Below are 60,948 nucleotides of genomic sequence, written 5' to 3'. Positions count from 1 at the left end.
ATCAAACTGGTTCCTCACACCTAGTCGAAAGACACAGCCTAAACCTCATAGAAGTAGTGCTCTGTCCATTGCAGACACTACAGTGCTTTATGTATCAATCTTTTAAAAATATTGATTCGTAAGCTGCTTTGGGAGTTGCCGTATTGAATAGAAAGCATTTTAAAAGTGTGAGCAGTATGAGAAGTGCTTCACCCTCGAATATTCCTGATGTGTAAACAGCTCTAGACAAAAACATAGCACAGATAACAAGACACAGCAACAGAAAGAAATGTGACCAATCCAGAAACCTAAGCCAAAGATGACATTTATTTTCTGTCAAAAACAAGCAGCTTTATTATAATTTAGGAAGCAACAAAAAAAATCCACAGGCTAACAAATATAAGATTTCAGTTTGCAATACAATAATTGCAAATAATTGTAAAGGGGGAGGGCAATTAATTCCTGAGTTTGAGACAAATGAATCCAGTAACGATTATAACAAAAATTATAGAGCAAAGCCAAAAACAATTGCTCTAATAGACATCACAGTGACCAGTAAAATACAAAACAAATTATTGGGATGGCCTTGCCATGCTTAAAAGTGGTTTATCTAGATGGAATTACAAGTTGGAATCGAGATTTCCTAAATATTTCCAGTATACACCAATCTTTGATAGGTCAATTTCTCCATTAAAAAGGCATAGCAAACCTTGCCTCAGAAGGGGCATCATTACCACACCACTTAATAACCAAGACAGCCTTTGCTAACAAGAGCAGTATCAGTTATTTCATTACCACTGGATCCTCTGGAATAGAATAATCCACACTGTCTTTTCAGATCTACAGTCCAAGAGACTTCTCATTTATAGCTCATGCAACTATTTCAAATTTCTTCAGTGATTAAAAACAAGCATTAGATGCTACACAACCACCAATTCCTTTCAGTGACTAGTGTGTTTGATGCTACTCACCCTTTGGTTTATGCAACAGGCTTTTTTAATGAGTTCCATTAGGCATGCCTTTCAGCTAAAACTGTGTATTGAAGATCCCACTTTGTACCCTGAAAATCTCAAGTGGTTTCTTAAAATGTTTATAGTCCATATTGCTGCAATGATCACACGGGAAGGGTGTAGTCCATGCCCAATAAACATCCCAAGAAGCCTGAAAGGAGCTGCTGACTAGGCTTGTAAGGAATCAGTACTCTGCTGCTTGCCCTTCACCATGAACAGATAAATTATGCAAAGTAGGTGATTATGTGCAATTTGCTTTATATGCATAATGTAGTCACAGAATTGATCCTCTTTAAGCATAAATTACTTCTGTTATTACATTTTTACTTTGCCTTTCCTACAAGTTCATGGCAATATATAAGAAAAATCCTCAAAACAACATTGCGAGGCAAGTTAGACAGAGAGAGGGACTGGGCCAAGATCTTCCACTGAGCTTCGTACCTGAAGGGCAGTTTGAACCAAGTCTTCATAGTTCAGTGGCAACTTGAACCTAGTGTGACACTTTAGAGTATTACATCATGTTGGCTTAGCAAAGTATACACACCAACCTGACTATAGGTCCTCATTCATAAAACAAACCTGCTTTAGCTTATTATCAGTTTGGGATTCAAGACCAGTCTGTCCCCATAAGATCTTCCTGCACTTCCTTTTTATGCTTTAGCACAGGAAACAGAGAGAAAACTACACCACTGAATGGAGTTTCATGAGTTAACACTGCAATACTCCCATGAATGGAATGCCAACATCCAGGCACAAGCCAAAATTCCCTACACCTGGGATGTATTAGGTGGTCAATTAAGGTTGGCTGGGCACAGGGGGCTCTTGCTTGTGTTGAGTGTATGCATTCAGAACCCACATCTGCCATGCCACCCCCCAAAAAAATTTTTTGATGTGCAAACAATTTCACAGAACATTTCCTTAATGCTTGCTATTATAAGATAATGCATTTATTATCGTTTTTGGGAGGACGGCTATTCTGGGGAGGAGACGAATAAGGCATTTGTTTTCTTGTCAAAGAGACAGAAGGACTGTCCTGCTTTCCAGCTTCTGTGGGAAGATTATTTTGGCTAGGAGAACCATAATCCCTATTGCCGTGGAAAGCATAGGACTGATGGAATGGAGTGGAGGAGCTCCTGATAGCATATTGTCGCTGATACATGATGGCCCGAGGCTCAGAAGGCGCAGCATCAGAATTACTGTTGATTCGAGCGGTGGTATACGAGGGCTTCCGGGATGGGGTGGAAGTGGTTTCCAAAGGAGAAGGTGGTGAGCTTTTTTCTGGCCACGTGCTTAAGGTTACAGAGGAGCTCACACTAACATATTGTCGCTGATGCATAAGAGCCCTAGGCTCAGAAAGCAGAGCACTGGAATTACTACTGATTCGAGAAGAGGTATAGAAGGGCTGCTGTGATGGGGTGGTGGTGGTTTCCAGAGGGGAAAGTGGTGAGCTTGCCGGTCGTGTGCTCGAAGACCTTATGGCAGAGTTCACACTGACGTCTTGTCGCTGATGCAAAATGGCTGAAGATTCAGAGGGCAGAACATCTGAATTACTGCTGTGAGTGTAGGTAGCGTAAGACGATGGCTGTGTTGCATTGGTGGAAGCAGATTGTGAACTGAGCAACAGTGTGCCTGGGGAGGTTACAGGAGAGTTTGCATCATCGCATGGCCCCCAATATGTGGATGCTAGAGGCTTAGAAGGTACTTTGTCCAAAGATGGGATCACAGGGCTCTTATCTTTTACAGGAACAGAACTGTGCTGCAGACCATCTAACCATAAATGGTGGTAATATTCTGATTCGTGGACAGCCTGGGATTGGGTTGGGTGGAGTGAGGCTGGGTTTTGAGAAGGTAGCGATACTGCAGAGAAGGCAAGAGCTGGGCTGTGGGGGCACCCTATGGTTCTGGATGGTACTTTCTTCTGAGAAAAGGGATCAAGTTTTGATACTGCAGAAACATGGGGCCTCCGTTGAGGAATTTGGGTGGGAGACACTTGCTCAGCTAGTCTGCCTGGAGACACAGACTGGGCAGATGGGGTGCGTGGTGCAATCTTTGGAAACTGGATCCCACTGGCTTTTACAGAATCTGGTACAAATATTGCTGGATAGAGAGAAGAATTCGAGGGAACAAATGTGACAGGCCGTGACCATGCTCCTGAACTGGCAGAGACAGTCTGAGAGTGGGAGGGAGGTGGTACACTATGGTTAGAAAACCAAGGGTTAGCCAGGTGTGCAGGCTTTGAGCCAAGGCTGTCAGATTTCAAATTCTCACCCCATCCTGTGGTCTGGGAATCTGCAGGAAATACAGGAGACTTGGGACTGCCGACTGGCTTGGGCCTCATCCTCACATGCTCTTGTATAGGAGCTACTGGTTTTGGTGTTTTCTGGAGTGGAGGCCCAAGAGAAGGACTACTTTCCTTGCTGCCCCGTGATCCAAGTTGTTCAGCAGATTGGAGGAGAGAGAGACAGGGCTGAGGGACAGGCAACATCGCAGCCTTGGGAAGTCCAGACTTAAGACAAGACTTGAGAACCACTGGCTTGATTTTAGGTGAAGAGGGGCCAAGGACACCTGCAGGTTCTTCCACTTGAGACAAATCAGCCTGGCCTGAAAGTTCCTGTAAATCGGCTGTGGCCCTCCCATGCTCTTGCAGAGAAGGTACCATTTTTGGCATTCTCGGAGCTTGACCCTTGGATAGAATGCAGCAGTCCTTGTCACCTAGCTCTTTGAGATGGTCTGAAATGGGGTGGGGCTGTGGTGGCCCTGGTGCCTTAGGAAGAGGGGAAGGCTTGAGAACTATTATTGGTTCAGCCACTGCCACACTTTGAGGCAGTGAGTGACCAGGAACCACTGCAGCATTTTCTACTTTGGAAGAGACAGGCTGATCTGAAAAGACACAAATAATTATTGTTAAAAGGAGATGGATCACAACTGAAGTTAGAAACACAAGGGCAAAAGAGGGAGGAGAGGAAGACACGTGGGCCCTCCCTGAAGCCTCATGTGCAAAGACTGGGAAATAGGGCGTTGGGTACTTATTGTGAATGGAACTTCCTAAGCATGAGCAGGAGTAAACCAGGTAAGAGTGGATTAACTCCGTCTGCCGCCTAGGCCAGGCTGGATTATGTGATACAGCAACAGAATCCAGTATCTTCCCCAACCCTGTTGCTGTGTCTCAGTTCTGTTGAGTCCAAGCAAGAGGAATTCAACTAGAGAAAATAATTCCATGGAGAAAGAAAGAATCAAATGCAAACACTGATCGGAGAATAAAGGCACAGCTAGATAAATTGACTAGCTCTTCTCTGGAGCCTTTGTCCACTCAGCCGACGACAAACGGTGGGCGAGTTAACTCCTGCTCAGTATGAGGATGGTCTATTCATAGTAAGTACCCAACATCCTGTTCATTGTGACTGAGCAGAAACAAGCCAGGCAGAATCTCGTAGGATGGCTGACTTAGAAGCGGGAAGCATCTGTTCCTGAACTACCCCTCCCCACCAAAAAAAATAAAAAATCAACAGCGCCTGAGGCATATTTATCAGCTTTATAATGTCTTCTAAAGGACAAGCTAATGCCCAGGTTGCTACAAAGGGACATTGCCAGAAAAGGCTACAGATACAGATGCCAGCCTTGTTGAATGCACCGGGATAAGGCTTATGCTAGCCCTCACATGCATGCTATGCAAGCACCAAGCTATCAGGCTAACAGAGCTGTTAACCTGCTGCTCACAGAAATGTAAGAGCTAATGCAGAAAACAAGAGTCAAAGTGGAACGTAGGCAGCTGCTTTATAGAGTCAGATCTTTGGTCCATCTACCTCAGCACTGTCTACACTGACTGGCAGTGGCTGCCCTTGGTTTCAGACAGGGTACATTCCCAGGCCTACTTGGAGAAGCCAGGAATTGAACCTAGGACCTTCTGCATGCAAGACAGATGCTCCACCATCAAGTATGTCCCTGCCCCAAAGGGACAAAGCAGTTAATTTTTTATTTGTAATTTTTATTTTTGCAGAAGGATCAAAAGAGAAGAAAGTGAGAAGGAACTGAGGTGAGAGGTAAGCTAAGAAAAAGAGACTAAAGATCAACTTGTAAGCAGCAAGAGTAAAACAGGAGAGCTCTGATCTTGGAGAAGCAGGAGCCACTAACACACAGCTTGACTGATTCATTGATTGATTTTATATACTGCCCCATAGCCGAAGCTCTCTGGGCGGTTTACAGTAACACTTAGAGGTTTTTAATCTCTATTAAATAAAACAAACAAACAGGGCTGGGGGAGGTACTGGACTCTGTTGCCATGTCATGTGATCCTGCCTGGCCAAGGCAGCAAAGGGAGTTTAACCTACCCTTGCCTGGCTAACTCCTCATCACTCACATGGAACACTGAAAAAATAATCTAATGAACACAGAGCCCTCCTGTGACCAAAAGCAGGAACTTCAATGAGGGCACACAACCTAAGTCCCAGATGTGGTTCTGTTAAATACACACAAATCATGGTCAACAGACTCAAGGCAAAGTTGTCATGTCTTTTCATCCAGTAATATTCCATTTCCTGCCAAACTGAGCAGCTGACAATTGCTGCTTAAATATAATTTTCACCTCACTTTTGTTGACCGCTGTTCAGCCTTCACTGCCTACAACAGAGCCAGACATGTTCCTAATACTTTGTTTAAGGAGATGTCTTCAACTTAGAATCCAGCAGAACTAACTATATCAATGGTACTGGTTCAAGAGGTTTAGCCCAGTCTGCCATCTTCTCTACCGTGGCCACTCCTAGGACATCACAAGGCTATATGTGATATATTCTCTATTCTTTCACTGCCACCCCCCAAGAAACAACTCCTTCCAAGATGGGTTTCTCTTTGCTGATCTATCCACAACACCTTGTGAGTTCTCAAGGTGTAAAGTTGCAGATTAGGAAGAGTGAGGAGGGCAAGTTTGGGACTCTAGCTGCTATTCATAGGAAATCTTTTGGCTCATTTTTAAACTATATATACATTACAAGTAATATAAACATTATCAACAGAATGAAACAAAGCCACTGTGTGTGAAAAGCACTTACCAGATTTTACAGGCAACACTTTAGAGGATACAGGCAGTAGCAATGTTTGGACCCCATAGCCCTTCAGACAAACAGTATCAGGCATCTCCTGCAGGCGTTGTTTAGCAGAGGAAGCATTGCCCAGTGGCAGGTGCTGCTGATAGGCAGTGCTGTAGGCGGCACGAAACTGGAAGAGTGACAAGCCCTCAGGATGCAAGGCCAGGATGTGGGCCACCTGATGTTTCAGTTCCTCCAGGTCCTTAGAGGGCTGGACGTTGGTCAAGTTGGATTTTCTTGGCAGCTGGGCACTGAGCAGATGCTGCTCCTTTTCAAATGACAATGGCCCACCAGACTGGCATGCCCTTGGCTGCTGGGGATGAATGCTGGCAAGAGGCTGGGAGGAATCCTTGGCCTTACCTGACAAAGTGCTGCGAGGCTCCTGAGACGATGGAGAGTTTGGAAATGTGGTAGTTGGGACACACAAGTTTGTGTGGAGCCCATCATATAGTGGTGGAGACACTAAAGCAGCCGGAGCAGGCAGGCTCCGAATCTGTGATTTATTCACAGAGGAATCACAGATAGTGAAAGAAGGCTTAGAGATCCAACCAAATTCTAGGAAAGAAGAAGAAGGTCATTATTGCTATGTCAGTCGATGGAGGACATTTATTTTAAAAAGTCTGTAAAGCACCTTTCCAGTATAACTCCCCAAGATGGTTAAACAAGGTATGGCTTGGGGGGGGGGTTATATATGTTTACCAGGGTTTTAAGATACCTGTAGATATCAGTAACAAGTGATCAAAGCATGAGAAACAAGAAGAGGTAGCTGCTGTGACTTGGCATCAAAAAGCAAAGAAAGGGGCAAGGCAAATTTCTGGGAGAAAGTTCCACAGCTTCAATGCCCCTGCAAAGAAGGCTAGGTTAATACCCACAATGCTTCAGATGACTGCTCTGTGCCCTGATTAATGCCAGTAAATTATACAATCCTTTCACTGCCAAAATGTGAGGTGCAGCAATTCTTATAAGAATGCCCACTATACCATTAAACTGCATGCAGAGATAGTACCCCATGGATACCCCTGAATTGACTGGATCTATATTATGTTGTGCCCTGTCTCTATTTTCTGATTAAGCACGGCCGTATCAGTAAGTTAATTATTATGGAATAATGTGAATTATGGTGACCTTTGGTTATTAAGCAAATTAAGTTTTAACCATTATGCAATGATGTAAGCACAGTGGGATATAAGGATAACCTCCTAGACTACTAGATGACTCATCAAACACATTAAATAATGACTCTCTGTAAACCTCTCAGAAAATTAATTTGTCAGTCAGTACAAACTGTTTCTTTATGGCTCAAACTACTTTTCTCATGAACATGAATGCTGCTGCTTCCTTTTCATTTTGCTTTTTCCTAAGTCAGACAAAAAGGGGGGAAAGAACTAGGGTTGATTCTGGAGCCTTCTTAACACTTTGAGCCTAGGCTTACTCAATAATATGAAACAGCAGCTGTGCCTTCGATCTTGTGATTTCACTGACTCACTTGCATTTTACTCACATGAAAGCTGCAGTAATAACCGGTTGCTGGAATAATATATCATCTGGCAGTTTGTTTTTTAAACCAGATTCCAGGCTACTGAGGAGGATCTAATTCTAGTGACTTACAATGCAATCCTATGAACCTTTACTCAAAAGTAAGTCCTACTGTGTTCAGTGAGACTTACACCAAGGAAAGTGTGCAGCATGGAAGAAAGTGTGCAGCAGGAGGGGTTTTTGAGTTTCGTCTCCCGATTGGTTCTGGCTCAGGAAGGCTTGTCGGTTATGAGACTAGGAACCAAAATGCTTTCACATCTTGTTGCCTGCCCAGAGCTGCAGGAGAGTAGAATGTAGCAGTCAATCTTTCCTCCTCCAAACCTCACCTGATCCAACATGAACAACGCATTTAAGTCTGTTCTCTCGGTATCTGATGTTAAACGTAGGCATTTGACGCTCCAAAAATTCCAGTGTGTCCTTGCAGCCTTGGGATATGCTGAACTTTTCCAGATCAAATTTTTCTGTAGCCAGCAGGAGCTCCTGAACTTTCTTAACTCTTAGTCCTTCACTGTACATGGTTAAGAGACTGGTGAGTAATGCCAAGACTTCTGTCAGCACTGTTGGAGGAGAGAAAACTCATATTAGCATAAGCAAGGTAGGCAGCAGCAAACAAAGACAGGACCAAGAGACACCAACTATCCTGTGGGAAGGAACATTAGGCGCCAGCATCTGTTCCAGGGGGACTGGCTGTTTCACTCAGGGGGGTTTGTGTGTGTGTGTGTGTTTCTTGACACATCTGTTGTATTTTATGAACATTGTAAACTGCTTTGAAGATTCTAAATCTATTAAATAAAGCTTAGAAAAATCTTGTGCACCAAGATGAATCAAATCTTACTACAATTTTTCTTTAAAATGTCAATACACTTTGGAAGCATCACCAATTGGGAAGAGGCAAATATTCTTCTGCAGTGAAAGGATTAATCGATTATCAGGCCCATGTCACAATTAACTTAGAAGATAAATGATGAAACTGAGGTTATCATACTTTGGACATATAATGAGAAGACGTGATTCACTCGAAAAAACAATACTGGGAAAAACAAGGTAGTAGAAAAAGAGGAAGACCAAACAAGAGACAGATTGATTCCATAAAGGAAGCTACAGACCTGAACTTACAAATTTGAACAGGGTGGTTCATGACAGATGCTATTGGAGGTCACTCATTCATAGGGTCGCCATAAGTTGTAATCGACTTGAAGGCATATAACATCAAACAACTCTTAAGCATGACTAAACCTTGATTCAACCCTATGTATTTATTACCTCCTTTCTTCCAAGGAGGTCATGGTTCCCTCATCATTTTTCTCCTTACAATAAACTCTGTAAGGTAGGTTTGGCAGAGAGATCAAGAATAGCCCAAGGCCACCCAGTGAGTTTCACGACTAAGGGGGAATCTAAACCTGGGGTTTCCTCAGATCTAATATGACATTCTGACTACTAAACTATTAATTAAAGTCAGGGCAATGCACACCATGATTCCATGGAAACATAAAAAGTTACATAGACTGCCTCAAGAATCTTAGCATTTTTAAGAAATGCAACACGTTTCTAACCCTTATGGCTGCAAAGTTGAGTTAAAAGTGTGTTAGCAATGCCCGGTGAGAATCAAAGAAGAATTACTGAAGATTTGCAGGGATCAACAAAATTTCTGTATTTCTTTTCTATTTTCCCATGACAATACAGAATTATACAAAATGAGAGTTTATTCTTTTCAGAGAAATCTAGGTTACCTTCACAGTGAATTTTGGTACATTATACACATTTCTGATTAAATTTTGAAACATTATTTAGCACCCTACAGTCTGAATCGGCAAATAGCTTTGACAGTATAGCTTCCAACTGTGCTTGTTTTACCACTGCATGTACCATTTACTCAACCAGAGCATCTCGTGTGTCTGTATTATAGGTACATAGGAAGTCATAGAACGTAGGAGGGTCAGACCCTTGGTTTAATGCATCCTTACCAGGCTTCTTTCCAAGCACGTTTTGCTTCAGGGTTTTTGATTTGCTGGCAGACTGTTCCAAGTCTAAGGAGACAGAAGCACTGGACTGGGACATAGTGGAAATGCAGGAAGCTGGAACAGAAGAGAAGCAGGGAGAAAAATGTGTGGAAGCATAGGAATTGACACACAAGATTTAAGGATCTGCATAACTTCAGCCACACTGGGAATATAGACATAGCTGCTATATTATGCCTTAGCAGCCAAGCTCACCAAATTCAAATTTTCCATATTTTATTTCTTTTTTTAAAAATGTTACTAGCCCTCATGGTCACCAAGACAAATTTAATCAGATTTTAAATTTCTGTTAAACGTAAACATAGGAGGCACTGAAATGGGATGCCCACAACCGCTGTGCCTCTACACACTAAAGGCAATAGGTCCTCTCAGTAACACAATAATAATAATAATAATAATAAAATTTAATTTGTGTGTCGCCTATCTGGCCAATGGCCACTCTAGGCGACGTACATATAGTAAATACAGCGAAATACAATACACTAAAATACACTATAACAATATAAATTATAAATTATAATAACAGCAGAATACAGAGTAGGAGGTATTTCAAACATAAGAACATTAAGCCTCCCCAGAAGTCCCAAAAGCCTGTTGAAAAAGCCAGGTCTTTATGGCCTTGCGGAACATATTCAGGGAAGAGACGTGCCGAAGATCTTGTGGGAGGGAGTTCCAGAGGGTGGGGGCCACCACTGAAAAGGCCCTCTCTCTAGTTCCCACCAACTTAGCTGATTTGGTTGGCGGGACTGAGAGAAGACCTTGTGTGGCCGATCTTGTTGGGCAGCTTAAAAAAAAGTTACAGTATCTAGATGAGATTACTCGAGAAGTTTACCTCGATGATATGAAGGACCACCTGCATTCATATATTCAAACACAGCAAAATAAACCACATAATAGGACTGTCAGAAGAGCCTTTCCTGAAAGTGATGACACTATCCGAGGACACAAAAAGGTCCAGAGCCTGCTTAGTAGTGGCATCATCTCTGGAGCTGCTGGCTGAGGGAATCCACATTGATTCCTCACTTCTGTGCTTCAAAAATAGCTAACTAGAGAGAACTTTAGGAAGACTTAAGTTTCAGATAAGGAAGTGTTGACCTTGTCTCTTTGCTAAACACATGCACTGTATTTTAATGATGGATTTTTTAAAAAATATTATTCTTATTTTGATATCCTAATTTTAAGCTGCTCAGAAAGGGTATTGTAAACTAGAATCATAATCTCACGTACAATCTTCTTATTAATTGCTTTGCATTCTCCACCTTCCTCCTAAATTTTGCTCTACTTTTCCTCTGTTCTTGCTTCCAGCTTTTGTATCTCTTGATACCATTGGTTGATCCTCTCCGATGTCACAGTGAGCCTAAATACTCTTGCCAGCAAGTGAGCTGACTGCCACTGGTTTGGTTGCTCTGATGACACAATTTCAGTTGTTTTGAAGCCTAAAGCTTGCAAAACCCTTTTGTACCTGGATACATGACTGATTTCTTGGGAATCTGTCCCCCTCTGCCTATGCTAATGAAAAACGATGAATTTACCCAAATGCCCCAAGGTAGTTTAAAATGAGAAGACTAAGAGATTATATTGAAAAATACTTTGGTCTCACCAACCAATATATCCATTTACTCACTCCAGCACTGAAATTGCTGAAATTGTATTCTGAATTATCTAAATTCCTGATATTTGATGCAGAAATTTGATCCTGCAAGAACACTAAATGTTTGTGCAGGACTAAATTTGTACATCAAATTTCAGGGCTTAAGTTAATTCAAAAGTACCATTTAACCATTTCAGTGTCCCAGCGACACAGTACAGGGCTCAACAGGATTTCAGGGAGAGCCTTCACACAGTGGTGAAACATAGCAATCAAAGGAGAATTTTGATTTCCAGTTTAGCCACATGCATGTGCTCTCTCTGTACCTGGACCCAGAATCCTTCAGTCAAAATGCAATCTTTTCTGATTTCTTTTCCAACTTTTGATCCAAAGTTTTTGATTTGCTAACAGCCTGTTCCTTGTCCAAGGAGAGAGAAGAACTGAACTGGGATGGAACAGAGCATTGGGAAGCTGGAAGAGGAGCAAAGTAGGAGGATTAATGTGGGAAAACACACAAAACCTCGGGATCTGCATCAGAGCTTGCTTAGCAGGGACACCACTATCTCTGGAACTTCCTGTACAAAGAGTTCACGCGACTTTCTGATTGCTTACCTCCAGAAAGTTGGGAGTGACAGAGCTCTTTAGGAGAGTTTTAATTCTGGATAAAGGTCCAGTTATAGGTTGGCTGCAATTCTAAGCCCACCTACTTGGGGGTGAGGCACATTAAATTCAACAAGACTTAGTTCTGAATAGATATAGTAAGGGTTGTGCTGCAAGTTCTTTGCTCTTAGTTCCCATGGAGATAAATGAGACTTAAGTCACATTGATTTCAATGGGACGTAAAACACAAATTAAACCAATATATCTCTACTATATGGGGGGGCGGGAGAGTTTATTTTTCTAACATGTAGACATCTTTATGCCATAGAATTTCAGAACAGCTCTGGAACATGCTGATAGATTGAACAGCTTCAGGACCCTTCACCAAACATGGCAGACACCTGCCACTTATAAGGTCCTTTGTACTGTAAGCATTTGACTGTTGTTAGTTTGTCCAAAAAGTAACATAAACACTATGATCAATACAATTTATGTAGAGGTATGAATATGGCTACAATATAGTTCAGTAATCAAGCTCCCACAAATTTAAAATGCCTATGCTTACAATAAGAAACATGTTATGAGCCTTCACAGGGATAGAGACATCTCACCTGGCTTTGTTTCCGTTAACTCCTGAGACGGGATCTTTGGATAAACCTCTGTCTTCCAGTGGGTCAAAGAGGAACCAGCATGAAGAGGAACGGAGGAAAGACCAAGGCTACCCGAAAGAAGCTGAACCACACAATTGTGGGGGCCCTCACCATTTGTGAAAGCAAAACGAAGCCCTGGGACATCCAGGAGGCAGGACATGACATCTTCATATCCCAGATATCGACTGAAACTCTCCAAATCAAATCCATGTTTTTTCTCCAGGATCTCCTTCAGTGCCTTTAAATTTAGACCAAGGGGGTGTCCTCCAAGAACATCTAGGATTGGCACCAAGGCAGCTGCCAGGTCTGAAAAGGAAGTCATATTTCAATATGGAAAGGGTGCTGTCAGCTTCTCAGAATATGGAGGACGTGGGGCTGTGGAAAATCACCTTCTCTGCAGAGGAATAAATTGAAGTTGGGAGGAAAAATGGATTCCTATAAAAATACCCATGAAGTATTTTGAAAAGTGTGGTATCGACAATATTCAATGGAACAACTGGGCTTATGCTCAACTACTTGTACTCCTTTACATCACATGCTATCCAATCTTTGTTACTCAGGTGTAGCTTAAATGGTGTACTCCAGATGTTGTTGGATTACAACTCCCCTCAGCCCCAGACAGCATGGTCACTGGCCATGGACAATGGGAGCTGTAGTTTAACAACTGGAGGCCACCACATTGGATTCCTCTGTTCTGACTGAAGATTCCAAGGACTGAACCCAGGACCATCTGCATGCACTTTACCACTGAAAAAGGACCAAGGCCTTAAAACAGAAGGATTCTTTAAACTAAGGGGGCGGGGGAAAGAATCAGCAACTTTGCTGCTTACATACAGTAATAATACTTAGCACATCACACTTTAGGGGGTTCAAAGCGCTTCACGTACATTCTTTCAAGAATCCTACAACCAGGATAGACCTGCAGCCCTTGGACCAACTGTATGCAGCCCTTGAAACACTTTCAGAGAAGGGGGTGAGAACGAGAAGAAAAAGAGCCCCTCTCCCCCAGTTTTGGCTCTTACTTCAACCACCACCACGAGGCCCAAAGAGAACGCAGAGGGGGAGAAATGCTGCCCACTTCTGCTGCAAGGCAAGTCATTGCAGCTACCATCATGCTGCAATTTGGGGCTCCATGAAAGAATAAGGCAGGCCACCTTGTTAACACATGGTGGAGTTGAAGTTTGCTTGGCCTGCCAACCGCCATGCTGCATGAGCTGCCTATAGCACAACTCCTCTGTCAACAGTACACCGAGTTTGGTAGAGAATGGAACACTGCACTTGCTATGTAGTCTCCTTCTCAAGTGGATGGATGGCATTCTGAAGTGGGCTACTCCTCCCACATGGCCCCAACTGACAGAACATTTACAAACTAGCTTCAGAATATTCATCTCTGGCAGTTGGAGACGGAACTGCCCTCTTCCATGCTGACCTACCTACTCTGCAGCGACAGTGTTGGCTTTTGAGGAGCTCTGGCTCCATTATCAACTGTACTTGGCTTTGTCACGGGAAAGTACAGACTGGGCAATTTATCACCCCACTTGAAGTATAGTTAGGTAGGCAAAGTGGAAAGGGAGCCTGACATTCTGGACTCCTCCACTGCTAAAAGTGCTTTGTCTGTTGCTTCATTTTTTCAAAAATTGTCAAAAGTCATGTGCTAAGTGCAGCAGCTCTGTGGAGTAATTTGATGGAAAGCCACAATGGGCTAGGCAGGTGACAGCCCTAGAGACAAGTACATCTTTAACATAGAGGCTGTTACATCCCAGTTGGGAATGTCAGAATTCTATTCTCGGAGGGAAACAATTCCAAGGGCTTGACTGTTGGCACCAAGTTTGCTCTTAACAGGGCACCCATTTCAGAACAGCATCTGTGATGTCTCAAATTGGCAACTGCAATTTTTGCAGGTGCCTCTGTAAACCACAAATTCTGTGATGAGAAGCAACCTACATTTAGAGTGGTTAAAATGTATGTTAAATGGACAAGAGTGAGGATAAGGCCAAGCATGACTAATAAGCAATGCACGGACATAACTGAGGGGAGTCCCAATTCAAAATGGAGAGGACAAGCCACCTACAGACTGAATTCCAGATGCTACTGTGTTAGCCAGAACATTTAAGAGTCCAAAACACAACCTTACCAGATTTCTTTCCGATCAGACTTGGGGGCACAGCATTTGAGTTACAGGCAGAGAAACCAGAGTCAAGAGAAGGAGTAGGGCTGGAGGTACCTACCAGAGGAAAAACATATTAAAACAAAGCTGGGATACTTCAAAGAAATGCATTGTTGAGGTGGCTCTTGAAGAGATACTTGAAGCACAGGATAGTGACGCGACAGCCTTTAATAATGGCAAAAACAATGCGACAGAATGGAAGACAAGACATCACACAACAGTCCCGTTTGCACGTAATGCTAAGCCAACCAATTATGTGAGCTTCCATTCATAAGACTGCTGCACTTCGCTCCTCCTCCAGTCCTGCCGCTGCCACACTGTAAGCTAAACTATGCTTTGGCTTAGCAGAGTGTCCAGCTACAGGTTCATGGTTTAGAACCCCCAGACAAACCACGAGCATTAAGACACAGAACCTTAACTTTAGCTCACAGTTTGTCTTGGGTATCAGATTGAGCAAGAAGCCATGCCCATATTATAGAAATATTACGCCCTTCTTTAAAGTAGTAGACCTCAAGCAGCCATCTGTAGCAGAGATAGGAACGTTGGTCACTTACTGTGAAGGGTCTTTTTCTGGCAGACGAAGCCCACATAGCTCACCCTGGGTTATCAGCCTCCTCTAGCCTAGACAGGAAATCTCTCTTGTTAATTTGAATGCTCCTCCTCCTATCCCTCTCAGCATGTCCTCAGTTTCCCTTCTGGCCCAGCCCTAAGACTGTGTGGACCTGTGGAGTAAAACCTTAGAAAAACATTAACACAGAACCAGGCAGTGCCCGAAAAACATGGAACCTAACAGGAAGAACCTATGCATTGACAAGAGTGAGCAGATAAGCGCAGGGTGAGGCATGGCTATGTGGGCTTCGTCTGCCAGAAAAAGACCCTTCACGGTAAGTGACCAACATTCCATTTTCCTGACAGACTCGCCCACCTTGGGACCTACCAAAGCTTCAGTCTGTTTAGGGTGGGAACTTGCAGGTCCGCCCACTATGAAGGAAATATTGACTGAAGGACACTACATCCAAAGGCCGCTTCAGAAGAAGCGTAAGCGTCCACCTTATAGTGTGTCTAGTGAATGTAAATGGTACTGCCCAGCTTTCTGCAGATTTCTGCAATGCTGGTGTTGATGGCTAAAGCTGCAGAAGCTGCTGCTGCCTGGCGGAATGAACTGTAATGTGACCAGAAGCCCTAAGCAGTTGGGATTCATAAGCCAACACAACAGAGGCTCTGATCAAGTGGTAAACTTAAATGTCTTTGTGCATTTAATGTAAATTTTAAGTGCCCACCTCAAATCCAAATTTGTGCCATAACTTTTCAGATGAAAGTGATGGCTAGGGGAAAAGAAAGGGAGCAGCAGTTCCTTAGACCTCTGAAGGGTAATACTGGCTGGCTTTAGGAATATAAGGTGCGACTGTCCTGAATATTACTCTGTCTGCATGAAAAAATGCAGAGATCAGCCTGGATGGACAGAGCACTGAGTTCTGCCACTCTCCTGGCTGCAATAATAGCCGCCAAAACTGCTACTTAAAAAGGTAGCAGTCATAGTGACACAGAGGCCAGTGGTTTAAAAGGGGATTTAGTAAGGGCGTTGAGCCCCTTGTTTAGGTTCCATGAAGGAATCCTGTGAATCATGGGCAGAGAAAGTAGAGTTGCCCCTCTTAAAAATTGTTTTAACATGTGGGTGGCCTGAGAGCACCACTCATCCAGGCCCGGAGCAAACTGATGACAGTGCCGTTACTTGACGCTTCAAGGAATTGAGCTTAAGCTCTTGGGCTAAGCTGTCCCTGAAAAGACAAAGTGACTGGAATCACTAGTTTCTTAAAGTCCATGTTTTTTCTTTTCTTTTTTGCAAGAAAAGAAAAGGCTTTCCATGATGTCTCATAAATCCTGTTAGTGAAAGACTGTCTGGATGGCTGCTTAGAGTATGCCTGCTCGCTTAGCAGAGAATCTGCCAGTCAGTCTCCACGAAGCTTGGATGAGCCATCCGAAATCTAGATGATTGTTGGGACGCTGCGTGAGATGATCTGTGGAGAGACAGTATGGTAGTGGAGGAGATAATGCTAGATGTAGGATTTCAGACAACCACGGCCTCCTGGGCCATTGAGGACCCAGAATGTTCTCTGACTGTTCTGGCCTGACCTCTTGAAGTACCTTCACAAGGACAAGAGCTGGAGGAAAGGCCAAGAGGAATTCTTGAGGCCACAGAATGTTGACAGAATCTGTGTCTTCTACTCATGAAATCTGGTACCTTGAGTAAAAGCAAGGGTCTTCAGATAAGATGCAAGGAATTGAGGACTGGATACCTCAGATGGACTTGGAACAGTTCGAATGCTCTGTTGCTGAGAGTGCATTCCCCCAGGAGAATCTGAGGCCTGCTGAGGAAGTCTGTTGTCACATTCAGCTCCCCTGTGATGTGTTGTGCTGTCAGAGAGGCCCAATTGGGTTCTGCTCATTTTATGATACCCTGCTGGCTGCGTGAGGGCTGAATCCTCGTTTGTTGAAATGACATTTGGTTGAAATGTTGTCAGTGAAGATTAATATGTGGTTGTGCAGGAGTATGTGCCTGAAGTGTTTGAGGGCAATGGTCACTGCCCTGAGCTCCAACCGATTTATGTTATGACCAGAATTCGCTGGGGGGGGGGGGAAGGCGTGGAACTCTTTTCAGAAGGTGTCTGAGAGGCAATGACCACTGGGGAGATTGTCTGAGAGCTGCAGGCAGCAAGATCGACTTGTGTATTTTGGCTACAATTGCATCCAAGTGGGGAAGCAGGGGCCACTGTAGCTGTCTGGTATGAGCTCTGGCCCACGGAATTAGGTCCATACAAGCTATCAGGAGGCCATGCACCTGTTGGTTCATCAGGTCTGCAAATCTGTGTACTATGAGAGACTGGACTGAGGCCTGGATCTTGGCTATGTATCTGGTGCAGGGGTAATAATCCCTGTAGAGGTGTCTATCAAAGCTCCTAGATGAACCCAATGACTCTTACCGGCATTGATGAGGAATTTATGAGTCCTCAGACAGAGCAACATTTGCGGAATATAGCTTTGTACCAGAAGCAGTGATGGGGACCAGATCAAAAGGTCGTCTTGTGTATTTTATTTTGCCTGAGTTATGTCACCAATGCTATCATGGGCTTGGTGAAACCTCGAGGTGTTGAAGCAAGGCCAAAGGGCATAAAATTGAAATTGTCTTTGAGCATAAGCAAAGCAGAGAAATTTGCGATGGTCCGGAAAAAATTAGGGCCTGCAAATAAGCCTCCTTGAGGTCTATGGAAGCAATGAAGTCTCATAACTGCCATACCTCCGTGATGGACTTTAACATTTCCATCCAGAATGCCCTGTATAGAACATACTGACTGAGTGATCAAAGGTTTACAACTGCCCAGGCACCCCCACTTTTGGGGGGACTAGAGGGAGGTGGGAGTAAAGCCCCATCCCCAACTCTCCCGCTGGAACTGGCTCTATTGCTCCCGCTGATAGGAGGTGTTCTATTTGTTGAGTCATGTTGTGAGCCTCAGTCTGATCCTTGGGGACAGGTGTGGGATAGAAGTGATGGTGTGGAAGGGAGGAGAATTCCAGTTTGAGCCCCTGGGTCACAATGTGTGTTACCCATGTATATGAGGTCCGCTGCTGCCAGACCTGAGTGAAGTCCTGCAGCCTTCAGCCTGCCCCCACCCTCCTGGGTCCTGGCACCAGAGCTTGTTTCCCTGCCGGCGTTGGCTGGGTCCAGGTTTGGGATTGGTAAAGGCTAGATTTCTGGAAAAATATGATCTGGTTCAAACTGGTCTCTGTCCATGACAATCCCTGTAACGAAAATCTCCTCTTTGTGGACAAAATAAAAAGAGGCCCGGAAGGGCGGGGCCCTGTCTCTCTCCAGCTACAAAAGCAGCAACTGCTGAAGGGGCCAGAGACCATCTACCTGTGTGAGTTTCTGCAAGACCTGCTCCCTGCATTTCTGGCTGATTTCCACCTGGCCTGGAAGGGTGGGGCCCTGTCTCTCTCCAGCTACAAAAGCAGCAACTGCTGAAGGGGCCACAGACCATGTGTGTGTATGTGTGTGTGAACCTGCTGCTCGGGATGTCTATAGACTACTGGGGTTTTGTTTTGTATTATATGTTATATTTTACTCTATGTTATATTTTAGTCTATGTACGCCGCCTAGAGTGGCCGTTAATTCGGCCAGATAGGCGGCCTAGAAATAAAATTTTATTATTATTATTATTAGTGCTTTTATCATCTGTTTTGTGGCCAAAGGCATCACCTTCTTTTGTCTTTCATCTCTACTAAAATTTTATTCAAATTTTCTTCCCCAAACAGGTTAAAGGGAGCTGTAGACAGATTATTACAAGAAGTACTGTCAACACTCCAATAAGTTAGCCCAAGGGCCCTCTTAGCAACCAGATTGGTGAATAATTTGTCAGCGTCCATGTCTGGATCAGCCATTCCCTGAGAAAGCTTCATACGGGAAGCCCTGGCCAACAAGGAGATAGGGGGACAAACCAGTAAACAAAGTTGGCAAACTCATAATTGCAGTTTGAGGGCAAACCCCACCTCTTTTCCCCTGGTTGTTGTAGGACCCATCTGTATATTTAGAAGTAAATCCCAATATGAAGATAAATAAGTGGCTGAACCATGGATGGAAAACAAATAAATTCTTCCATTCCAAGTTCCAATCTATAATGAATATTGGCATAGGCTTCAGACTTTTTGCTGGTGGGGGGGGGGTGTCCCATTCAGCTATGGTCAGCCTTTTTAATGATTCAGGTAGTGGAATGGTCTTGGATGAAATCTCCAAGGGAGGGAGACCCGCTGCCCCTTTAAGGAGTGGTTCCTCTGAAGGCTGCTCATAACCAAATGGTAGAAATGGCCTTATGAAATAACGGGGGGGGGGGGAGAAATGTTGCACTTCTAAAAGGCATGACTCAGGAGTGGGTTTGGATCCCCTTCCTTGTCAGACATGGAACTCCCCTGCCCCTCTTCCCTCTCAAGCACCCCAATGGGAGCAGTTTCAGAGAGCACAGAAAAAATCTGGAGTATTAGCCACTGGGTCGGTAAGATCCACTTGTGGAATGCTTACTGTCTGATCTGCTACTGGAGAAAGGGGAAGGGCACGTTTATTACCTGATGCGCCACTCTGCCAGATATCATCAGCAGAGGATAGTCCCTTGGAGACAAATGTGAGTTGTCAGGGGACTTGCTTTTAGCTTTTTTTTGGCCTTGTCATGTGCCTTTTTAGCTTACTTACTGTGGCCAGGGGCGGGAGAGGAGGAGGAACTTGAAAGGCAGGCATCTTTCATGCATTTTAGACTTATGCCTTTGTGAGCTATCTGCTTTACCAATTGCCTGTTTAATGGCCTTCACAAAGCCTGGAGGCAAAGAAGGTCTGAGGTTTGCATTCTGGGGTGCCCCCTCCATACCCGCTGGAGTGGAGGAAAGGGGCTAAAAGAACTCAGACGCATGAAGGCCTACAAGGCCTCTGACTCGCATGGTCCACTGGGAGCCTCTGGTGGTCATCCATGGCAACGCTTGCCACGTCTGCGATAGAGAAGGGATACTCACTCAAGTTGGAAGGCAGGGGGCGAGGAAGGGGGTAAACTGCTTGCACAGAGGCATCCCTCCTTTGTTCCATGGCAATGCCTTGCATGTCTTCTCACTCACTTTGGAAGGAACGGGGGGGAGGGGGCAAACAGCTCACACAGAAGCGTCCCTCTTCTCATCCATGGCAATGCCTCCGTGCCAGCTCACGCACGTTGGAGGGGGGGGGGGGAACGGCTCACACAGAGGCGTCCCCTTGCCCTCCAGCTCAGGGAGAATCCCCCTTGAATTTTGATGAAGAGCTGGGTTAAACTCGTCTGAGTCAGCTCCAAGGCAACAGCCCTGAACGGGCGCTCAGCTTGCCTCTTCAGCTTGGATCCTTTGGCTCCTCTTGCGAAGAGGCTGCTTCTTTCACTTTTCCTGCCAGGCCCACAGACGGGGGAGGAGGGAGAAAAAGAATGAACAAAAAAGGCAGGAAAGACACTGGTTTTTAGAGTGTTTGCAGTGAAGCGAGAGAAGGAAAGGCTAAATAGAGAAAAAATGCCTGAAAGGAAAAACCAACAAAGCCTAATAGCAAAGTTTGTTTTTTTAAGTGAAGCGAAGGGAATAAAGTCCGAATAGAGATAAGAGAAACAGCTGAGGGTAAAAAACCAACTAAAGCCTACTACGAAGCCAGAAACAAAAGATGGAGAAGGAGGAGAGACGTCTGCTTGGGCTGGCAAGAAATCGAAACTGAGGAGACGCTGAAAGGGATAGGAGGAGCATTCAAATTAACAAGAGAGATTTCCTGCCTGGGCTAGAGGAGGCTGATAACCCAAGGTGAGCTATGTGGGTGAGTCAGTCAGGAAAAACCACCACTCCATTTGATCAGAAAGGCCACATCAACAGCGCCTGTAATCTTTCCTCATACAGTCAGCAACCTTGACCATAGTTGCCCTATCGTCTCCCAGGCGTGATCTAAGCTACTTCACAGGTCAAGCAGTGGCATTTTTCTGTGAGTTTTCCTGAGGCCTGTACAGACTAACGTGATACATGGCAGACAATCTGTCTAGTATCCTTCTTTTGGAAAGTCTTAGAGCCCACGAGTTGCAGGGGTGGGGAATACTCCCTAAGGAAGTCAGCTACGCGGCCCATCACCCGTCATTCAAACCCAGTACTTTCACTCAGACACTTCTGAAGGGCATCACAGTCCAATTTTAACTCCATGTTGGGATTTAGTAGCCACCAAGCAATAAATTTGTCAACTGCAGATATAACATATCCAGAATTCTTAGCCAGCCTTACCGGACTTCTTTCTTGTTAGCTCCTGGGCTGTGGTATTTGAGCTGCATACAGAGAAATCAGTGTCCAGGGAAGGAGCAGGGCTAGAGCAACCTGCAAAGGGACATAAAGAGAGCCAGGCTACGACCCATACCTTCTGCACACACACTAAGATGTCATACAACAATCAGTGTCTTGGCTTGCACCCTTTCAGCAGGCCTTACAAGTGCTTCTTTGCTGGGTTATAAAAGAGAGATCCAGCTTGCACATCACCACTGAGCTCAGGTTAAAAAATGGGAACTGCAGAAAGAAAAACCAAGCATGTGGGACTGGTGAAATACCAAACAGGCTGGAAAGATTTACATGGCAAAACCTACCTCGCTGCTGCTACTTCCTGCCAAAAACTACTTCGCCGAGCTCAGTCTTGCCCTCCTATTCCCCAACAAGTAGGGTTGCCATATTCCAGTTCCACAAATCCGGGCAGGCTAATTTGCATATTATGCAAATTATTTGCATATTATTTGCATATTAATATTTGGATTGTCCAGTTGTTTTGTTTTTGTGCCTAGGAATTACCACCAAAAACTGGGGAAAGATGTGAGAAATCTTTTTTTTTAAAGCAACATTTTCAGCCTTAAATGCCTAGACTCTAGTTTCCAACACTATGGAGTATTTATTGATTGATTAAGAGGATTTATATCCTGCCCTTTTGCTGTTAAAAACAGAGCTCAGCACAGCTTACAAATATAATAAAAACAATAAAAATACAATCAATATAAAAACATAATAAAAACACAAAATAGCAACAAACATAAAGTTTGTCAGGGCAGCAGTAAGGTTAACCATATACGATATATTTCAAAGATGTGGTGGGTGGAGAAAAACAAGCAGAGCTTGGAAAAGTTACTTTTTTGAACTGCAACTCCCATCAGCCCCAGCCAGCATGGCCACTGGATTGGGCTGATGGGAGTTGTAGTTCAAAAAAGTAACTTTTCCAAGCTCTGAAAACAAGAAGCCAAAATGTTAGGAAAAGGAGTCTTTCACACCACATCCTCAGTTCTAAATACTGTTGCAGCAAGTTTTAAAAGTTCCTCCAGTATTCCACTGGTGCAGGCACTCAAGACATTCAAAGTATCTGTATGTTTCTTAGGTTTTATAAAAGCAGAGCTTTGCTTAACTCAAAATTTCTTCTCCCTTTGATCAACCACATCTACACAGGTTCCACCTCCATAATCAAAATGAAACTGGGCCTGGAAGTGTGCAACAACTCCACACATACCTTGCTAATTAGATTACCAATGCCAGGATGTTTGTCTTATTGACTACTTTCCTGCTCCCCCCCCCCCACTGGGCATCACGAAAGACCCAGTCCTGGGCTCAGAAAGAAAACAAATATCTGGTCCTCTTCAAAGTATTGATAAGCCTCTTGTTTTAATTGAAATAATAATTATAAATTCTTACTCTTATCACTAATGGGAGTTAATTTTCTTGTATATGCTGCTGTTGCTTCTATGGCTGTAACGGAGTGAGGTTAAAGATAAGTGAAATGCAAATAGGAAAAAAACAACACAAAAGGCAGTATCACTTTCCTAAATGCAACACCATACCAACCACAACAAGATTCCTATGAGTAAGGCAGAAAACTAAGCATCTCACAACCAGTCAGGATTCCTAACAAAAAACCAAAAATATGATAAATGAAGAAATATTTTTATATAAGCATGACTATCAAATATATTTATTATTTACACAAACTGTTTTAATGTATTTTAAGGTCTGTTTTTATGATATTTTAAAGTGTTTTTAGGTCTTCTGTTTGCCTCCTTGGACTGGATAGAGAGAGAGAGAGAGAGAGAGAGAGAGAGAGAGAGAGAGAGAGAAAAGTTCTTCTCCCTCTCTCATAATACTAGAACTCGTGGACATTCAAAGAAGCTGAATGTTGGAAGATTCAGGACAGACAAAAGGAAGTACTTCTTTACTCAGCGCATAGTTAAACTATGGAATTTGCTCCCACAAGATGCAGTAATGGCCACCAGCTTGGACGGCTTTAAAAGAAGATTAGACAAATTCATGGAGGACAGGGCTATCAATGGCTACTAGCCATGATGGCTGTGCTCTGCCACCCTAGTCAGAGGCAGCATGCTTCTGAAAACCAGTTGCCGGAAGCCTCAGGAGGGGAGAGTGTTCTTGCACTCGGGTCCTGCTTGCGGGCTTCCCCCAGGCACCTGGTTGGCCACTGTGAGAACAGGATGCTGGACTAGATGGGCCACTGGCCTGATCCAGCAGGCTCTTCTTATGTTCTTATGTTCTTATGTTCTTATGACTCTTGCTCAGAGGAAGGGTGGGATATAAATCAAATAATAAAATAAATAAATATTGACCATTCATTCTGATTTGTTTACAGGGCGATTATATGACAACAAGCGTTCATCCTGATTACCTTGTGGTCCATTTACATATCTTCCCTTTTTTCATTCATTCATCCCACACTTTTCAAATGTATTTCCCCTCACTTTCTGAACTGCAAAAAGTCTGTTTTTGGTTTTTTAAAGTTGATTTGTTGTGCTAGGGTGACAGTAAATTTCTGGTACCTGTAGTGCAATCCTAGGTAGAAGCAAGTCCCAGTGTATTCAGTGGGGCCTACTCAAACAGGGACAGAAATGCAACCTCAAGTGATAAGCAACATATGGGATTAGCATTGCTTTTACAAAAAGCAAGTATTGGGAAGGTTTTCAAAACACTGCCCAAGATCTGACTCCTGCAGACAAGAGGAAAAGAAACTGAAATGTATATACTTACCCAATTTATGAGATTTTCAGATAAACGGGGGGGGGGGGGAACCACCATTTTGTTTTCTAGATACTGCCTCAGGTCAATGAAACTGAAACAATCCTGGCTTCTCTGATTGGCTGCAATGCTGAACGGGCGGGGTTAAAGCTACGAAGTGCTATAGTACTGTATACAGTACTGTTTAAAGAAAGATTTAACAGTCGGGGGGTGGCTGACATTTTTATGTATATCTCGAGAACCGGACCACCTAGAAACTTAATTTTTTTTTTAATTAAAGGTGAGAATCCGGGCCACCTAAGGGGCTAGCCGGGTGCTGGGTGTCATGCAAAGAATCCGGGTAAAACCCAGCTAACCAGGCAATATGGCAACCCTACCAACAAGCCACTCCATAGGCTCATGCCAACAAGGAGAATGGCACTCAACTAATAGCCATCAAAGGAGCGGGATGCCCTTACAAGTGACATTTCAGTCTTGGTCTTACGTGATTCAAGCTGGACAACACAATTCCGGGTCTTATTGCCATTTTGGAGAATCAACCCAGGAATATCCCGCAGGCAGGACATCACATCCTTATAGCCCAGCTCCAAGCAGAACATCTCCAGGTCAAATCCATGTTTCTCTTTCAGGTCCTTTTTTAGCTTCTTCATCTTCAGACCTTCAGGGTGGCAGTCAAGGACGTTCCGAATTGGCTCCAAGGCAACTAATAGGTCTGAAATGAAGGCAACAGCTTCAGTTCTCATACCTATGGAACCCAGTACTACGACAACACCCTCTGAGACTCTGAGGGTGTGAGAAGGAGAAAGGGTAGGCTCGAAATAAGCCAATACAGGATATCCTGTCAGCCACTACGAGTTCAGGAAGTTGCATTAGCAAAGGCTTTGGGAGAACCACTGCAAACCAGAGATCTGGGCAGTAGGTTAGATGAGGCCTCCTGTTGAGTTTTAAAAAACACCAGCTATTGCCAAGTAAACACACACACACCAGAATTGCTCAAAGCAACTTGCTGTTTTACCTGATGTCTGGTTCGTTGGTTCTTCCACAAGGTTCTCACTACCAGCAGAACTAGAAGGTGCAGAGACATCTATAGAAAAAATATAAAATCCAACCAAATCAGTCAGGAATCGCATTTTCAAAATAATTAAACACACACCTTGCTTGATAACAGAAACAGGGAAGCAAGCATTGAGGTGTGTGTGTTGGTTCTCAGAGAAAGAAGGGCCCCCATACAATGCTCAGAGGCAACTCTGAATCATTACAATATCACATGCTAACTGGTGTAGGCTCTGTATTCAGCTTAGGCTCAGAGGTTCAGTTCTTAAACTTCTTACTTCTACTTTGAGTTTCCTTTACATTTTAGTCAATATCTGATGGGCTACAAACTTCATGCCCTGCTTGTGGCCTTCCTAGAAGCACCTGGTTGGCCCCTGTGGGAAATAAGTTGTTGTAGTGAATCAGGAATGGGGAACCTGTGGCCCTCCAGATGTAACTAGTTTACAACTCCTATTATCCTTGATCACTGGCCATGCTGCCTGAGGTTGATAGGAGTTGGGAGTCCAACAGTCAGGAAGACCACAGTTTTCTTTTCCCTGACTTGGTGAACTTTTGGTTGGATCCAGAAGGGCTCTTCTTATATCATTACAGGAGGTGCTGAATCACAGCTTTCGACTTCCATACCCAGACTACATTTTTTACCTAGAAACAAGCCCTCTCCTCCAAAAAATCAAATTCAGTTTCCTGCCCTGTACCTTTAGGAAGATGAACCACACAACTGAGTCTGTCCTCTTTGTATTTGATGTTTAACTCCGGCATTTGATACTCCAAAAATTCCAGTGTATCGTTGTAGCCTTGCTGAATACTGAACTTCTCCACATCAACGTCATTGGCAAGAAGGAATTCCTGCACTTTCTTAATCCTCAAGCCTGGCCCGTACTTGCTCAGGAGGCTGGTGAGCGACTCCAAGACTTCTGCAAGAGCTGCCGAATAATGCAGATCACCAATGAAAATTATTTCAGAGAGAAATCCAGATCTCCACTCAGTCTTTTTATAATGACATCCACAATAACAATCCCGGAATGCTCCACTTAAAATAAAAGCAGAGCATTATGGCCATTTCTTTTCTGGGTCCTGGTTTACCCCCAACTGCAACCCATCCACTTGCCTGTCTGCTTCTGCTACTCCCTTCCTCACTCATTCACATATAATCCGTCACCCCAACGCTACCCAAGAACAACTACAGCTGCTGCTTTACTGAGAAGGAGGTTAGATAGCAAGGCACTCTCTCTTCCTTCCTTCCTAATGCCTGGACCACTGCTATGGCAGTAGCCAGGCATCAGGAGGCCTACCCTGAAGACTGAGAACAGTTTGTCCATTTCCCTATATGAGAGTCACAGTACTGAACATTCCCACTTCTACATTTCTGATTTTCATCCTGCTAAGATAGCTGCCAGATCTTCTATGAGCAACAGGATTCTTATCATTTTAGTTATTTCACATATGCACTAGGGGAAAACATTTAAAGCCAAACCCCATCCCCCAAATAACAAAGTCACTGTGCGTGCGTGTGGCCAACACGTAAAACAGAAGCCCAGTCCAGAGATGCTTTCTCTCCAACATGCAGGCTTTGCATGCGACTACAGGAATATTCTGAAATCAGGATACATTATTTCACTGGTTGTGATGCTGAACTAATTTGCAGTGTTAATCCGAAGAGAGTGCTCTTGCACTCAGGTCCTGCTTATGAGCTTCCCACAGGCATTTGACTGGCAAATGTGAGAACAGGTGCTGGACATGTATAGATGGGGCTTTGGTCTGATCCCACAAGACTCTTATGTAGTATCAAAATAGTAATTTACACCAGTATTGAACCATACATATTATGTCACCCATATGAGAAACAAGAAAACAATAGGAAATGAGCTGAAATAATTTGCAATGGAGGGAAGAAGTGAATTCCTGCATTGGACTGAACAGACTTATAGGCCCCTTCCAACTCTAGTATTCCATGAGATGCCTTTGTGGCCCCTTATACTGACTCCAGAACTTAATAGGTACTCCCATTTCTTTTCAGGTATATGTTTCTTGCAATGCATCACATAAACTAATACAAGAACAAAGACAAGAGTTGCATTCTGCCTATATGTTAACAGTACAAATCTAATTATTATATCAGCCAATTTCTGAATTGGACAATCAGTTCCAAAGAAGACAGGATTCTTGCACTTTTAATGGATAGTAGAGATTGAGGTCTTTTGCAAGGGCCATTTATCATGCTGGAGGATCTTCTCATGCTCCCTCTTTTACACAATAATGAAAGGCGCAAATGTCTTATCCAGCTTTGCATCCAGTCACCCATTTTCACATGTACCCCCAAGGGAGGGGAGGATCCTGTCCCACAAGGACCATACCAAATACTCTACTGAACAATTGCAGAGGGCTGTAAATCAAGCCCCTCCATCCTATGTCTCGATTTTGATACCACTCCTCCTACCACCATCTCTGCTCAGACAAGTATTCTGGAGTCACCCCTTTGTGGGATGGCCATAGGTCAATGGCAGAGCACATACTTTGCATGCATTCATTTCATTGGCGATCACTCGAGGCCAAGTAAGATTGTCTTCCAGGGTAAGGTCTTTAACAGTGGGTCCGTAAGTGAATGTGGAGGCCAATTCTGGATCCACACAGCCTCCCACAGTGAGGACATAGGTTTCCAGATGGAAAATGGTCACAATGAGGATTTACTTGATGTGCCTTCCGCTTAGCTTGTTTGTCCCTTTCGCCCTCTACTTGTGCTTCTTCAAAGCACTTTGCATGCACACTATCCTGTGTTCAATCCCCAGCATTTTCAGCTAGCTCCTCAAAAGATTCCTGTCTGAAACTCTGGGGAGCCACTGTCAAAAAGTGGACAATACGGAGATAGCCCAATAATTGACTCGGTATAAGGCAGCTTCTCATATTCCTCACTAGATCAGTTTTCCTGCAGAGAGGAGACATGGGACAACACCTAGAAGATCCAACCCTGGCCCATCCTGCAAAATCTGCCACGGAAGACGCTTGCAGACAACACAGGAACCTGCCTTATGCTGACTCAGACCATGGGCCATCTAAGCTCAGTATTGTCTACATTGACTAGCAGTGCCTCTCCAGGATTTCAGGCAAGGAATCTCTCACAGCCTTATCTGGAGATCCTGGGAATGAAGCCTGGGATCTTCTGATTGTAAAGCAGATGCTCTACCACTGAGCTACGACATGGCCCCTATACAAATACAACGTTCGGTTTACTAACTCACCAACAGAGATTATTCATGTGGCCCCAGCTAAATTTGGCTGCCAATCTTAAGCAAAGTATGCATTTACGGTACCTGTTTCTTCTTCCGATCTTTCTTCATCTGTCAAGCTCCAAGCTTCCCCTTCAGAACTAGACACCCCGTTCACTTCTCCTCCTTCTTGCCAATGGTCAAGATGGAATCCGTTTGCTATCTTGATGACTGGGTTCTGTGATTCACCTTGCAAAACTACGGCATCCTCCATGTCAGCCACCAACTCCCTGAGCGAGTGGTACCCATGACGGGTGATGTGAGGGTGGTAGCCATGCAGTTGATAAAAGGCCCCCGTAAAGTCCCCAAAGTTGACCCCCAGTGGGTTCTGGAGCAGCAGGTGCAGCACATTGCGTTTCAGGGCATCAGGGTCCCCCTCCTCCAAGGCCATTAGCCCTAAAGTCAGATGGAAACATCAAGAACGTTAGCACCAGAGGGTTCACCTCCTTGAACATCCGCCCTACCCTCCACTGCTTGTTCCCGGGGGCTCTGGATCATCAGCGTGCCTCATCTGATCAAAGGGAAAACTCAGAAGGAAGGCAGCTTGAGATTTTCTAAAGCACTTTAGATCAGGCTGGCTTTCCGTGCCCAGAGTGGAGTGGGGGAGAACCGTTTTAGTAAAAGGCAGGTCCACATGTTCCCTGTGGTGAAACTTTGGGTGAGAGGGACACATGGCTAGCCTCCCCCCAGATGCACGCCACAGCCACACCTCCTGGCAGCAATGCATGCAGGGGGAACACTTTGTTGATTTCTTTCTAAAACCTTTTATACCTTGTATTCCTTCCTATATTAGAGATTCTGCTGACTTTATTAATAGGATACAACATGTTCATATAGATGATGCGGACCTTCTAGTTACTATGGACGTTAGATCATTGTACACTAATATTCCTCAGAATGAAGCCCTTGATATCATACATGCTACGTTGGATTTAAGAACAGAAATTTATCCTCCTACCCATTTCCTTTATGATTTAGCAGAAATAGCTATGCGTAATAATTACTTTAAATTTGATAATCATTATTATTGGCAAATTAAAGGAGTAGCAATGGGATGCCCCATGGCTCCAGAAATAGCAAACCTTTATATGGAAGATTTTGAAAAAGATAAAATAATGAATCTCATGTTGAACATTTAATAGGGTGGTGGAGATATATTGATGATTTTTTTTGATTTGGAGAGGCACCCCAGAATCTCTTAATGATTTTGTAAGATGAGTTAACAACAAAAACACCAATATTCAATTTGATTATCAATACAATTTGGATCAAATTAATTTTTTGGATTTAGATATTAAGAAATTAAACAATAGTTTACATACAAAAATTTATAAAAAACCTACAGATAAACATACTTATTTAAAATATGACAGTTCACACCCAAAAGTACTAAGAGATAATTTACTCCATGGACAGTTTCTTAGAATAAAACATAACTGCACTACAGAGGAAGATTTCTTAACGCAATCTTCGTCCTTAAAAAAACAGCTATGGAATAGAGGATATCCATCCCCTATTATTGAGAATCTTTTAAAAAGCGGCTAATAAGAAACGGGAAGAACTCTTCATAAAATCATCACAAAAAGACTCTATCCGTATAAACTGTATATTAACGTTTGATCATATCACTAGTAAGTTAGAGAATAGTATAAGAAAACACTGGCATATAGTGGAACATCTTAAGGGCTGTCAGGAACCTCCAAGGATCTCTTATAAAAGAACAAAGAATCTTAAGGACATTCTAGTACATAGTGATTTAAAAGATGTCACTCATCATAGACAGAGCTTACTCCCAGGTACAACTTCTCCCCTGGGTCATCATCCCTGTGGCCACTGCATTTTTTGTAAAAACACCAGCAGAATGACAGTTTTTGTCAATCCTGCCAGTCAGAAGAAATATCATTTGAGGCATTTTTCCACTTGTAATACAGATAGGGTCATCTACATTATACAATGTGGATGCAAAAAACTGTACATAGGACAAACCTCAAGAATTGTGAAAATAAGGATAGAGGAACATTGGAGTGATTTAAGGAATAACAGAAGAGGGGCACCTCTTGTAGAACATCATAATCAGTGCCCTCATTCTATAACAGAATACAAGTTTTGGGTTTTGGAAAAGGTTTTTGGAAAAAACATAGACAATTTATTGCGTAGAGAACTATATTGGATTCTGGAATTAGATACTATGATTCCTAATGGGTTCAATGAGGAATTCAACCTGTTACCTCTACTCTAATTCAGAACAAACACAGTCAACTTAAGTCAGGTGTGGTGAAGTAATTATCAAGCAGGTTCAACTCATTGCATTTTGCAGAGTTCTATATTTCTTTGAATTTGGTTTCAGTTTGCTTCACATGACAACAGCGATAAGGAAGATACCAGAAAAAGTTTGTTTTAATATGTTTTTGAAGAGTTTAATTTTGTAAGTATATTTTGAAAATATTGAAACAATATTGACTGCAATATTATTTTTGTAATTGTTTTTATAATTAGATATGTATTTAAGTTGTCAGAGTTTTGTAACTATATTCTGAGATTAATGAAAGCAACATTTGGCTGCAACATTTCTGTAACTGTGTTCTTCCAGAAATGAATGTGTGCGTTTAAGTTGTTAGTAAGTTTTTTTAAAAAATATTCAATATTTTGTATTTTAGCCCCTGATGAAGGCTTGACTGCACAAGCTGAAACGCGTTGGGCTTTAACATATTTTATACAAGAATTTTTTTATATACAAGAAATCTATGGTGCCTCTGTGCACAGAATAAAGCTACATCTTTTCAGCATTCTGGTCTTTGACCTCCTATTTAGGCTCGAAATAAGCCAATACAGGATATCCTGTCAGCCACTACGAGTTCAGGAAGTTGCATTAGCAAAGGCTTTGGGAGAACCACTGCAAACCAGAGATCTGGGCAGTAGGTTAGATGAGGCCTCCTGTTGAGTTTTAAAAAACACCAGCTATTGCCAAGTAAACACACACACACCAGAATTGCTCAAAGCAACTTGCTGTTTTACCTGATGTCTGGTTCGTTGGTTCTTCCACAAGGTTCTCACTACCAGCAGAACTAGAAGGTGCAGAGACATCTATAGAAAAAATATAAAATCCAACCAAATCAGTCAGGAATCGCATTTTCAAAATAATTAAACACACACCTTGCTTGATAACAGAAACAGGGAAGCAAGCATTGAGGTGTGTGTGTTGGTTCTCAGAGAAAGAAGGGCCCCCATACAATGCTCAGAGGCAACTCTGAATCATTACAATATCACATGCTAACTGGTGTAGGCTCTGTATTCAGCTTAGGCTCAGAGGTTCAGTTCTTAAACTTCTTACTTCTACTTTGAGTTTCCTTTACATTTTAGTCAATATCTGATGGGCTACAAACTTCATGCCCTGCTTGTGGCCTTCCTAGAAGCACCTGGTTGGCCCCTGTGGGAAATAAGTTGTTGTAGTGAATCAGGAATGGGGAACCTGTGGCCCTCCAGATGTAACTAGTTTACAACTCCTATTATCCTTGATCACTGGCCATGCTGCCTGAGGTTGATAGGAGTTGGGAGTCCAACAGTCAGGAAGACCACAGTTTTCTTTTCCCTGACTTGGTGAACTTTTGGTTGGATCCAGAAGGGCTCTTCTTATATCATTACAGGAGGTGCTGAATCACAGCTTTCGACTTCCATACCCAGACTACATTTTTTACCTAGAAACAAGCCCTCTCCTCCAAAAAATCAAATTCAGTTTCCTGCCCTGTACCTTTAGGAAGATGAACCACACAACTGAGTCTGTCCTCTTTGTATTTGATGTTTAACTCCGGCATTTGATACTCCAAAAATTCCAGTGTATCGTTGTAGCCTTGCTGAATACTGAACTTCTCCACATCAACTCCGTCATTGGCAAGAAGGAATTCCTGCACTTTCTTAATCCTCAAGCCTGGCCCGTACTTGCTCAGGAGGCTGGTGAGCGACTCCAAGACTTCTGCAAGAGCTGCCGAATAATGCAGATCACCAATGAAAATTATTTCAGAGAGAAATCCAGATCTCCACTCAGTCTTTTTATAATGACATCCACAATAACAATCCCGGAATGCTCCACTTAAAATAAAAGCAGAGCATTATGGCCATTTCTTCTCTGGGTCCTGGTTTACCCCCAACTGCAAGTCATCCACTTGCCTGTCTGCTTCTGCTACTCCCTTCCTCACTCATTCACATATAATCCGTCACCCCAACGCTATTACCCAAGAACAACTACAGCTGCTGCTTTACTGGAAAGGAGCTTAGATAGCAAGTCTCTTCCTACCTTCCTAATGCCTGCACTGCTGCTATGGCAGTAGCCAGGCATCATTTAATTATTTCACATATGCACTTGGGGAAATCACTTATTTGAAGCCAAACCCCATCCCCCAAACAACAAATTCACTGTGCGTGCATATGGCTAACACACAAAACAGAAGCCCAGTCCAGAAATGCTTTCTCTCTGCTGGCTTTGTATGAAACTACAGGAATATTCTGAAATCAGGGTACATAGTTTTGCTGGTGGTGGTGGTGAAGCATTTTGCAATGTCAGTGATCCAAAGAGAGTGCTCTTGCACTCAGGTCCTGCTTATGAGCTTCCCACAGGTATTTGACTGGCAAATGTGAGAACGGGTGCTGGACATCTATAGATGGGACTTTGGTCTGATTCAACAGGACTCTTATGGAGTATCAAAATAGTAATTTACACCAGCATTGAACCATACATATTATGTCACCCATATGAGAAAGAAGAAAACAATAGGAAATAAGCTGAAATAATTTGCAAAGGAGGGAACAAGTGAATTCCTGCATTGGACTCAATGGACTTATAGGCCTCTTCCAACTCTAGTATTCCGTGAGACGCCTTTGTGGCCTCATATTAATTCCAGAATGCAACGGGTACTCCCAATTTATTTTCAGTTATGTATTTCTTGCAATGCATCACATAAACTAATACAAGAACAAAGACAAGAGTTGCATCCTGCCTATCTGTTCCAGTTAGCAATACAAATCTAATTATTATATGAACCACATTCAGATACGGAAATTTCCCAATTGGACAATCAGATGCAAAGAAGACAGGATTCTTGCACCGTTAATAGCTGGTAGAGATTGAGGTCTTTTGCAAAGGCCATTTATCATGCTGGAGGATCTTCTCATGTTCCCTCTTTTACACAATAATGAAAGGCGCAAATGTCTTATCCAGTTTTGCATCCAGTCACCCATTTTCACATGTACCCCCAAGGGAGGGGGTGATCCTGTCCCACAAGGACCATACCAAATACTCTACTGAACAATTGCAGAGGGCTCTAAATCAAGCCCCTCCATCCTATGTTTCAATTTTGATACCACTCCTCCTACCACCATCTCTGCTCTGACAAGTATTCTGGAGTCACCCCTTTGTGGGATGGCTAAAGCTCAACGGCAGAGCACGTACTTTGCATGCACACTGTCCTGGGTTCAATCCCCAGCATTTTCAGCTAACTCCTCAAAAGATTCCTGTCTGAAACTCTGGAGAGCTGCTCTCAGAAAGTGGACAATACAGAGGTAGATAGCCAAACAGTCAATTCGATATAAGGTAGCTTCTCATGTTCCTCACTGGATCAGTTTTGCTGCAGAGAGGAGTCATGGGACAACCCCTAGCAAAGATCCAACTCTGGCCCATCCTGTAAAATCTGCCACGGAAGACGCTTGCAGACAACACAGGAACCTGCCTTACGCTGACTCAGACCATGGGCCATCTAAGCTCAGTATTGTCTACATTGACTAGCAGTGCCTCTCCAGGATTTCAGGCAGGGAATCTCCCAGCCTTATCTGGAGATCCTGGGGACGATACCTGGGATCTTCTGCTTGTAAAGCAGATGCTCTAACATTGAGCTACAGTCCTGCCCCTATACAAATTCAACGTTCAGTTTACTTATTGGATGGGACTGCCTTCGATCCCGACTTACAGCTCCCCTATGAATAGGGTTTTCATGGTAAGTGGTATTCAGAGGGGGGTTACCATTACCTCCTTCTGAGGCTAGTCTTCTAGAGCTGACTAGGGCCTGCTCAGCTTGCCACAGCTGCACAAGGCAGCCCCTTCCTTGTCTGCAACTGCCAGCTGGGGGGGCAACTGGGTTCCTTGGGACTATGCAGCTTGCCCACGGCTGCAGATGGCAGGGTACGTAACCCCGAGCTACTCACTGTGAGGGTGATCTTTAGCTGGCCCTTGACACGCAGGAGACACTAGCAGGGATTTGAACTCACAGACTGGACTCCCAACCAGGCTTTCCTCCCCACTGTGCTATACCAGCTTAACTCACCAACAGAGAAAATTCATGTGGCCCCAGCTATATTTGGCTGCCAATCTTAAGCAAGGTATGCATTTATGGTACCTGTTTCTTCTTCCGATCTTTCTTCATCTGTCAAGCTCCAAGCTTTCCCTTCAGAACTAGACACCACTTCTCCTCCTTCTTGCCAATGGTCAAGATGGAAACCGTTTGCTATCTTGATGACTGGGTTCTGTGATTCATCTTGCAAAACTACGGCATCCTCCATGTCAGCCACCAACTCCCTGAGCGAGTGGTACCCATGACGGGTGATGTGAGGGTGGTAGCCATGCAGTTGATAAAAGGCCCCCGTAAAGTCCCCAAAGTTGACCCCCAGGGGGTTCTGGAGCAGCAGGTGCAGCACATTGCGTTTCAGGGCATCAGGGTCCCCCTCCTCCAAGGCCATTAGCCCTAAAGTCAGATGGAAACATCAAGAACGTTAGCACCAGAGGGTTCACCTCCTTGAACATCCGCCCTACCCTCCACTGCTTGTTCCCGGGGGCTCTGGATCATCAGTGTGCCTCATCTGATCAAAGGGAAAACTCAGAAGGAAGGCAGCTTGAGATTTTCTAAAGCACTTTAGATCAGGCTGGCTTTCCGTGCCCAGAGTGGAGTGGGGGAGAACCGTTTTAGTAAAAGGAAGGTCCACATGTTCCCTGTGGTGAAACTATGGGTGAGAGGGACACATGGCTAGCCTCCCCCCAGATGCATGCAGGGGGAACACTTTGCTGCAGTCTGCATGTTCAGACAGCATGGAAAAGGGTTTTCCATGGGTTCTGATGTATGCAGGCACAGCTCCTCCATGCAGAGAGGGACTCCACACTGGCTCCTTCTCCACATACGGGAGCTCTACTGGCATACAGCAATCCTATTGGCTGTTAACTCTATCTGGAAGGAGTAGATTGTAAGCCTAAAAGCACATACTAACTGGTGGCTTCAAAGTTCAGCCTGGTTCCCTCCAGGGCATCCTCTGATTCTGCACTCCTTGGTGGGCATTCCGGATTTCCTTTCTCACCCGTGAAGGCGCAGGAAGGCAAAGAAACAAAAAGGGACCACCATGCAGTGACAGAGCACATGCATGGCCTTCAGAAGGTCCCAGGTTTGATCCTTGGCATCTCCAGTTTAAAAATAAATCAAGTGATGAAAAACAGCCTGGAAAGCTACTGCCAATCAGTGTAGACAACATCAGGCTATATGGACAAACCATGAGCTAGTGCAAGGCAACTACCTGCATCCCCAAAACTAGACACTCCATTGATGGGGGGGGGAGGTGTCTCCCCTTTTATCCCTGATGCAATCCAGCTTCTCCCTCCCCTCTCCATTTCTGGTAAGTACAAGAGAGGTAGAGAAAAGAACAGGAGCAGGTTTGTTTGTTTTCAATCTTCATAACTAGGGAAGGGTCAAGGCTCAGTGATAGAAAAGGTCTTCTTTGTTTGTGAGCTCATTCCCCAGTGCCCACAATTAAGAGAACCTCAGATTAGCTGGGCAGGGAAAGGAGTCTTTCTGCAAACGACTTTGAACAGCTGCTACCAGTCAAGTAGATCAGCTTTCACCAAGCTGCTGCCCTCCAGGTGCTCCTGGAGTGCAATTCCCATCATCCCCTATCACCAGCCATGTTAGTTTGGGCTAGGGTTGCCAGGCTCAGGGCCTGAGACTGATCCTGTATCTTTAGGAGAAGAACAAGTCAGCCAAGTGCAGGTGTTCTTACAACCCTGTAATGAGAAAAACCACAAGGTGGAATTCTCTCTTCCCCCTGCACAACTTTTAAAGACACAGAAGACCTCTTGTTGCCAGGCCCAGCCTCCAAGAGGTCTTTTGTATTTTTAAAAGTTGTGCGGGGGGGGGGAGAATTCCACCTTGTGGTTTTTCCCATTACAGTGTTGCAAGAACACCTGCACTTGGCTGACTTTCTCTTCTCCTAAAGATACAGGATCAGTCTCAGGCCAAGAGCCTGGCAACCCTAGTTAAGAGCCACACTTTCATTTGCTAAGGGGAGAGATGCTGGGCCAAGGATACCTAGAAATAACATATTGCACCCTGGAAACCTGTTTGCAGAATCCCAGTCAGGAAGAGAGAATGGACTGGAGCCACTGACCAATAGCATGATACAAGTCTAGTTAAATTCAGAGAAGCTTATTCCCCCTAAGTAGCTACAGGACTACAGCCTTCAAGGAATCCTGAGAGTTGGAGGTTGTTAATGCTGCTAACAACTGTAGTTCTGTGAGAGGTTAACTACAGCTCGCAGGATTCTCTAGGGAAAATATGCTCTAGATCAGCCTTTTTCAACCAGTGTGCCTCCAGATGTTGTTGGACCACAACTCCCATCAGCCTCAGCCAGCATTGCTAACCGACAGGAAAGATGGGAGTTGTAGTCCAACAACATCTGGAGGCACACTGGTTGGGAAAGGCTGATCTAGATGTATGGTGTGTATGTACATTTTGGGATGCGGCTGCAGTCCTATATCACTTAACTCAATGGGTCTTACTTCTAAGTACATCCATCTAGGATTGCCCAAGAAGTCACACTAAATTACTTCAGCTTACTCCGGAGTGAACACTCACAAGTTAGTTACTTTTAAGTGCCTTTTAATTTATTTATTATTATTATCTTATTAATTAAATTTCTATACCGCCCCATAGCCGAAGCTCTCTGGGCGGTTCACAACAAATAAACATCTGAAATACAAGTAAAAAGCCACATATAACACAAGTTAAAAATGAATTAATTAAAACAAAAAATATAAACATAATTAAACACATAACTAACTGCAAAACTCAATACTAAAATATTAAGATGTTAAGATGTAAAATTAGTAAGAATGTTAAAGCGTTAAGATAATTAAAATGTCAACATATTAAATAATTTAGATGTTTAACATGTTTAACATGTTTAACATGTTTAAAATATTTAAAATGCCTGGGAGAAGAGGAAGGTATTTACCTGATGCCGAAAAGATAGTAATGTTGGCACCACGTGAACCTCATCAGGAAGGGCATTCCACCACTGAAAAGGCCCTCTTTCTCATTGTCACCCTCCGGGCTTCTCTCTGAGTAGGCACCCGGAGGAGGGCCTTTGATGTTGAGTGTAAAAATCTAACCATGACTTTAAGTCCCACTTATTTCAATTCCACAAACTTAGTTTTAACCTATACATACCAACTCAAAAATAAGGGCTGCAAGCCTAGAAATCAATGGGACTGTGTTCAATGGGACTTACTCCCAGGTAAGTGTATAGTATTGCAGCCTTACAGAACAGTGTCTCCTGAGAAGTAAATCCTATTTACTTACTTCGAGCGAAGTTAAGATTGCAGTTTCAGTCTGGATCCAGCCCACTATGGTTACTTAACGGAGTAGGAAAAACATTGTTTTCTTTTTTGGTCTTTTCATGATGGATCTCTAAGTAAGTGAAAATACCTTCTGGAGCTCAATTTACCAGCCCTGCCCCTGATTAACCGGGCGGTCCTATGAGCATTGTTTATTCAAGATAAGCCTCCCCGAGTTCCGTGGTATTTAGTTCCTAGTAAACATTACCAGCAGTCCCACACCCACTTAACTCAATGGGGCTTACGTCTGAGTAGAAATGTTTTAAGATTACCCTGGTAGTCACGCTAAATATAGCAGGGCTTACTTCGGAGGAAACACGCACAAGGCACTGACTGCAAACCCTTGTCATAGAGTTGTACACCTCTATACAAGGGGCTTTAATGTTACCACTCCAGAAGGATTTCTTCAGACTTCTTTCCTCCCCCACGAACGAGGGTTGGGAGAAACAAGGTTTAAGATCTCGCCTAGACATCAACGCATAATACACCGCTTCGGCATTTTTTTAGTTACCAAAGGATAACAAGACCCGTAAACAGCCAATGCACTGATCGCATTCAAACTGCTGACTCAGAGGGGGCGTGAAGCATGGGGATCGGAGAAGAGACAAGAGCCGACGTAATTTGAAAGCAAACGGCCCTCACACACGGCAGCAATGCAGTCAGCTAGTAAGAGATTTATTACGAGCTTAGTACATACCGAGAATGGGTTCTTTCTCGCGCAGCTGAGACACGGGGAATGAAAAATAAGAAAAACAGGAGGAGCTTAACAATTATGCAGGGAACCACAAGAGCCAGCTCCTCTAGTTTCTTTTTCGCTTCGTCACATGATCGTGCGCCTAGCAACATGTGATTGAGTCGGGGCCTCCTCCTTAGTCAAAGAAATTTGGAAGGGGAGGGGTCTTGCCTTAGAACTTATCGTCGCCTTTTTTATTATTGTTTGGTCGCCCAGAATCGTTGATTTCATAGTCACAGATCACAGACACACTGTCTATTCAGAAGTAAAACCCATAAAGGTCAGTGGGTTTTACTCCCGGGTAAAGTTGGATCCAGGATTGGAGCCCCAGTTGCACGTTTGGGTTTTAAAGCAGAAGTGAAGAAAAAGTGTATGTGGCAGGTGTGCTTGTGGCACCATGGCTCTGTATAAAATCATTATGACATTGTTTTATTTTCAATTTCTCTCCTAATGATCCCTAACATTACAGCATTTTTACAACTGCCATACTTTGGGTCAACACTTTCATCAAGCTATCCACCCCAATCCCAAGATCCCTTTCCTGGTCATTCACTGCCAGCTCAGACTCCATCAGCATACCTATGAAGTTAAGAACCTCCTCCCCACCCATGTGAACGACTTTAAAATTGCTTAGATTTGAAGCTTTTTTGTGCTCCTGCTCCTGTGCCTTTATGGCATAAATTAAGCAAGCAAAGCTTTTCCTGCAGTTAAGGTAAATTGTCAGGCCAGAAGCATGATTTGACCAGCTGTGCTCCCCAAGATGGTGTCCCCTAAGGAGAATTAACAAGAAAAACAAGTCAGTCACTCAAAGATAGCATATATCTGTAGACAACTGTATCTGACAGTTGTTTTGTATGTTTCAGGTTTTCGTTCTCCTCTTTTCATATCCAAGACTCACAATTTCTACTGACTCTGGCTTCAGATTCAGAATGTACACCTCTTCAGAATGTCCAGGGCTCCTCAATGACAATGTATTTGAAAGTGCATGAAATGGCAGTTCTGTTTCCACCACACTAGGCACAGACCACAGCAGCAGCTTATCTGCAGTGGCCAGACAAGAGCCACCACAAATGCAACTGACCCATACTGAAATTTGACTTTCTTCTCAGTATTTCATCAGCTTTTGGGCCAGGGGGCGAGTGGGTGGGGTTTTGGTTTCCTTTTCCTCAGATTACTATGATGAAAGTGATCAAGACCAGCCACAATCAAGAGGAAGGAAAGGGAATTTGCTGGAGTGACTGACAGAGCATTTCTTGCTTGATCTAACATACTCACTTCCACTCTTCCCTTTAAGCTAGAGGAAACCAGAAGTCTTGAAACTCACTGCCAGTTTAGGGTTGACACCATTTTACAGCTTGAGCTGAAATTCCTCAGAAAAAAAGTTATGATGTTTTTCTTGTTCTTATTTGAATTGGTGGAGAATTTCAGTATTTAGCAAAACAGTATTTAGCAAAACAGCCTCCTCAGTGTCACTATCTGTCACCTTTGGGTGCAACTGTGGATTCAGTTTCAGCATTGCTTAATTATATTTTAATATATCTGAAGGAAACAACAGGCTTGGCCCCTACTTCCTCCAGTCTTCCTCTCTTAGTCCATTGCTTCAAAAAAAAAAATCCTCAGAAGAGTTTTCTAAGGAAAAACTGTTGAAGAGTTACACTCCCCTCTCCACCCAAGAATATTTGGCAAAATCATTAACCCATTTTTCTGCCCACTGATAACGGAGAATTTTAAAAGACCATTTTTATTCAGCCTTAATTTTATTGTGTCTACTCCTGTGCCTTATAATAGCAGCCTGACACACAGCAACTTAGCAAGTAAAGTTTTATTTCTCATGGAGATAAGTAATGAAAACAGCTTCATCTGCCAAATTCCTCCATTTGAGGTGGCTGCTGTTAGGAAATAAATTATTTCCTAGGCCCCAAGAGTTGTCAAGAGTTGTCAAGAAATGCTACATTATTGCCAGAGCTGGTGCCGCAATGAATCATGGCATTCAGAGAGAGTGGGGGACATGAACCTACACATCCTGCATAACTTTAGTTTCTTCCCTCATGAGAAAGGAACACCCAGAGGCGCCTGTAAGGCTGTAACATCTTGAAAAGGAGATAAAATGTATCCCATCTGGATTGTTATTATTTCTCTCTGTCTTGCTTCACTATACAAATCCTGCACATTGTAGCTAATTCAGCACAAAGTGTTCTCAAAATACTTTGCTAGAATGTATCCATAGCTTTACATCATACTGCTGAGTGGATAACTTTCAAAAGCACACTAAGCCCCATGTTTATCTTTCACCAAATGTCAATCTAACTCTGTTCCTCACTTTTCCTCAGTTCTTATCTCACATTAAGTTTTCCTAAGATTGACAAGTGTATGAATTCTTTATCAATTCCTCGCTTTTTAGAATTATGAGAAGCGCTTGCATTTGAACCCAACACTGCTAAGGGTGCAGAAGCAAGGCCAACTTCTTTTTTATTTTTTTTATTTATTTATTTTAAAAACTTACAGTCATAGACCCGTAATACAGAAGGAAAGTCCAAAATAAAATATCACTTTTGGTACAATTATGATTTTTGAGTCTGTCTGTTCCTGACCGATTGAGCTATGAAAAGAAACTTTGCAACATGCTCTGTTATGAGTTTATCTTTATCTAACAAAAGGTGCTGAGCTATCCATTTTGAGGATCTTTCAGAAGAATTTATAATAAGTGGAACGATAAGTTTAGTCCTGGTGTCGCTATATAGTTCACATTCAAGGAGTACATGTTCAACAGTTTCTGGGAGGTTAGAATTACATATACAAAAATGAGACTCTATAGGAATGCCTTGAAAACGGCCCGTTAAATAAAGGGAGGGTAAGCAATTAAACCTTGCTCGGGAAAACAAGAATCTATAATGAGGGAACGTTAATTCTTCCAAATATGAGGCTTGGGATGGAAAACGAAAAGTTAAATCCAGGAAAAGAGGGGAAGAAGAAGTTTTGGGCTTTGGTAATGAATATTGTCAATCTAAGTCTGCTATTCTTTGGGTAATAATAGAATTGGCTTTCATAAAATCCCATGAGGACAATAGATCGTGCGACAGTCCTAGGCAGTTTAGCTTTTCATTAAAAATTTTGGACCAAGAGCATTTGAAAGGATCCTCCCATATTAGATTCAGGAATCCCAGGGAGGGACCAAAATAAGCCATTTTGGTCCAAAATTTAAATGCTTGTGACCAGGCTATACATTCCACCAAATTTATACCCACTTCAAGACGGAGTCCAGCTGGAGAGGCACATCTAGGCAGACCAAATATAGCCCGCAAGTACCCTGAAAGAACCGCTTCAATTTTCCCATTAAAGTTTGTTATCCAGATTGGAGTGCCGTACAATAGTTGAGGTAATATTTTGAGTTTGAAAATTTTCATAGCGGCAGGAATATATCGCCCTCCCTTTGTATAAAAAAATCTGATAGAGGCTTTGGAGGTGTTTTGTGCTGTGTTAATTGCGGACTTAATATGAGTTGACCAGGAGAGGGAAGAACAAAATATAACTCCTAAATATTTAAATTTTTTAACCTGGTCAATCGTTTGGCCTTTTATTAACCAACGTTTCTTTGGATGTTTATTTGGGAAGACCATTATTTTTGACTTATTATAATTAATAGAGAGAGAATTTTCATTACAATAGGTCATGAAGATGCTAATAAGTCGCTTGAGTCCAATTTCCGAAAAGGACATTAGGACCGTGTCGTCCGCATAGAGCAGAAGTGGGCAACTCACTTCTGCTATTTTGGGTGAGTGAATATTTTTGGCAGTGCATTTAGAGCTCAGATCATTAAGGAAAAGGTTGAAAAGAGCAGGGGCTAGGACACAGCCTTGACGGACTCCAATATTAGTTGGTATGGGGTTTGACAAGCTTTCGCTTGACCCAGAATGCACCCTAAGAGAGGTACCATGATAGAGTCAGCGAATTAAGAATAGAAGGCACTTATCAATTGTGGTTTTATTTAATTTAGCCCAAAGTAGGTCTCTTGGAATGGAATCAAAAGCTGTTTTGAGGTCCATGAAAGCGACAAAGAGACCTCTCTTAAAGCCGCTAGAATATTTTTTGGCTGAATATCTTAAAACTAAACAGTGATCGTTAGTAGATCTGTTTTTGCAAAACCTTTCTGTTCCTCTCCTAAAATTTGTTCTTGCTCTAACCAGGATTGTAGTCTATTATTTAGAAGACTCACATCGGTCTTACCCACTACAGAAAGAAGGCTAATAGGCCTATAGTTTGTTGGATCTGTTCTGTCACCTTTTTTATAAATCGGAATAATGGTTGCCTCAAGCCAGGATGTAGGGATAATTCCCGTCAAGTTTATCTTGGTAAAAAGAGATGTGAGAAGAGGCGCCCACCATTGAATGTTAGATTTTAACATTTCCGATATAATCTCATCAGTCCCTGGGGCTTTACCTCTTTTGAGCTTTCTAATCAAGAGGACAACCTCTGCTTGTTCAATCGAAGGCCAAACAGGTAACGTGTTAAGGTTGAACAGCGGCGAGGACCTGTGTGAATTTCCATAAATTGTTGCAAAATGAGTGGAAAAATGTTGTTCCCAGATCTCAGAGGAAATAGGGCATTTTAAGGGAGCTGTAGATCCCAGGGCATTGGTAACTATTGGCCAGAAGAGTTTGGAGTCATTGATTTGAGAGGCCTTTATCAGGGACTTCCAATTTTCCTGCAACGCTACAGTTTTCTTGTAAGCTATTAGTTTTTTGTAATCTTTTTTAACTGTATAAAAATCAGGAGGGAGAAAACTTGCCCCAGATTTCCTATAATTGTTATAAGATTTTCTTAATTTCTGCTTTAGATCAATGCATTCCTTGTCAAACCATTTAGGATATGTCGATTTTTCTGAACGGCAAGGACAGAAGGGTGATTTTAGGAATTTCACTAGGTCAGAAGTTAATGCAAAGTATTCCAATATAGATTCCGTAATAGAGTTTGAATCGATTATGCTTGTCCTGTACTTAAGGGCCTTTTGAGAAGTTAAGAAATTTTCCAATTTTAGAGACGTTCTAAACCCTCCTGCATTGGATATCAGTTTTGGCCATATCATGTGCAGATTTTAGAGAGAGGCGGGAAATTTTGCAGTTGGGCAAATTGAATAGTAGAGGAAGGTGATCACTTTCCAATCTATCTCCAACTAAAAAGTTGGAGATATGTGGGAACAAAAAAGGGGATAGTAAAATATAATCGACCACACTGCAACCTCGTCCTGAAATATAGGTATACTCTGGAGAAAAATCGATTTCTTTATGCCCGTTGACAATTATCAAGTTTAGATGAGATACCAATTGGGCTAAGCATATACCCGCAAAATTTATCGTTTGATCTTTAGAACAACGGTTATACTGTGGGATTTCATTTTCAAAGTTCTGATCAACCCAAAAGGGAGATGCAGCTAATGTGTCATTATTTGGGCCTATTCTGGCATTTAGATCTCCTGATATAATAAATTGAGCTTTTGGATATTTGAGTTCTAAATTTATTATATAATTTTCCAACTGTTGCCAAGCTGATAGGACCTTAGTCTTTGTAGGAAGTGGTGGAATATAGACATTGACTATTAAAATCGGTGACAAATTTAGGTCTAATAAAGCTGCAATAGCTATATTATCACAAGGAGGTATCTTTTCAATTTTAGCTCCCAGAGTTGTGGATATTAAAATTGCTAGGCCAGCCTTTGGTCTGCCTTTGCTTTTTGCTGCTTTTGCAAAAAGTTCTAAAGTTTGAAAGCCATGTAAATAAATATTTTTAAAGGTAACCCTTGTTCCTTGTCTCCCTCAATCAGAAATTTGCAAGGAATTGTTTTTCTCCTTGTTCTCTCCCATGGCTGCATGTACAAAGAGAGCGCAGCAATATTACATCCACCCATCCTGTAGGTAGGATAAGGCATCTTGACATTTTCTCACAGATTTTTATAGAATTGGGGAGGGTTGGTTTGGATTATATATTTGAGTCCCCTCCAATTCTATTGTTTTGTATCTGTAAGATGGGAATCTGTAGCAAAAAGAACTGTTGAAGTGGTCAAACCAGTATCTTTATTAAATTCATAACTCTGGCCAAGTCTATTAAGTACTTTTTTTTACATATCTAATGAGTAGGTCAAGTACAGATGTGTTGCCATAGAAATAACTAGCTAGTGATGCCTCTAGAACAGCCTTTCCCAACCAGTGTGCCTCCAGATGTTGTTGAATTACAACTCCCATCAGCCTCAGCCAGCATTGCCAATGGTCAGGAAATATGGGAGTTGTGGTCCAACAACATCAGGAGGCACACTGGTTGGGAAAGGCTGCTGTAGAAGGAGGAGGTAGGCCTTTCCCCACACACACCTTGCTGGAGGTTATGTCATCCTAGGGGTTGGAAAACAACAGGCCAGGGGTTAGCCTCTGCTAGCCTTGTCTGGAGGTAGGAAGACACAGAGGTTTGATTTGCTCTTTGTGAGGAAACCAAAGCTATGACTTGGAGGTTCCCTGGACACCTAATGAGAGAACAAGATCTATGGGAGTGTTAATGTTATGAACCCCTCCATCTTATGCTCAGGTTGTATGTATGTATAGCTAAAATGATATATAAAAAAAAAAAACCCACAGTCTCCAGTACTTTCACTACAAGGAACCTGAAAATGAGATAAGCACTAGGACCCCAAAGTCTCTCACCACTCAGAGTTTGGGATGCGTGTAACGCAGATGCCCCTCATAAAGTCAGGATCATTCTTCAGATAAAATGGAAGAGACAGGTGCACAACAAAGAACTTGTAACTAACTGCTGAAAAATTAAGAATAATTCACTTGCTAACCAATAAACTTTATAATTTATTACTAATAGGTAATGATAAATCCTGAGTTTATAAACAGTAGAGTGTCTCCTGTATTCTTTTTTCCTCACATTCTAATTAGGGTTGCCAGATCCATGGCCTGAGACTGATCCTGTATCTTTAGGAGAAGAGAAAGTCAGCCAAGTGCAGGTGTTCTTGCAACTCTGTAATGGGAAAAACCACAAGGTGGAATTCTCCCTTCTCCCTGCACAACTTTTAAAGATACAGAAGACCTCTTTGAGGCCGGGCCTGGCAACCAAGAGGTCTTCTGTGTCTTTAAAAGTTGTGCAGGGGGAAGAGAGAATTCCACCTTGTGGTTTTTCTCAATACAGTGTTGCAAGAACACCTGCACTTGGCTGACTTTCTCTTCTCCTAAAGATACAGGATCAGTCTCAGGCCAAGAACCTGGCAACCCTAATTGTAACTGCCTTTAGATGCCTCTGTCAATCACAAGCAGCTCCTCTCCAACTTTCTACAAGGGATAGGGCACTACCTTTTGAAATATGTGCTGCTTCATTTAGTAAGGCTTATTGCTAAGTAGATGTGCATAGAACTGATGTGTTATAGAAGGCAAAGCTCATGTAGGATCATATGCACTTTTTCACTTCTTCTCTCTGAACAACAGAAAATTCCAGATAAGTTTCAGAACTGTTTTCCTTTGGAAGAGAGCAACGGGAATTTAGTCAAAATTTATTTATTCAGGAACATGGGTTGAGAAGAAATGTCTTCTGTTACAATGGTTAAATGAAACAGCTGCTGTTTCAAAGGTGACCACTGGATGGCAGCAGAGAGAGTTTATTTTAAATAGAACCTGCTTTTGCATGGGCGGTTATGACACCACATCACTTAAAACTATGGCAATAATTCCTCTTAAGATAAGAGGGTCTTTTGCATAAGAAAATCAGAAGCAAGCTTGAATATATAAATGACAAAGAGTCTTAGAGTACCTTAAAGACTTATTATGGCATAATAAGCCTTCATGAGCTAGAATACTGTGACCATTCACAACACCATCAACCTAGTACTGCTGAGTTAATGGACATCAGTTGTGCAGGAAACCATTGATCCTGAATATATAAGGATCCAAATAATCACACAACAAATTCTGCATCTCCAAGAAGACTATGATAGAATTGCCAGCTTTTCATCTGGCTTCTGTAACTATGCCTTTAGCAGCTCTTTGATGTTTAGGAATATGAACATAATCACCTGCTTAGTCAGGGGCCAGCTGGGGAATCTTTGGCCCTCCAGATGTTGCAGAACAGAAACTCCCGTCAGCCCCAGACAATGGTCAGGGATTATGGGAGTTGTAGTTCAGCAACATGTGGAGGGCAAAAAGTTTCCCACGCTTTTACTAAGTGATTATCTCAAACTACGCTTAAGAGGCACAGCTACATAGCCAATTGAAAAGCTGATAACCCCCAAGTTTGGCCTAGCGCAGGGGTGGGAAACCTGTGGCCCACCAGATGTTGTTAGAACTCCAATTCCCATCAGACCCAACCACCATAGTCAAGGATGATGAGTTGTTGTAACTTAAGCTAACAACATTGGGAGGGTCATAGGTTCCCTGCCATGACCTGATATTTTTTGAACAGGTAGAGTTTCCATTTTGGTCTATGCATCTTGTTATGTACCTGTTGACCCCCACACACACTTTACAAGTATTAAAACACAGTAATCCCATTCACTTTTATATTTAATTAATCGTATTTAATGTTTAGCATCTGTCACCATACCACACAGCAAACTTCTTTTGAAATACGGAGGAATCAACAGCATGCCTGTATCTCTTTGGCTCCTGGCCATATGAGTTTGTGTGTACAAGTATATATATGCATACAAAGGCTGCCGCATTTCATCTGTGAGCCACAGTCCCTAGACATTGGCTGAACTGTTGTGATGTCATGGAATGTTTAGCACATTTTCCTGGTGTGGGGGGGAGAGAGAGCCAATCACAGAACGTTTGACCAACAATGCACCTGCTGTGTGAGGAAGCAAGTGATTGAGGGGTGGTGATGAAGCTTACAGGGGCACAGGGACTGCTGGAGTTGCAGCTGCAGTAACAGCAGGGAAGATTGAGGGCCAAAGAAGGGGAATTTGGAAAGAGGATAAAGCTGACATCATATTGAGAAAAAGAAAGCAGAAGGAAAGAATAAAAAAGCCTTCCTGAGGGCAGGGAGGATTGTGTGGTCTAGCCAAAACAAAGGAGGTAGAATTACTGAGGAGGTTCAGTGGGTACATAGGCTTGCCAATTCTTCAACTGGCCTCAGTAGCTATGTTGTTACAGTTAAAGGCATATCAGATTTATTATTATTATTATTACTACTACTACTACTACTACTACTACTACTACTACTATTATTATTATTATTATTATTATTATTATTATTATATTCCGCCCTTCTTCCCAGTAGGAGTCTAGGACAGCTTGACAAGCAGATATTAGCAGGTGAAGCTTTTCACCGCTGAGAAGCAATTATATATTCTATGGATGTTTAGAGGAACAAGTTGTATGCTAACTAGGACTCCTCAGTTAGTTCTCTCCCTCCCTTTAGAATGATATTTTTAATTAATTGAATTACAGAGGGTGTACTGGAGAGGGTACATGAGCAATAGAAGGAAGAGACTTTATGATAATCAGCAGTGCACACCAAAAGGACATTGAGTACCTAGATTTATTCACTGCCTTCTAAATTTATGAAAGGGAAACTCACCATAATATGATAACTGGCATTTAACTTGTCACAGTAAACAAAGTCTTTTTCAGCAATTTGCTCTGGGGTGATCTATCCCAACTCTTACCATTCGAAGACATACTCAGACAAACTGTGATTTAAGTATGGCTAAGGCAGGAGACATGGTTTTTAAGAGCATGGCAGGAGAGAGGCACCACTTCCAATGATGTCCACCACATACTTTTTGTTGTTGTTCCAATGTTGCTTCTGAAAAAACAGGTTCAGCAGGACTTTGAAATAATGCCATTATTAAAAAAAAGCAAAACCTGATTGATCGCCAGTGAAAGTGAGATAGATATACAATACCATATTTGATCCGAATGAGTTAAGAACATAAGAACTCTGCTGCAACAGGCTAAGAAGGGTCTATGTAGTCCAGCCTCCTCTTTCCAACCAGATGTCTCCAAGAAGCCCATTAGAAGGCCACTAAGGCAACAATCCTCCCCTGCTGTTTGCCCCTAGCATCTGAGACTCAGGGGTATACTGCCTCTGAATATGAGAGTTCCAGTTAGGTATCATGCTTAATCATTGTGAGCTGGCATTCAGTAGCTTGCACTGAATGGGTACATCCAAGACATTCAACACATTTCTTGCCACTTATTTATAATGAATAAAGGACACAAATAATAAATCAACCAGAGTTTATACTTTGTGATGTTAAATTACACCAGTGTTATATATTCTTGTATATGGAGCTTCAGTATGACAGGCAGGTATTTACAGGGCTGTCAATCATTTCTGATTACTCCTGATCTGAAAACAGACATATGCTTTTTGAAGAATACCAAAACAAACAAAAATTTTGAGAAAAGCCTGGGGAAATTATTAATTTACTTACAGCTTTTACTTTTCACCAAATAACATTCTCTGGGCAACTTACACTATCAATTTTTTAAAAAAAAAAATACAACTGACCATAAGCAATGAAAAAGCAGTTTCCACCAGAACGCTGAAAACATTCACAACAGAAAACAGAATGACGTCTTGTGGTTATTTATTTATTTATTTATTTTATTTTATTTATATACCGCCCCATAGCCGAAGCTCTCTGGGCGGTTTACAGTACCTAAAAACGTTAAAAACACATATACAAATTTAAAACACATCTTTTAAAAACAATTTAAAACACAATTTAAACATTTAAAACAATTTAAAAACACATGCTAAAATGCCTGGGAGAAAAGGAAAGTCTTGACCTGGCACCGAAAAGATAACAGTGATGGCTCCAGGCGCACCTCATCAGGAAGATAATTTGGGGGCCACCACTGAGAAGGCCCTCTCCCTTGTTGCCACCCTCCGAGCTTCCCTCGGAGTAGGCACCCGGAGGAGGATCTTAGATGTTGAGCATAGTCTACGGGTTAGTTGGTATCGGGAGAGGCGTTCCATCAGGTATTGTGGTCCCAAGCCGTGTAAGGCTTTATAGGTTAAAACCAGCAATTGCCTCAAGGATTTCAGAGGGTTGTTTATTGGGGGGAAGGTTTTTTATGAAATACACCTTACGATATTGAGCATTTAATTTTTTTAATAGGCCATTGAACAGCATCACCCAGACAAGTCTGGTCACACCCTACATTACCTCTGACATTTCAGAGACATGCTTGTTAACACCACCATTTACATCCAAAGGCCACAAATTCCAGGCTTTTCTGCAGAATTCCCTGCTTTTTAATTGTGGATGAGGCAGCCGATCTGGCGTTTATTACCGAGACCTGGGTGAGCGATCTGGGAGGCATCAATCTCTCCCAGCTGTGCCCATCTGAGTACTCGGTTCAGCATCTGGGTAGATCCGAGGGTCGGGGAGGGGGAATCGCTGTGGTCTATAGAAGTTCCATCCCTCTTGTTAGGCACCCTATCCAGGTAGCTAATGGTCTGGAGTGTCTTCATATTACGTTGGGCCAGCGAGACAGACTGGGAATACTGTTGGTGTACCATCCACCCTGCTGCCCAACAGCCTCACTAACTGAGCTGACGGAAGTGGTCTCGAGTCTGGTGTTGCGATCCCCCAAATTTTTGGTATCGGGGGATCTCAACATTCATGCCGAGACCACTTTGTCTGGGGCGGCTCAGGACTTCATGGCCTCCATGACAGCCATGGGGCTGTCTCAATTTGTTACTGGCCCTACGCATATTTCGGGACACACTCTAGACTTAATTTTTGCTACTGGAACAGGGGATGGTGATCTGGGAGTAAGGGATTTTACATCTATTCCTCTGTCATGGTCAGATCATCGCCTATTGAGGTGTAGGCTCACAATGTTTTCTCCCCTCTGCAAGGGTGGAGGACCAATTAAGATGGTCCGTCCCCGGAGACTAATGAATCCTGAAGGCTTTCAGAAGGCTCTGGGGAGTTTTCCGGCTGATAAAACTGACGCTCCTGTCGAAACCCTGGTCAATTTGTGGAATACGGAAATGACCCGGGCAGTTGACACGATCGCCCCGGTGCGCCCTCTCCTCTGCAGAGCTCAAGTGGCTCCGTGGTTCACCCCGGAGCTTAGAGTGATGAAGCAAGAAAGGAGAAGGCTTGAGTGCAAATGGAGACGAACTCCCGACGGCTGTGGTCTTGCACTTGTGAAGGTCTCTACCAAGCTCTATGTGAAGGCGGTGAGGGCAGCGAAGAAGCAGTACTTTGCTGCCTCCATTCAGTCATCTTCTAACCGCCCAGCGGAACTTTATAAAGTTGTTCGGGGACTTTTACACTCTGGGCCTCAGAACGCAATAATACCATCAATAGCCCGCTGTAATGAGTTTGCGAGACACTTCCAAGATAAGATCACAAACATCCGCCGGGACCTTGACTCCAATATTGTAGCAGTTGAGCCTAATGAGGTGTCCGGAGCACAGTCTTGTCCTGTTTTATTGGATGAGTTTCAGTTGGTACAGCTCGAGGATGTGGACAAGGTGCTTGGACAGGTGTGGGCGACCACTTCTGCTCTGGATCCTTGCCCCTTGTGGCTAATAAAAGCTAGCAGGAACGGAACAGCCGGATGGGCCAAGGAGGTGATCAATGCCTCCCTACAAGAGGGAGTGGTACCACCCTGCCTGAAACAGGCAGTGGTGAGACCGCTCCTAAAGAAACCCTCCTTGGACCCTGAAAATTTTGACAACTAGAGACCGGTAGCAAATGTTCGGTTCTTGGGCAAGGTCTTAGAGCGTGTGGTCGCTCGCCAGCTCCAGGCTCTCTTGGATGAAACTGATTATCTGGATCCATGTCAATCGGGCTTTCGGCCGGGGTTTGGTACAGAAACAGCCTTGGTCGCCCTGTATGATGACCTCTGTCGGGAGAAAGACAGAGGGAGTGTAACTCTGTTGGTTCTCCTTGATCTCTCAGCGGCTTTTGATACCATCGACCCCCGATGGTAGTGGCCCCCGAATTGTGGAATAGCCTCCCCGAAGAAATACGCCTGGCGCCGACGCTTCTATCTTTTCGGCGCCAGGTTAAGACCTGGCTATGCTCCCAGGCATTTTAAAGCATTTAATGTTACAATTTTAAATCTCTTTGTTTCAGTTTATTTATTGTGATATTTTGTATTTCTGTACTTTTAATCTTTTGTACACCGCCCAGAGAGCTATTCGCTATGGGCGGTTTAAAAATGAAATAAAATAAAATAAATAAATAAATAAATATCCTTCTGGGACGTCTTGCGGACTTAGGAGTTGGAGGCACTGCTTGGCAGTGGCTGTGCTCCTACCTTGAGAATCGTCTCCAGAAGTTGATGCTTGGGGAGCATTACTCGAACCCCTGGATACTCCAATATGGGGTTCCACAGGGTTCAGTTCTGTCCCCCATGCTCTTTAATATCTATATGAAGCCGCTGGGTGAGGTCATTAGGAGATTTGGAGTGCGTTTCCAGCAATATGCTGATGATACGCAGCTCTACTTCTCCTTTTCATCTTCCTCAGGTGAGGCTGTTAATGTACTAAACCGCTGCCTGGCCACGATAATGGACTGGATGAGAGCAAACAAACTGAGACTCAATCCTGACAAGACTGAGATGCTGTTGGTGGGGGGGCTCTCTGCCCAGATGGATGATGTCCGACCTGTCCTAGATGGGGTTACACTCCCCCTAAAGGAGCAGGTCCATAGTTTGGGGGTCTTATTAGATCCGCTCCTGTCACTGGAGGCTCAAGTAGCCTCGGTGGCACGGAATGCATTCTACCAGCTTCGGCTGGTAGCCCAACTACGACCCTATCTGGAGAGGGAGAACCTCGTCACAGTTATCCATGCTCTGGTAACCTCTAGATTGGACTACTGTAATGCACTCTACGTAGGGTTACCTCTGAAGACGGTTCGGAAACTTCAGCTGGTGCAGAATGCTGCGGCCAGAGTCCTTACTGGGACTAAAAAATTTGATCATATAACACCTGTTCTGGCCCAGCTGCACTGGCTACCAATATGTTTCCGGGCCAGATTCAAAGTGTTGGTTCTTACCTATAAAGCCCTTAACGGCATCGGACCGCAATACCTGGCAGAACGCCTCTCCCACTATGTACCTACCCGGTCACTGTGCTCGACGTCGAAGGCCCTTCTCCGTGTCCCAACGCATAAGGAGGCACGGAGAACGACAACTAGAGCTAGGGCCTTCTCGGTGGTGGCTCCCGAACTATGGAACGCCCTCCCTGACGAGATACGCCTGGCCCCTTCTCTGTTATCTTTTCGGTGCCAGGTAAAGACCTACCTCTTTGCCCAGGCATTTTAAAAATTTTAAAAATTTTAAAATTGAATTTAAATTTGGAATTTTAATTATGTTTTATTGTGTACTGTATTGTATTTACATCCGCTTGTATTTTAATCTGTTTTATTATGCTGTTCACTGCCCTGGGAGCTTATTGCTATAGGGCGGTCTAGAAATGTAATAAAATAAATAAAATAAATAAATTTTTAGCAGGTGATCACACTTCGCTCCATGGCACACAAAGCTTCACTTGCCAATTTCTGCAGATCAAGCTGCTATTAAAAGCCACAGGAGCAGGCCAGGCTGGTTTGTTTGTTTTATTTTCTGGTTATTTGGCAACTCTACACAAAGAGAACTGTGTAAGCTAATACATGGTCAGGGGAAGCCGGTAAGAGTGTGGTTGGGCCAAGCCCAGACAGCAAACCAACATTTATATACCATGATAGAATCATAGAGTTGGAAGGGGCCTATAAGGCCATCAAGTCCAACCCCCTGCTCAATGCAGGAATCCAAATTAAAGCATACCCGACAGGTGGCTGTCCAGCTGACTCTTGAAAGCCTCCAGTGTTGGAGAGCCCATTAGCTCCCTAGGTAATTGGTTCTAACAGTTAGGAAGTTTTTCCTGATGTTCAGCCAAAATCTGGCTTCCTGCAACTTGAGCCTATTATTCCGTTCCTGCACTCTGGGATGATTGAGAAGAGATCCTGGCCCTCCTCTGTGTGGCAACCTTTCAATTACTTGAAGAGTGCTATCGTATCTCCCCTCAGTCTTCTCAAGGCTAAACATGCCCAATTTAAACATCTCAAGGCTAAACATGTTCAGTCTCTCCTATAGGGCTTTGTTTCCAGTCCCCTGATCATCCTTGTTGCCCTCCTCTGAACCTGTTCCAGTTTGTCTGCATCCTTCTTAAAGTGTGGTATCCAAAACTGGATGCAGTACTCAAGATGAGGCTTAACCAGTGCCAAATAGAGGGGAACCAATATTTCACGTGATTTGGAAACTGTGCTTCTGTTAATGCAGCCTAAAATAGCATTTGCCTTTTTTGCAGCCACATCACACTGTTGGCTCATATTCAGCATAGAGATGAGGTAAGAAGAGACTTCTGTGGCCTCTCATCTCAGGTGTCACTGATCTCTTCAGGATATGGACTTGCAATGTCCCCAAGAAGGCTTAACACTGCCCAAGCTGGTAACACGGCTGCAGGGCTATTTTGGATCCTGGGACATGTCATGGTAATTATTAAAGCACCTTCTGTCACCACCTTCAGGCGTGCCAGCCTCCTTCTCCAAACCTGTGCCCCCAGACCTCCCATACAGATGACCTGGTTGCCTTGGTGCTTGTAAATATGACCACTGCTGAACACAGACTGTAGCTACAGATAGCAACCTACCCATCAGGAAGGGTACCACCAGGAAAACCATTAGAGCTAGAAAGTCACAAGAAAGATCCAATTCCCTCTTATTTTCTTGGGTATTGGGAGGTCTGGGGTTTCAAGTTCTCTAAAGGAAACTTTCTTGGTTTTTGAGGTGTTGGCTTTTACAGCCTTTTTTTTTCACTTGGGGCTTTGCTTTGCTAGAAGTCAGCACATGTTCATTTTTAATTCAGAAGATAGCAGAAGGAATTTATTTATTTATTTTTATTTATTTGTTTCATTTATAAACCGCCCATAGCAAGTAGCTCTCTGGGCGGTATACAGAAAGGTTAAAATACAGAAGTATCACAATAAAATCAGATTACAAACGATAAACACAAGCAACAAACAAAACAATATATTAAACAAAGTATAAAAGTTTAAACATTATAAACATTAAACATTAAAATGCCTGGGAGCATAGCCAGGTCTTAACCTGGCGCCGGAATGATAGTAATGTAGGTGCCAGGCGTACCTCTTCGGGGAGGCTGTTCCACAATTCGGGGGCCACTACAGAAAAGGCCCTAGATCTAGTAACTGTCCTCCGGGCTTCTCGGTGAGTTGGTACCCGGAGGAGGGCCTTAGATGCTGAGCGAAGTGACCGGGTAGGTTCGTAGCGGGAGAGGCATTCCATAAGGTATTGCGGTCCCATGCCATATAAGGCTTTATAGGTCAAAACCAGCACATTGAATCTGGCCCGGAAACAGATAGGTAGCCAGTGCAAACGGGCCAGAACAGGTGTTATATGCGCGGACCGACTGGTCCTCGTCAACAGTCTGGCTGCTGCGTTTTGCACTAGCTGAAGTTTCCGAACTGTCTTCAAGGGCAGCCCTACGTAGAGCGCATTACAGTAATCCAGTCTAGAAGTTACCAGAGCATGAACAACTGAGGCGAGGTTGTCCCTGTCCAGATAGGGCCGTAGCTCGGCTACCAGCCGAAGGTGGTAGAACGCGTTCCGTGCCACCAAGGCCACTTGAGCCTCGAGAGATAAGGAAGGATCAAAAAGAACCCCCAGACTACGAACCTGTTCCTTCAAGGGGAGTGTAACCCCATCTAGAACAGGATAAACATCCATCATCTGGGCAGGGAAGGCACTCACGAACAGTGTCTCAGTCTTGTCTGGATTGAGTCTCAGTTTATTAGCTCTCATCCAGTCCGTTATCGTGGTCAGGCAACGGTTCAGCACATCAACAGCCTCACCTGAAGAAGATGAAAAGGAGAAATAGAGCTGCGTGTCATCAGCATACTGATGGCAACGCACTCCAAAACTCCTGATGACCGCACCCAGAGGCTGCATGTAGATGTTAAAAAGCATTGGGGACAAAACCGACCCCTGAGGGACTCCGCAATGGAGAGTCCAGGGTGTCGAGCAATGTTCCCCAAGTACTACCTTCTGGCAACGATCCGCCAAGTAGGAGCGGAGCCACCGCCAAGCAGTGCCCCCAACTCCCAACTCCGCGAGTCTCCCCAGAAGGATACCATGGTCGATGGTATCAAACGCCGCTGAGAGATCAAGGAGAATCAACAGAGTCACATTTGGAATGTCCAAAATGAGATAGCCTAGGTCAGGCAAAGTTTATTTATAATCAAATCTGGACCCTATGCAGTTGGGTAAGTTGGGCAGAAGTCTTGTTAGGAAAACCAGCAAGCAAGCTTGAACCGAAAGCCTTTATAGGGTGTATTGCCTGATCCATTCTGAACTATCAATACATGGAGGCTGTCTTGGCTTATGTGGCTAGTCTTCCTGCAGTTTCCACTTTTGCTAAAAGCTGGGAGGTGGCTGTGGTACAAAAGCTGATTCCCAACCAAACTTCCATCAAGTCACAAGTTCAAGATCAATTGCAGGTTCAAGTCCAGATACACATCCACCTACAACACCGTATGACTTACAGTTGCCAGATCTCTGGAGCTGGTCTTTTGATTCAAGTTTGGAGGTTCATTCTTGGGGAAGCAAGTTTAACTCTCAGGGCCATTAGCTAGTCTCACATTGCTACCTTTTAATCTTGGATCTAGGAGTTTTGCTACAGCACTATTGTAAAATGCTTTTTTTAAAAAAAAACTGAAATAGAAAACGTGTTTGTGTGTGTGAAATATTTCATGTGTGCATGTATGAAAATATTGTGTGTGTGTTTCTTAGTGTTTCCACAGAATTCTGTGGTTTTCCCCTCAAATCTTCACATCTCCAGGTCTGCCCCTTTTATATCTAGGCCACATCCCTGTACGGTGGAAGATCTGGAAGCCCTATTTATTTATTATTATTAATTATTTATTACATTTATACGCCAACTTTCTTTTCATGATAGACACCCCAAGGTGGCTTACATATGGTTCGGAGGGGGTCTCCCATCCAGGTACTGACCACATCTGACCCTGCTTAGCTTCAGCAGGGTGCTGGCCTCATGTCCCTTTAGACCATAGCCTGGGACCTATGACATCACAAAGCCCAGCCTCATGACATCACAATGCCCACCTCACAAGCCTAGTTCACCCAGTGATGACATGACAGAGCTTTCATATGGACTCCCATGGCCTCAAACACAACACCTTGAGAGAGTGGCTGTTCAGACATTCAGCTGTGAGTTATCAAGAAATGAGATGGACATTCATGTTGAGTCATCCCTCAGGACAGAAGTGGAGGAGTCATCATTATATGAATTATATAATTCATATAATTATATTCTGGATGTTTCAGACAGTTTGCTGTTGTTAAAAGGAGGAAATATGTTGTTTGCATTGTCAGGTCAGCTATAAAACATTTCACTGTGCACACACAGAACCCAGCATAACCAAAGGATTTTGGGAGCAGGCAGAGTGGGACTCCTGGAAGCATCATTGCCGCCGCCACCACTGTCAGGACCACAAAACCCAAAGAGATAGAGATAGAGATACGTTGAAGTGTTCTGAAACCTTTCAAACATACCCATGGACTCTGCCTCACATTTTCAATGGAAGAAAAAATTGGGGGTTCAATTATCTTAAAATAACTTGGGTCAGGCCTAGTTTCATCTCTGGGAACATGAGCCTGCTTATAAGATGCCTGATGCCCGATTCACAACCCTGCATACAGACTGATAATGACTAACAATGGGCACTTCCCAGGCATTCCCATTGTCAAGGATCAGTGCAGAGCTAGGGTCAAACAGGTGAGTCTAGGCAGCAAGTGGACAGGCAAGCTAAAAGCCAGAGTCAAGTAGTCTGACATAGGGCAGCAACCTACTCCTGCATCTCCAAAAAAGGGGACATCAATTGGCATGGGATAATGTATATGCATAGATGCAAATATAGATATATTTATTATGATTTAAATAGAAATACATTACATCTCACCATAGTGAGGAAGATGGTTACCAGGTGATTGGTGTGCCTGCTTGGTCTGCTGTTCAGGTGCTAACTGATTATGGGCAACAGCAAAGCTTTCCTTCTGGTTCTCTGTCTTTAGACTGGGCACCCTTTCAGTTAGAGGATGCCTTTAAACAGAGGTTGAACTGGGAGTCCATAGGCACAGAGGGCAATCCTCTTGGCCTCAGCAACAATCTGAGAATCTAACTAGATGAAAGATCCATGAGCCTGTGTCTCTTTACATTTGGGGAACATGTAAATGTCCTGGCTGGAATGGTCTGCCAGTTTCAGCTTTGAGCAGTGGCACAGGGAGCCACTGTCTGATCCACAAGATTCTTCGTTTGAGCTCAGCAGTGTTCATGCTCCATTTTCACATACTCCTCAGTGGAGGCAGCCAATCCATCCCATTCTTCTCTCTATTGCCATCAGGTATCTCATGCTGCTTCTTTACAAAATTGGCCTCCATTCCAGTTAGTGATTGTCTGGAACAGATGTTGGTTGCTGTTTATGTGGCCTTTCTGTTGTGTGAGTCTCTAGTGTGCACTTATCATTGCCTTTGCATGGATAAGTCCCAGGGGGGTGTCTGTGCCTTTATGCTCAGGCCAGCAAAACCCAAGTATCACCATCCTAAAATAGCCACGGGAAATTTTGGGGTAGAAATAAAGAGAGCAGAAAACATATCGCGTCTGCTGAATCCTTATTTATTTATTTATTTTATATTTAGTATTTGATTTATATCCCGCCCTTCCTCCCAGCAGGAGCCCATTACTTCAGCTTAACCTGGAGAGTGTTTGCAGGTGAAAGGAGGAAAGCGTAGTGTTTAGCAATCTGGGCAGAGACTGAGCATCCGAGCCAGTGCAAACGAACTGAGCAGGAAAACAGTCCCTCATGCATTGTGGATTCTGGAGGGGGAAATTTACTGAGCCCTTTTCAGGTGCAATAGGGCGGCACTGGTGAGCACTCTTTGCTCGTCGGCACCACGTTGACAACCCAGGCTGGTCTACATACTACCAAACTGGCCATCGATTTGGATGCCAATAAGGCAGAGAATCTAGAGCAATTAGGTGGAGGAGCCAAGATTCACAACTGATTTGAATTAACTAACCAGAATGTGAGTGTAGATTCTCAGTCCTGGGCTATTATCACACTGTTCTAGCAATCCCCATTACAGCTGTCTTCAATTATCACTCTTTGTATTTGCTGGCTCAACCCAACAGCTTGTTCTGTTACCACCAAACATGCTCAACATTTCTATGTAAGGTTCAGCACATTCCAGTGTCTTGGAGTGCCCTTTGCAGAGTGAGTTTCCTTCAGATCAGGGGAGACTAACCTCAGTTCAGGAGCCTGATCGAATCCCACCCCCAAGCCATTTTTTCTGGCCTTCTAAGGGCTTATCCACATGGGCGCATTACATCATACTAAAGACGCTGTTTTTACCTCCATTTTCTATTTGCACCATCCACACTGAGGACTCAATGCCAGCTGCAAACACAGTGTTTTCTGTTCACACTGAGAAGGATCAATCACACAGTTTTGTAATGACCACCAGTGCCAGTTTTGAGAGGCAGCCAGGTGGGGCACTGGCCCGAGGGCCCCTGAAGCTACGGGGGGCCCTCCACTCTCTTTCTGCGATCAGTGGAAGCATCCACGGACCGCCATCCCCCCCGCTATCCCCCTGCTTTACTTACTTTTCCATTTTTTTTGCGGTGCGCAGATTTGCCATCAATCAAGATGGTGGCCGAGGTTTCCTTAAGGGCCTGAAGCCTCTGCCGCCATCTTGGCTGATGGCATACATGTGTGCTACTTGCACACATTGCTGCCGTCAACAAAGATGGTGGCAGAGGCTTCAGCCCCTTAGGGAAACCTCGGCCGCCATCTTGATTGACGGCAAATCTGTGCACGCTGCAAAAAACAACGGAAAGGTAGGTGAAGCGTGGGGATAGCGGGGGGATAGTGGGCAGTGCAGAAGCTCCTGTCTTGCGGTCCGCAGATGCTTAAGTTCCACGGACCACGGAGAGGGAGCGGAGGGGCCCAGGGCAGCCTGGTACCCAAGGGCCCCGGCCTGCCTGGGGCCGGCCCTGATGACCACACCCTCTAATTTAACATTTCCACTTCGTCTAGTTACCTGGCAACCGAACATTCTAGGTTTGTTCTACCAGTTAGTTTCATTTTTTAGAAAAAACAATCCAGAAGTGTGATTATTTGTATTTTCACTGGTACAATACAGCTTAAATCAAATCTTTGTTTGAGCAGTGTTGTGCTTTTGTGGACAAGTTAGGGGGGAAAGGAAAATAAGGCACTGTTTGCAGCAACATAAAAAAGGGCTAGCAGAATGGGGAAGAGCAGCCAGAAGTTGTTTTGTCATCCTACAGGAAATAAAATGAATGAAGGGAAGAGGAGGGAGTGGGCGTGGAGAGGGAAACGATTGACACACCGACCTAAAAGCATTGGAGCAAAGCATCTGCAAGCACTAGAGATATGGAGTAAAGTGTTTTTTTTCCTTCCCTTTTCGTACTATCAGAGGATTAGGTTACTACGGATTTACAGGGGGAAGACTGCATGATACCTTCTGTTTGCCAGTAACGTCATGTGGGGATGTGAGTAGTACCAAACACACAGTAAACCACTGTGTATATGAGCCCTAAGACTCCACTAATTTTGGCAGTGGGGAAAAAAAGGATTTAAAAGTAGACACTGGGGCAGGTAGAGCCCAGCACCCTGATAAGGATGCAGATTTCTTCCTCTCTGGCGGTCAGATCAATTTTTATTTTTTTTAAAGGGGGGCAATACAGAAGAAGGTACAAAAAAGCAACTAAAATGATCTGGTTCATCTTTATTACAAATTTCCACAGATGTCACCAAGTTAGGGCCTATCCATACCTAACCATAAAATCTGTGTTTTCCATATTCGGTTGATGGCTTCAAGATCCATACATGTCCTGTTTGTGGTCGGATTGTGAAAACCTGATTATCAAGCATCCATACATGTGGGCTTTTTCTTTTTGTCTCAATTGCTTTAACATTGGCCACTCCCCTAAGTCTACCCCTTGTC

The 60,948-nt window shown here is 43.5% G+C and overlaps 1 protein-coding gene across 5 annotated transcripts; it reads right to left on the bottom strand.

Moving 5' to 3' along the window:
* Window positions 1-287: 287 nt before the first annotated feature.
* Window positions 288-39,023, bottom strand: LOC133367295 (uncharacterized). 5 transcript variants are annotated; one of them, XM_061591392.1, is made up of 15 exons: window positions 38,859-39,023; window positions 34,905-35,249; window positions 32,270-32,500; window positions 31,537-31,605; window positions 28,567-28,917; window positions 25,954-26,181; window positions 25,221-25,289; window positions 24,690-24,917; window positions 21,443-21,532; window positions 14,597-14,686; window positions 12,424-12,768; window positions 9,571-9,681; window positions 7,933-8,163; window positions 6,035-6,625; window positions 288-3,869 (listed from the first exon to the last, which is right to left on the bottom strand). In XM_061591392.1, the coding sequence occupies exons 2-15, from the start codon at window positions 35,242-35,244 to the stop codon at window positions 1,921-1,923; spliced, it is 4,923 nt and encodes a 1,640-aa protein (XP_061447376.1). In that variant the 5' UTR covers window positions 35,245-35,249; window positions 38,859-39,023; the 3' UTR covers window positions 288-1,920. The 5 variants fall into 5 exon arrangements, with proteins under 5 accessions (XP_061447376.1, XP_061447378.1, XP_061447377.1 ...); XM_061591394.1 differs by lacking the exon at window positions 38,859-39,023 and adding an exon at window positions 38,467-38,751; XM_061591393.1 differs by lacking the exon at window positions 38,859-39,023 and adding an exon at window positions 38,127-38,419.
* Window positions 39,024-60,948: the final 21,925 nt, after the last annotated feature.

Source organism: Rhineura floridana, chromosome 11 (assembly GCF_030035675.1).
Source record: "Rhineura floridana isolate rRhiFlo1 chromosome 11, rRhiFlo1.hap2, whole genome shotgun sequence".
Taxonomy (NCBI): Eukaryota; Metazoa; Chordata; class Lepidosauria; order Squamata; family Rhineuridae; genus Rhineura; species Rhineura floridana.
This window is presented reverse-complemented; position numbering and strand designations above follow the sequence as displayed.

Bases quoted from the DNA above. Each gene is read 5' to 3' on its own strand.
- LOC133367295 (XM_061591391.1), bottom strand. From the start codon at position 36,160: ATGGAGAGGGGAGGGAGAAGCTGGATTGCATCAGGGATAAAAGGGGAG. The intron at 32,501-34,904 runs GTACCATAAATG...ATTATTCGGCAG, and splicing joins AAGATCGGAAGAAGAAACAG to CTCTTGCAGAAGTCTTGGAG. The intron at 25,290-25,953 runs GTACAGGGCAGG...TTTTTTCTATAG, and splicing joins TGTGGTTCATCTTCCTAAAG to ATGTCTCTGCACCTTCTAGT.